At 28.4% G+C, this 72089-nt stretch overlaps 2 protein-coding genes, 1 long non-coding RNA gene and 1 pseudogene across 14 annotated transcripts; 3 read left to right on the top strand and 1 right to left on the bottom strand.

Annotated features, from left to right (window-relative positions):
- The first annotated feature begins 19982 nt into the window (after positions 1 to 19982).
- Positions 19983 to 23463, top strand: LOC124921958. The gene is made up of 3 exons (XR_007097742.1): positions 19983 to 20170; positions 22704 to 22938; positions 23012 to 23463. It is a non-coding gene; the product is annotated as an uncharacterized LOC124921958 (long non-coding RNA).
- On the top strand, positions 20541 to 21937 carry LOC124921957 (L10-interacting MYB domain-containing protein-like). The gene is made up of 2 exons (XM_047462668.1): positions 20541 to 21333; positions 21422 to 21937. Exons 1-2 carry the CDS (start codon positions 21016 to 21018, stop codon positions 21917 to 21919), a joined length of 816 nt encoding a protein of 271 aa, XP_047318624.1. The 5' UTR covers positions 20541 to 21015; the 3' UTR covers positions 21920 to 21937.
- Positions 23464 to 39770: 16307 nt separating the features above from the next.
- Positions 39771 to 42529, bottom strand: LOC124921953 (AP-1 complex subunit mu-2-like). 12 transcript variants are annotated; one of them, XR_007097736.1, is made up of 4 exons: positions 42216 to 42529; positions 41469 to 41553; positions 40842 to 40952; positions 39771 to 39839 (listed from the first exon to the last, which is right to left on the bottom strand). XR_007097736.1 is itself a non-coding variant. In XM_047462663.1 (3 exons), the coding sequence occupies exons 1-3, from the start codon at positions 42342 to 42344 to the stop codon at positions 41764 to 41766; spliced, it is 240 nt and encodes a 79-aa protein (XP_047318619.1). In that variant the 5' UTR covers positions 42345 to 42529; the 3' UTR covers positions 41703 to 41763. The 12 variants fall into 12 exon arrangements, 1 of the variants encoding a protein (XP_047318619.1); XR_007097740.1 differs by lacking the exon at positions 39771 to 39839 and adding an exon at positions 39846 to 40127; XR_007097732.1 differs by lacking the exon at positions 39771 to 39839 and adding an exon at positions 39846 to 40127 and having other exon boundaries at positions 40536 to 40952.
- A 14512-nt stretch (positions 42530 to 57041) lies between these two features.
- On the top strand, positions 57042 to 57509 carry LOC124925062 (annotated as a pseudogene).
- Positions 57510 to 72089: the final 14580 nt, after the last annotated feature.

A 72089-nucleotide genomic window follows, 5' to 3' on the forward strand; every position in this document is an offset into this window, starting at 1 on the left:
TTTATATTTATTTGAATTAAATTATATTTAATTTATTTATTCAAAATTTTAATTTTCATTTAGTTAAAGAAATTAATTTCAAATATTTGAACATTCCTAATAATTGTCATAAATAATTAAAAACAACCATTTAATTTAGCCCCGATGTAGTTTCTTGCCTTAATGAAAATTTTAAATATTTTATCCATGATTTCATTTTAGAATGCATTATAACCTTATAATTCTCTCTAACATTAACTCATCTTCAAATTCGATAATCATTAAGGGAGAATTTAGGTTTTTTTTTCCTGAACGGTAAAGATGTATTACACTACTATAATAGATAATAAGTGAACATATTAATTGAATCATTCCACGAACACCCTTTTTAAAATAAAATAAATATACGAAATTTAAAAAGTAATAAAATTACTCGATTTAAAAAACAAATTTATACATTTAAAATTATATAGTTAAAATAAATTAAGTTAAGAAAATGTGTAGAGTTAAATTAATTAAGTTTTAAATAAGTGAAGACTATTATATAAATAAAGAAAATATGAAAACCTAATTTAGTGGATTTTAGTGAAGTTTGGTGAGAATATAAAAAACAATCCAAACATGAATATAAAAATAAAAACATAAAATTTTTGTCAAAAACTATTATCAAGTGAGCAGAAAGAAAAAGATTATATAATATTAATGTTTATAAACTATTTTGGAATAATAAATAATATATCAATTTATTTATGAGGAGTGAAGGGAATTTGGAATGGGGAATGACATGTCACCACATCACTAGCTTGAAAAATGATAAATTGTAAGAAAAAAGAGAAGTAAGTAAAAAAAATTATTAATTTTTCGACGAATACATAATTTCCCAATCATTTCTCTTTATTTATTTAAATAACTGAACTAAATTAGTATAATTGTTGTAACTTGTTTTTGAATATTAATTATATTTTTTATAATTATATTTTTTTTATAAATTTGAAATAATTTAAAATTAAGAAATATAAAAAACTATTTTATCCTTATATTTATATAAATTATTATTTTGATATTTATCTTATAAATAATTTATATTATTAATTATATTGAAATTAATAAAAAATAATATATAATTACTATATCAATGTAATTTTAAAATAAATAATATTATTATATGATTTATAAAATTTTATATATTTCATTATATTTTAACCTATATAATTATATAAATAAATTTTATTTATATGTTAATTAAAATCGATGTATTATTATAACACTATTTTATATATAATTCATTATATAATTTATTATATTTTAACTTATATAATTATATAAATAAATTTTACATGTTAATTAAAATTTATGTATTATTATAAATATTTGTATATTAGAAAATATTATTTATATAAAATAAAATTAGAATTATTTAATAAAATTATAATATAAATTAGAATGTATAATTATGAATTAGATATAAGTTTAATATATAATAATAATATTAATATTATATAATTAACTATTATTATATTTTAAAATATAATAAAAAAATTAAAATTAAGTGGAGGTGTAAGGTTATATAGTTAGCCTACAACACTATTTTTTACAAATATTTATTTGTTCAAATATATATATTTTATATATATATATATATATATATATATATATATATATATATATATATATATATATATATATATATATATATATATATATATATATATATAATTTTAAAAGTTTACCTGGAGCCGTTGATAGTCATGACATTTGGAAAATCAACCCTAGAGGTATAGGTTAATTCTTCCGTTATTTAATTTAAGCAGCAAATATTCTAAGCCTATGTTTGGTTGGAGGTACAGTACTATATATATGATAAAGATATTTACATTAAAACTAAATTAATGTTTGGTTAAAATAAATTATATCTACAGTGTTATTAAGGGTATAATTTATACCTATAATGAGGTATAAAATTGTAACATGTATCCCTAGGTATAAATTTTATATTTTTTTTTTCTTTCCGTTTATAACCTTTACTAATTTCTAATTTTTCTTTTAAACTCATTATTATGAATAACATAAATTATTGTATTTTTCATCCTAGGGACTTTCATCCTAGTGACGTGGAAAGTGGACCTAGTTACTCCATTGATGAAAGTTATCCAATTTAAAATGTAAACAGGTTTTTTAAAATTTTCATTCTCTTGATCAATAATCTCTAAAGTGAAAATAGAAATCAAAAATAAAATAATTATTTATTTAGGAAATATTTAACAAAAAAAATATACAAATAAATTTCTTTTTATTTTATTAGTTTTTATTTTATTAGGTTAGATTACATTAATAATTAAGTCATATTTGTTTTAGTCGGTTTTGTTTTTAGTTAGTCTTATTTTCAAGTGATAGAACAAACTTTTATTTTTATCTTGATAGTTACCTAAATTCTTATTAAACCTCCCCAACATATAACAATATATTGAAGTTCATTTATTTGTGATTTTGTTATTATATATATTTAATGGTATTAATTATTAATAAATATTTATTTAATTATAAAAAATAAAATATATATATAAAGAAAATATATTATCACATAGCATTATTACATATTCTTAAAAATATTTATCTGATAATAAATTTTTTTATTAGTTTAAATATAATTAATAATAAATATTAAAATAATTTATATAAATACAAGGATAAAATAGTCTTTAATTATTTTTATTATTTTTTTATATTACCCATCAAACACAAAATTATAAAATCTATATAATTTATACCACTTTTATCATTTCAACCAAACACTAATAATCTATATAATTTATAGAACTTAATAACCCTATACAAGTTATATCCCGTATAACTTTTATCTATATAACTAGTACGACGAACCAAACGCCACTTTAAGGTATATGTTTGATTGTTAGGCTTATGTCACTGGCTGAGATTACTTTTGAGTTCAATCTCTTTTTAATATATATATATATATATATATATATATATATATATATATATATATATATATATATATTATTTATTTATAAAATAGATACTTTAAATTCCATAAAATGTTATTTAATTTTCAGGTATTTTTAATAATTAATTAGATTCCAACTAATTTAAGTTTTTAATTGCAGTGGTGACATAATTAACAAAAACCGATTTAGTTACAAGAAAAGAAAATTAGCATAAATAATTTTATCTCTAAACTTTGTTTTTGTCTCATTTTTAGTTGATGGAATTTGGGTTTGGTTAATTTTGGATTGGTTAATTTTGGATTGAATTTGAATTATTCAATTTTTCTTTTAAACTTTAAATTAAATTAAATCTATACGGAAACATAATATCCTAAAAAAAAAAGTCAAACAAAATGTCATTAATCGTATTAATAAAATAAAAGAATACAGGTAAAATAAATATAAACAAACTAACTATATGTTCCAAGATCATTAATCACTTCTATTACTTTTTCCTTTCTTGTCTCTCCTATCGAGAGAGTACCAAATGCTGACGGTGACGAAGCAACGTGGACGCGGAGCCAACGAGTTTAGTTGAAGAGCTCTAGGAATCTAAGGGAGTGAACGACTCGGACGTTGATGTTAGAGAGTTGTTCGAGAAGCAGGCTGGGCGGCGGGCATGCACCTCAAGAAGCATTGTTCGCCGCTGTCGTGCCATGAAACACGACCATGAAAGTGATAAAAAATAAAACGTTACGTGAAAAAGTAAGAAATAATTTTATAATACAACCAAGCGCGGAGACAATATTGCTCTATGACTCACATCCATCCAAATAAACATACTGTTAATGATGAAGTGTAAAAAATTAACAAAGTTAAAATACTGTGTTCACGAAGGAAATTCACTTACAATCATGTGGAGTTGTTTGTCAAAAACAGGTTGTATCTAAATCAATGCATAGAAACTATTATATCATTTAATTAATTAAGTTAAATTGTTTATATTAAACATAATATTAAATTATTAATGTTTTCAATATAATATAAAATATAAAAAGTTAAATTAAAAATAATAAAAATTATATTTAGGCATAGGACCAAAAGTTTGGGTGGTTCCAAGCCAACCATGATCTATACCGGAGATTGTGACCTTGTAATTAGTAAATAAGTGAAGGTAAAACAGTAAGAGAAAAAAAAACTTTAAAAAATTTGATAAAAGAAAAATATATAAACTTTATCAAATAATTTTATATTATTTTTTCTTAACTTAACAACAATTAAAACAAAATCCTAAGGAGGATTAATATTCACTTTATTCTTATATTAACCAAATCACTTAGAAAAACTCTGGAGATTTGATTCACGATCGGCACGGGCGACACGATCGGCACGGGCGACACGATCGGCACGGGCGACACGATCGGCACGGGCGACACGATCGGCACAGACGGCACGATTGGTACAGCGGTACGATAGGCACAGGCAGACAGGCACGGACGACATGATATTGTCCTACACCGTAAGTCATCAAATCGCCATCGCAATTACCATTAATCAAAAGAAGCGCCATCGGCACAAGTGACACGACACAATCGTACCCTTTTCAAAAAAAAAACAAATCACTTTAATTCTTATATTAATATTAATTTAATATTTAATCATTAAAACTAAACTGTAAGACGATGTTAAAATATTTAAAAGAAAAATTATTATAACAATTGTAATTATTAAATATGATTAATTTACCATTGTAATTATTAAATATGGTTAATTCATTTATGATATTAATGGTTGTTAAAATGATTGGTATTCTTAATATTTAATAATATATATTTTTAAATTACAGTGTTTTTTTAAGTACATTAAAGTGATTTTCTTCTTCTTTTTTTTTTAAACAAAATGCTTTTATTATTGATTCATAAATATTAAATATTTAAAAATAAGGTATTTAATGAAGCCTATTAAATATTTGTAATGAATTAAAAAACAATAAAAATGCTATTATTAATAAAATTATCTATTTTCTTAATATATTTGACTTTATTTCAAATTAAAGTAAGAAATAAAAAAAAAAAAAATACAAAATCACCTTCAAATAAGTAATATACCATTTCTTATGTAACAAAGTGAGCATATTGATCCGACTATGATTCAAATAAAAAAATAATTATTGTGTTTTACTGTTAAAATGTTCTAAAATTTTATATGAATAATAATTAAAATAAATTAATAAAATTAAAAAAAAAAATCACTTTAATCATATCAATATCTAAAATAATTAATTTTAATAATTAAACATAACAAATAATTTTTTAACAATTAAAATAAATTAATTTTTATTTTAGCTATTTTGTAATGATTGTGATTATGACAAAGATTAATACATTTTAAAATTTTAAACTGGCTATACAAAATTGAGAAGAAATCCATAAATAAGAAGGGAAAATATTGATAAAAATAATAAAAATAGTTTAAGGGACCAAATTTATGAAAAAAGTATACCTAATTCAAATTTGGAAGACAAATAATTGTGGTTATGGACTGTATGGTGTTAAAAAGTAAAACCTACCCAAATTTACATCGTCTATTTAAAATGGAATAAATAAAATAGTTTTTATATGTTTAAGACCTTCAAGTTTGTTTATAATTTAAAAACCCTAAATTTGTTGTGTGGTCAAATTATGATCAAAACTTTTAAAATTTATTATAAAAACAGATGGCATTTAAATTCAAAAGAAATAAAAATTCCAAAAAAAGAAATGCAAGGTTTGATGTCTGGATCTGTCATGGTTATGGATTAAAACTAAGGATGCCAATTAAAAAAAAAAAAAGTGCTGAGGTAATTGAACCAAATTGTTTTATTTGGACAGTTTTTTCTAAAACTGAATGGAGATCTAAATGGAGATGAGGCGGAAATAATAATTGTGTTTACTATTTTGACCTGCTCTAATCTTATTCCGATTCTTCCCAGAATAATATAAATATAATTAAATATATAAAATCACTCATATATTTATTTATAAGAGAAATGATTAGGTAAGAGAATTTGGTGAAGGAATTTGGTGGGAGATGACTTGGCATAATCTTATTCGCTAAAAAAATCAAATAATTTCTCTCTTTTCTCTCTTTCCTTCTACTTTTACATTTTCCAATCAATGAAGGTGATGCCAAGTCATTCCCTCACCAAATTCCCTTATTAAATTCCCTCCCTCTATCACTCTTCATTAGTGATAGAGCGAGGGAATTTAGTGAGGGATTTAGTGAGGGAATGACGTGACATCACCTTCATTGGTTAAAAAATGTAAAAGTGGGAGGAAAGAGAGAAAAAAGAGAAATTATTTGATTTTTTCAGCTAATAAGATAATGTCACGTCATTTCCTCACCAAATTCCCTCCCCTAATCATAATCATTTATAAGATAATGATTAGGTGAGGGAATTTGGTGAGGGAATTTAGTGAGGGAATTTGGTGAGGGAATGACTTGCATAATCTTATTCGCTGAAAAAAATCAAATAATTTCTTCTTTTCTCTCTTTCCTCCCACTTTTACATTTTTCAACAATGAAGGTAATGCCAAGTCATTCCCTCACCAAATTCCCTCACTCTATCCCTCCTCATTTATTTATTCATTATATTTTATAAGACTTATAAGTTTGTTTCTTTTTAATAATATGAAATTTTAGTATTAAAAAACCTATTTAAATAATATTTATTTAAAAAAAATATTAATGAAAAGTGTCCTACGGGGATTCTCCAAAATCAAAAAGGCATAAATTATATTAAAAATTCAACAAAATAAAAATAGGTTGCAATAATGACAAATGACGGATGACAAATGCACTTCTCAAACCGCCCATTGTCATCCCTAATTAAAACATACTCTAACGTCTAAATCAATAATTTACCTCTACTTTAAATATAAAATTAAAATAATATAATATTTTGAAATTATAATATTATTAAATTATAATAAGGTTAATAATTTTTATTTATACATTATCTATTTATAATTATTAAAATCAATGATAACTTTAAATAAAATATTTTAAATCAAAATATTTATTTAAAAATAAATAAATATTTTAATATATATATATAATTTATTTATTTACAAATTAAACAATTAACTAATGATATTTTAGAATAAATTGTTTTTTTTAATAATATTTATATATATAATTCTATTTATTTTATATTCTTATTTAAAATATATAAAAGTCTTATATTTTTTGAATAACTTTATAATATTAAAAATAATTATTATATATTTTATTACTATTTTGAATTTGTTTAATATGATTAATTTTTGTATTTTTAATAAGATTAATAATCTTAATTTATATATATAATTATATTATAATACATTATTATTTAAAATAAATCTTTTTATCTTTCCAATTAAAATAAGTTTATAATATTAAAAACAATTATTATTTTAAAATATTTTTTATTATTTAATGTTTTAGTTCCATATTTATTTAGTAAATATTTTATTGTAATATAGATTATATGTATATAAATTAAAATTATTAATGTAATTAAAATTTAAAATAAAATAATAATTTTATAATAATTTATTATTTACTAATTTAAATAAAATTATTAAGTAAAAATAAAATATATAAGTAAATGAATAATTATAAGTAAGATCTTGGTGCGATTAAATCAATAAATAAATAAATATATATATATATATATATATTTGGCAAAACATAATAATTTTTATTATTTTTTAATTAGTGAATATATTTGACGACCAAGTATATGTTCCATATATAATTATATTTCACATCTATAATCTTAAATATGTTATTTTTTTTAATGTTTAATAGATTCACTATAAAAAAACATTTTGTAATACTAGAATATTTAAATAATATATTAAATCAAAAAGATAGATAATATGTTTCTAAAACTAAAAACAATTTCGCAATAAGATCACATTAAATTATATAGAAAACAAGTTCAAACATCATACTCTTCTATATTGACTCAAATTTAAAGACCAAGTTGAATAACTATGAATTGCTACTTTGATTTAGTGATTGTTCATGTTTTTTTATTACAATTTAATCACTTATTTTATATATTTAAATATAAAAATATTTACTTGCAAATAAATATATATCTTTAACTACAAGATTTAGACATTCATATTATACCCTTCAATTTATAATTTTAATTAATTAAATTAAAATAAATAACTTATTTGAGATAGACAGTTGTATTAATTAGTTTTAAAATTAATTATAATATGAACATTCTGAGATTCTTCTTCTCTGAATGGCTCCTGAGCCCCACTCATTTTAAAGTGTTCGGATTGTTGGGTCGAGAATTTTGATTAATTTGAATATATATGTGAGTAAATGAATATTAGGGTCGAATTTTGGGTTGACCCGTTCATAAACTTAAAATGATTAAAAATAAATTAAAATACTATAGGTATGGTTAGAACTTGTAACCTAACAAAATAAGTACAAGCTTTTAAACAACTAGGTTAATAACATTTAATATTTTAAATTCAACACTAAATTTGATGAACTCATGATATTTTAACAATATAGGTTCAACTTATTAACTAATCTCTATATATATAGGGACTAATGCAATTGATGGCTGAAGTGGACTTAAGTCCACCCAAGCTCATCCTATTTAATATATATATATTAATTTGTGATAATTTCAAATAAATTTAGTATAAAGATATAAAGATTTATGAATATTCGTTAAGTTCCTAGAACTATGGATATTTAAAATAAAGAGAAACTGTTATATATTAATTAAGAATGTATGATGTTAAGATTGATGCGAAGAGATATTTGAATTATCTCATAAGATCGCTTGATTTAGGGATATTTAGATTCTCATTAATCATATATATATATATTTATGAATTTATAGATAATTTTATGTTTTTGGATTATATATATACGTGGATATTTATGATAATTTCTTGACAATTTCAAATCATATCAATAATATTATTAGGAATTAATAAATATATTGATTTTGATAATCAAAGGAAGAATATATATATATATATATATCTTAGATTATGAAAATTTTAATCGGAAAGATATATTTTTCATTAAGATTCATATATTTTGTTTTGAATTTAGATTAGATTTTATGAAGTCGATAATATGAAATAATTGAATAAAGAATATAAAGATTTGTGATATTATTTAATAATGTTTATTAGATTTATGGATAGTTAGATTTCTAGTTAAAGGACGAATTCTCTGTTTTAAAGTCTATTTTAAAGTTTAGATTTTCTCGTTAAAGGTTTAGATTTTCTATTTAAAAGAGGAATTCTCTGTTTTAAGTTTAAATTTTCTCGTTAAAGGTTAAAAGATGAATTCTCTGTTTTAAATTTACGGTTATTTATTAGAGATATTTGTTATCAAGGAGGGATTAAATAATATATAATATATATTATAAATCAAAGAAAATTAAGGAGTAATTTTATTGTTAAATATATATAAATCAATATATAATAAAAATTTAATTATATCCTTTATTTTAGGATTAAAAGATTAAGATTGATGATTATTAATAAATTAATGAATAATTTGATTTTAATAATAAGAATATTTGAAATTTGGTCAAATAAATCTTGATGGTTTATTATTTAATTTAATTATTAAGAGACCTTACAAATTTCAAATTCAAGAAATCTGATTTGGTTATTTTTTATAATAAAATAAATTACATATCTCTTTGGAAAATCATATATTATTGATTTGGGTTATACAATAATATAATATTTAAATTCAAATTAATGATATTATTGTTCATTATTTGGATTGTATTGATTGATACCAATAATCACCAAAGTAACAATATTTGTTGAAATTAATTCAAGACAATTTTGAATGGTAATATTGTGTAATTCATGTGATTATATTATTTGGCCCAAAGGTTGATAATTAATTGACAGAATTGCATTAGTACTTGTGATGATAAATATGTAATAATTATAAAATCTTATTTATGTGAATAATTAATCCATCTAAAGATAGATTGATTATTTGACATGTCTTATTATTAATGTTTGATCATTACACCAAAATACTATTAGCAATAAAATATTACTGTCCAAAGACTTGATATTAATGTTGCATTAAGTATTTTGAGATGGGATAAATCATTATTTGAATTTAATTGTTACTTAAGTTTATAATAAATGTGAGCAACTATTTTATTGAATATTCTAAGTGATTAAGGGCTATAATTTTTTTTTATGTCAAGTTAAAGATAGTTTTTTTTTTGACGAGACTGCAATATTGTTTTTGAGGATATTGAGTTTGAGGGAGAAATAATTTTGTCTTTAAAAATGATTTAGATCAATAATTTCTATTGTGGAAGATTTGATTTATATCTCAAGTGTTTTTGACATTGATAAGGATTTTATTGATATTGATGATAATGTTAAAAAATCAAGAGTAACAAGACAATATTGATCAAATCATTAAGTACAAACTCAACATCCTCAAAATCAAGTGTTTTTTTTATGACAATCCAGTTTAATAGAATTACTCTTTAAGGAGAATTTATAGTACTCGTTGCATATTTTGATATGGAGCTTCACCATAATAGATGTTAAAGGGGGGGGGGGGTTCAATAGAGACATTGAAAAATAATTTAATGCAATGAGAAAACTTTGTGTCGAGAAACCAAATTAATATGGTTTGAAAACTAAAGACTTAAAGAAGCGTCTCGTTAGTGATACCATAAGTTTTACAAAATAACAATTCTCTCTTTTGGTTTTGAGGTGAATTTAATTAATTATTTGTGTATCACAAGTTTAGTGGGAGTAAACGTCTATTTATGGTTTTATATATGGTTGATATTTTGTTTGTCACAAATTTTGTTTGACATTAAGTAGCCAATAATTATGAGATATTTAAAAAGAACTAAGAATTAAATGCTCACATATAGAAAATCGGAAAGTCTTGAGATCATTGAGTATTCTGACTCCGATCTTACGGGATGCCAAAACAGTATAAAATTCACTTTGGGTTATATTTTTTGTTAGCTGGTTTTGTCGTTTCTTAAAGAAGTGTCAAACAAACACTTATGGCATCATCCACTATTGCAGCGAAATTTATGACATGTTACCAGACATCAAATTAAGTGTTATTGACATCAAGTTTATTGTTATGAAAGAAATGATACAAAGTGAATAGATTTCTATAAAATATTTATGTACAAACTCTATGGTTATGAACCTCTTGGCAATAGGTTTATCACCTAATGTCTTTCATGAGAATATGACTCGTATTAGTGTCGTAGAGATCGATAATCTCTAACTTCAGTGGGAGTTTGTAGTTTGGTTGTCTTTCAATTTAGTTATTTTATAGATATTTATGAGGTTTTTTATTCTGATCAGAAATTAAGTATTATTCAATTCATTACACTTTGTATAATTATGTTTAAAGTATGATCTCACTAAAGTCAAGTAGGACCAGTTGAAAATTGACATGAAAAGATCACCTTGAATGAAATTTTCATTCCTCACATTCATGATATGATTTGTCAATTAATTGTATTGATTTATATGATCATTGTTGGGTCTAGTTGTGCTTAAATACAACGACGATCTCTTTGATCCTATATTAATATAATTAATTGATAAAATTGTTTAATACAACATATGATTGAGATGACATAAAACTTCAGACGCATTATGGTTGATACATTTATTTTTTGTACATACGTGACCCAGTGGGAGATTGTTGGAATTTTTAGGGTCAATTGTATAATAAAGAATTGTGCATATATCATATTTAATATAAGCCAAAATAATGTGAAATTAAGTTTATGGCTTATGGGTGTATTTGTCATGAATATAAAGGTGAGGATACCTAAGTGGCATTTCTAATTTTATGAAGGGGCTAAATTAAAAATTGTCAAACCATAATAACTAACTTATTTTTGGTTATATGTAATGGTAATGGTCTCTATTTGAAGTAATGTCAATTCTCCTTTACGTCCACATCAACAAAGAGAGAAACCTATTGTCTTACTCATCAAATGGAAGAACCATTCTACATAAAGAAAATCTAAAGAAATAGAGATTAAAGACTTTTTCTATTACAATGAAAGAGAAGATTCATGCAATTAATTAAAGTATTTCCGCCACATTCAGATATTAATTTCTCACACATTAAATTAGGATCTAATTAGAATAATTCTAACATAAATGATTTACCATCTTTTCAATTTAGATTTTATTTTTGAAATATACCAAAATAGTTAGTTGTCCAGCATGTTGTCTCTTTTTTTTAAAATTTTTTTTAATAACTTGATATGTTTCAAAATTTTAATTGTTTCTCTATTGAATTTTTAAAGACTTTTTTAAAATTATTTTTTTAAGGTAACTACAACGGTGTAACTTCTATTTAAAGCAATATATAATTTATTGTATTACGAGTTTATACTACAATTATGTTTGTATTACCGTGTTCACATAACCATAGTCCTAATCAAATTGTTGACATTGAGAACGTATATGAAAAACAAGGGCATAATTAAATCGTCATGAGAGGGTGGTGGGTTCAATTCCCGTCCTAGAAATAGGGGTTGTGCTCTTTATAATTGTTGATTTGTTGGTAGTGGGATTTCATTTGGACAAACGTTCTAGCTAACCAAAGCGCATATGGAGAGTCGGTGGCGTAAACGAAGAATACAAAGCCGAACAAGATTTCGAAAATGTGATCATCTATAGTGGACAAGGTAATCAAGTGTCTCATTAGAGGATGGAAGGTTAGAATATCGCATTATAAAATGATTTTCAACACAAAATGAAAATGAGAATAATATGAGGATTTAAATACGTGGGAAGTGAAATCGCAAAAATTTATGTGTTTGAATTTATGCATAATAATTTAAATTTAGCTCGACAATTGAAGATATTTATTTTGTGTGTACAAATTTCAATTGAAAATTAAGCTCATAATGAACTCATATTTTTAGATTTAAAAAGTAACTCAATCCTTCACAAAATTTCTTATCCTTCATATTCATATGGATAAGTAAATATTAATTTCAATCTCTTTTCATTTATTTTTATATTATAATTACATTTTCAAAACTAATTTTTCAGGTATAGTTAATATTAATTTGGATGTGGATACATGGATGATTGTTCTTTTGATGAGTGCTCAATATGTTGGAATATCAATGGTGGTTTTTGGATGTGGATGCTTGGATGATGGTTGTTTTGATGAGTGCTCAATATGAATATTAATGGTGATTTACTATACAACTTTTTCAGACTTCTTAACAAATATTTATTGTTAAAATAATATTTTTTGCATCTGAAGCAATATAATATTATTATATAATTAAAATTAAAATTTATGATAGATTGTACTTTACTATCTGTCTTAAAAAATAAGTCACTTAGAAGCAATTTCGACAATAAAATGTTTCGGGTTGAAATCGTAAATAAAATTTTTATATATTAGTTAAAAAAAAAAATTAGACTAAATGAATAATTTAAAGTTTGAAAATAATTTTCTTGTTTCTGATTTGATAAACCCAATATAATTTTTATTATAAGTTTAAGTCCATTCACAAATAATTGATAAAATTTTAAAGTCTAATTAACAAAACTGGGCCTGGTGATCGGGTCGGGCCATAAGAAATGTCCGGAAAATAACCTAGCAACATTTTCTCAAAGTAGCCGCCGCCTTCTCATTTCAATGTGTCTATAAATAAACTGTTATCACAAGTAATAGAGCACAAATAAACCACAGATGATACAAAAGATTAAGATTTCTTAGGTGATTATCAATGGAGTTCTGATTGGAAGATGAAAGGTAAGAATCATTTCTTTGAAATAGAGTTTTGTATACAGATTAGAAATCCTGAAATTTAATCTAACTTTTTTTTCTCAATCCATCTTATTCTCAGACTGAGTTCAGATTAGAAGATGAAAGGTGAGAAAATGGTCATTGAAAAGGGTTTTGAATCCAGAGGAGAAATCCATCTCTCCTCAAAGAGGAGAGTGATACTAAATGTCTATGATAGTTCATATAAATTGTTGACCCCAATGCTATGACCGGTCCGGTTAGCACTTGAGATTTCCCCCACCTGGAGCAGAATTCACGGGCGATCAGGAATCTCAAGACACGTTTCCATGAACCTCCACACCTGTTCTTCATGGACTCAAAGCTGAGAAGTTTCTTCTTGCAGAGATCCAAAGCTGCAGCCTCTGTCCATGAGAGGGTTTCTTCGTCTCGAGCAATCCGGCTGAAGAAGGAACATGAAGCGTCTAGGCTGGTGACGTCATGAGCATCCATATTGTAATTAGTCAGGAGGTGACGTAGAAGTGAAGAAATTGAAGACAATATTTTTCATTACATTAAAGTGCTTTTACTTTTTTTTCCTAGAAATTGATTTTGTAAAAGAAAAATCATTAAAAATGTAACAATTAATAGATTTATCTTTTTCTTAGATTATATTTAAATATATATGATTTTATTTCAAATTAAAGTAAACAAAAAATAATAATAAAAATAAATCACCTTGAAACAATTAAAAGACTATTTTTCATAGGTAAAATAGACAAATTTGTATAATATTTTATAATACTACCATAATTCAAAGAAAAAAAAACTAAATTTGTTGTGTTTTACTATAATAAAAAAAAATTCTAAAAATAAATATTAATAGATATTAATTTTCTTAAAAACATATCACACTATAGTTGGGATCCTCTTCTAAAAATAAATTATTTTAATTATGATACCTAACAAATAATTTTATAACAAACAAAATAAAATGTATTTTTATTTTTACTTTATCAATTTTATTGAAAAATTGGATAAGTTCAGTTTTCAGAAAAATGCTGAAATTTTAAAAAATACATATTTACTAACAAAAGATTATTTAAACCTACTTATTATTAAAGATAAAAATATCTATTTAACCTTGTTAAGTGAACAGAGTTAGGCTGTGTTTGATAACTTAACTTATCACTTAATTTAATATATTTAATATTTATTTAAAATAAGCCTGTTTGATAACATATCTTTATAACCACTTACTTTTATAGACTTTAGTGGAAACAAGTTAAAAATAATAAGCTAAAATAGGAAGCTTATTTTAAAAGTCAAAAAAATTACTAAACACAGAACTTTAAAAATAAAAATGCAAAAGACCTCTTTACCCTTTGAATTTTAATAAAATTACCTACTATATAAATTGAATTATTAGGTTTATCTTTCATTATGTTCATCTCTTTCTTCCCTCTTCTCTATCTACTCTCTCGACGCACGGCGTGTTAGGATTTGTATCTCCCAAATCCTACCAGCTTGAAAACAATCTGTAAAAACACAAGAAAGAAGAACACAAGAACACACAAATTTATAGTGGTTCACTCAAATTGAGCTACATCCACTTCAGCCACCACCAGATTTACTATGAAGAAGAAGAAGGAATACAGAGTTTTTGCCTCACACTTTATCTCTCTAGAATTCTATCTCTTAATGTAAACCCTTAATAATCACATATTTATAGGGTAAACATTCAGGTAATAAACCTAAAAAGTTTGGTCAGGCCCAAGCCCAAAACCAAAAAAGATAAACCCAATAAACTCTAATTAACAATGTAGAGTTTATTATAAGTGTAGGCTCCATAACTCAACAATCTCCCACTTGGAGACTAACTTCATCATCTCTCGATCGGTAGTGGTTTTCCATTCGGTTTCTTAACGAAGAAGACCAACTGAAGTTGCACACAACTTCAGTTTCTCATTTGTCATAGCTTTTGTCAACATATCAGCTGGATTCTCACTCCCGGGAATCTTCTCAAGAGCTAATACTCCATCTTCTAAAGCTGACCGGATGAAATGATGACGAACCTTATGCTTCGTCCTGCCATGATAAACAGGATTCTTTGCCAAATGAATGGCACTCTGACTGTCGCATCGCAACACACTTTCCTCGTAGTCTTGACCCAATTCTCGCAAAAAGGGTTGTAACCACATCATCTCCTTAGCAGCTTCTGTCACAGCAACATACTCTGCTTCACAACTAGAAAGAGCAACAATCTTCTGCAATTTTGATACCCAACTGATTGCAGTACCTCCTAGAGTATAAATGTAACCTGTTGTGCTCTTCCTACTATCAACATCACCACCATTGTCAGCATCAACATATCCTTCTAAACCCAAATTAGACTTTCGAAAACACAAAGCGAGACCCGTACTTCCTCTTAAGTATCGTAGTATCCACTTAACTGCTTCCCAATATTGTCTACCCGGATTGCTCATGAATCTGCTAACAACTCCCACTGCATGTGATATGTCTGGTCTTGTGCAAACCATCGCATACATAATACAACCAATGGCAGAGGCATACGGAACAGTGGCCATGTAATTTTTCTCCTCCTCTGTTGAAGGCGACTGATCTTTAGATAGTCTGAAGTGACTAGCTAAGGGGGTAGTAACTGGTTTTGCATCATACAAGTTAAACCTGCTAAGAATTTTCTTCACATATTCTTCTTGTGAAAGTTTGAGAATTTCTTCATTCTTGAAAATTCTCATCCCAAGGATTTGTTTAGCAGCACCCAAATCCTTCATTGCAAAATTTTCAGACAACTCTTTCTTAAGCTTGTTAATCTCATACAATCTTGCTCCAGCAATCAACATGTCATCAACGTAGAGAAGAAGAATAATGTACGATTTATCAAACCTTTTGATATAACAGCAATGATCAGCTTCACACCTCTAAAAATTGTTATTTTTCATGAAGCTATCAAACTTCTTGTACCATTGCCTTGGAGCCTGTTTCAAACCATACAGACTCTTCTGAAGCTTGCACACAAGCTCATCTTTTCCTTTGATTCCAAATCCTTCTGGTTGTCGCATATAAATCTCTTCATCTAAATCACCATGAAGAAAAGCAGTTTTGACATCCATTTGTTGAAGATGAAGGTCTTCTTTCACAACCAAACTCAAAATAGTTCTGATTGTCATCAATTTAACTACTGGAGAGAAGATCTCATTGTAGTCAATACCTTTTTTCTGTTGAAATCCTTTCACAACCAACCTTGCCTTGTACCTCATGGTTTTATCATGTTCTTCTTTAATTCTAAAGATCCATTTGTTGTGAAGTGCTTTCTTTCCCTTTGGTAGCTCAGTGAGCTCCCAAGTCTGATTCAACATCAAAGAGTCCATCTCATCTTTCATAGCAGACTCCCACTTAATCGATTCATCAGATTATATTGCTTCCTCATAACATTCAGGTTCACCTCTATCTGTCAACAAGATATAGTTCAGAGATGGAGACCACCTCTCAACTGGTTTTCGATTCCTTGATGATCTTCTCAACTGTATAATCGGTGTTTGCTGATTTACCTCTGGGGCCACGTTCTCAACGATTTCATCTCGAACAACACATTGTTCTTCTTCGACAACCGGTATATATTCAGCTGAAAATTGTCTCAAATCGACTGTACCAGTCTCTTCCAACATGGAATCACCATCTGATGTCTTCCCAACACAATCTTTGTAGAGAACCTGTTCATTGAAGAAAACATTTCTGCTACGAATGATCTTCCAATTTTGATTATCCCAGAAACGATAACCAAACTCGATATCACCATAGCCAATGAAAAAACATTTATTAGACTTTGGATCAAGCTTGCTCCTATCACATTCATTAATATGAACATATGATAAACAACCAAACACTTTCAAATAAGAAAGATTTACCTTTTTATTGCTCCAAGCTTCTTCAGGAATTCTAAATTCAAGAGGAACAGAGGGTCCCCTGTTTATCAAATAGGCAGCAATATTAATAGCTTCTGCCCAGAAGGTTTTAGGCAGCCCTGCATGCAATCTCATGCTTCTAGCACGCTCTTTCAATGTTCGATTCATTCTTTCAGCTACTCCATTCTCTTGAGGCGTTCGGGGAACAGTCTTCACCATACTGATCCCATTCTCAGCACCATACTCTTTGAAATCTGAATTGATATATTCACCTCCGTTGTCGGATCTCAAGCACTTAACTTTCTGATTTGTTTTATTTTCAACCAAAATCTTCCACTTCTTGAAAATAGCAAATACTTCAGACTTGTGCTTCATAAAGTAAACCCATACTTTTCTTGTTGAATCATCTATAAAAGTCACATAGTAGTATGATCCGCCAATAGAAGAAACAAGTGCAGGTCCCCACACATCAGTGTGTACCAACTCTAGTCTTTCTTTCTTGAGCTCCTTCCCAGTTTTTAAGAAACTCACCCGTTTTTGTTTTCCAAGAATACAGTTTTCACATAACTGATGTTCAACAGACTTCAGTTCTGGAATCTGTCCATTCTTCAAAAGAATTTTCATCCCTTTTTCGCTCATATGGCCCAACCTGCAATGCCATAGCTCACTGTTCTTCGAGTCATCAATTACAGCAGCAACTGTTTCTCTACAAGTTGAAGTCGTGTATAACGTTCCAGTTTTGTGACCTCGAGCAACAACAATTGCTCCTTTAGTCACCTTTCATGCACCATTTCCACAACTGAAATTGTGACCTTCTTCATCAAGTTGTGTAACAGAGATCAAATTGCGCATTAAACCTAGAATGTGTCTCACCTTATTAATCTTCCAAACAGAACCATTTGCCATCTTCAATTTGATGTCACCAATGCCAACAATATCCAGTGGCTCACCATCTGCGAGATAAACTTTCCCACAGTTTCCAGCCACATAATTCTCCATTAATTTTTTGTGAGCAGTGGTGTGGAAAGACGCTCCTGAGTCCAAAACCCATGAATCTATCGGGCTATCAACAGACAGAAGTAACGCATCAGTGACAGATTCTGTAACAACGTTGACTGCATCATTTTTATCATCGCCGTTTTTCTTCGGTGCTTTGCAGTTCCTCTTCAGATGACCCTATTTACCACAATTCCAGCACTCAAATGTCCTCCCAGACTTGGACTGACTCCTCCTGCTCCTTGACATAGATCTGCTCTTATTTCGGTTGAAATTTCTATCATTACCTCTTCCCCTGTTTTCCACATTCAGAGCAGAACCTTTGAACGTTTCACCAGAATCAATTTTACGAACCTCTTCAGCAAGAATACGATCTCTAACTTCAACAAATTTCAGTTTAGCATTTCCAACTGAATTACTAATTGCTGCCCTCATAGGTTCCCAGCTATTTGGTAGAGATGCTAACAAAATCAGGGCACTAACTTCATCCCCAAAATCAATCTCAACAGATAGCAATTGATTCACAATTGTATTGAATTCATTCAAATGAGTAGTGACAGAAGTACCATCAACCATTCTTAAGTAAAAGAGTCTTTTCATTAAGTGTACCTTGTTGTTAGCAGATGGTTTCTCATACATATCAGAAAGAGCTTTCATTAGACCCATGGTGGTCTTCTCCTTTGCTACATTGTGAGCAACTGTCTTGGCTAGCGTCAATCGGACAACTCCCAAAACCTGTCTATCAAGGAGTTTCCATTCAGCTTCATCCATCTTCTCTGGTTTCTCACTCAAAGGAACATGAAGCTTCTTTCCATAGAGATAATCTTCAATCTGCATTCTCCATAAGGCATAATCTGTTCCATCAAATCTTCCAATCCCATGTCCTATACTGTTCTCACTTGCCATTGTTTCCAATGCTCAGATCTAGCCTAGTTGCTCTGATACCAGTTGTTAGGATTTGTATCTCCCAAATCCTACCAGCTTGAAAACAATCTGTAAAAACACAAGAAAGAAGAACACAAGAACACACAAATTTATAGTGGTTCACTCAAATTGAGCTACATCCACTTCAGCCACCACCAGATTTACTATGAAGAAGAAGAAGGAATACAGAGTTTTTGCCTCACACTTTATCTCTCTAGAATTCTATCTCTTAATGTAAACCCTTAATAATCACATATTTATAGGGTAAACATTCATGTAATAAACCTAAAAAGTTTGGTCAGGCCCAAGCCCAAAACCAAAAAAGATAAACCCAATAAATTCTAATTAACAATGTAGAGTTTATTATAAGTGTAGGCTCCATAACTCAATACGGCGCACAACATATGAGTTTCTTCATTGTAATTCGTCAAAGGCAGGGAGAAGCAGGAACAAGATCAGCAAGCGGCGGAGGAACAAGATCAGCAAGCGGCGGAGGGAGATCTGGGCTTGATTGAGCTTAGGAAAGCGTCGGAGGTTGAAAGGTTTATATTAGGGCTAATTGATTATCGATCTCCCGATCTATCATATTTATCTTCGCTCAATCAAGTAAGTTTTACTTTCTCTAATTTTCTAGATGTTCTTTATTAGTTTGATCTTGATATGAATGTCTATAATATGAAATTATATGTTTTTTCTGTTTCAAACCCTGCCTTATTTGATTACATAATTTTTTTGTTAGATTCATTTGTTAACTGTTATATTGTTGGTATAAATTAAGATTAGAGTAAGAACTAAAGGAGATAGAATTAGGGATTTTTTTTTATGTCTGCAAGGTGTTTGATATAATGCATGAAGATTCATTTTTTTTTTGTACCTGCAAGGTATCTGATACAATGCATCTGAAGAGAACTGAACCTATAACTGTTGTTGGTATATATTTATTTATGACATTGTTTATAAAATTGCTTAATAATCTGGAAAAGTGTCTATGGAATCGAGTTCATAGGCACAAGCTGATGAGATTTTGTGTTTATTTCGTGTTAGATTGAACTTGTTTATTATAAAATTGAATGTTAAAACCTAGCAATATTTGGTCTTTATGAGAATAAATGGTGACAGACAGACTTGGTTGATGATTTTCATTAAAACTCATTCAGCTTTCTAGGGTTAGATATGAATTAGGTGATCTTTGAAAATTGAATCATGCTCACATTTCTTAGATCAGATTGTAGTTTTCTTCACTTTGTCATCTGTTTAATATATTATGATATTTTTTATAAAATTGCAAAACAAGAAGCAGGAAAGAGTCGATGGAATCAATTATTTCTCAGTTGTTTAATACTGATTTAGATTCTTATTAGATACTTATTTACTTATTTATTTATTTCATTAATATAATCATAAATATATCTTATATTGTACATATTTGTTGATAGGTTATTACAAATAAAATGGCTGACAATATGCAGAGAGCAAATTGGAAAGATCCCAAACTTTTAAAATTATATTTTGATGCTTGTATTGAAGAAGATAGGAGCGGAAATAAAAATGGAAATGTTTTTAAGAAACGTTACTGGGATATAATTAGCAATAGTATTAAGGAGAAAAAAGGACTTATATTGAGTCAAAAACAGTTAAAAAATCAATGGGATTACTTGAAAAAAAAGTATGGCATTTGGGAGAAAATAATTAATAAAACTGGAAATGGATATGATCCAATTACAAATACCGTTGGCTGGACTTCTGAAGAGTGGGAAGAATATATTAAGGTGAGTTATGAGATTTTTAATTGTTTATCATATTTAAAAGTGAAAAAAAATATTGACATATATGAAATGTTGATTTATTTTATGATAGGTTCATCCTGATGCCAAACAATTCAGATATGTTGGACTACAATATGCAGATGAGATGAATGCATTATTTGATGGTATTGGAGCTACTGGAAAAGATGCTTGGGGTCCTTCTATGGAGGGACAACCATCATGTCCTCCAAAGAACACCACAATCGTTGATGTTGATTTGGATATAGAAATACCTAGTAGTTCTGTATCTCCCGCTAACATCGAACTTTCAAAACATAAACGACGGAGGACAAACAAAGAAGAAATTATTGATGATCATATATTAGAAGTTCTTAAGAATTTAAAAGAGTCGGATCAACCGAATTTAGAAGAATGCTTGAAAGTTCTTGATGACATGTTTGATGTGAATGATCCCTTATACTCTATTGCGGGTGCAATTTTTTGTGATAATAAAGCAAATAGAGAATGGTGGATGCTCCTTAGTAAGAAAACATTTGAAGCTAGAAAACAATGGCTTCTTGTGGTAGGAAAGAAGATGGGTTTAATATAAAATTTATATTGGATAAATATGGAGATTAGTTTTTGTTTAATTTTGAATTTGGAAGATTGTTTCTTAGTTTAATTGGATTTATTTTAGTTTAATTGGATTTATTTGTATGTAGGTTTATTTAATTACATTAATTTATATTTTGTTTAGTTCATATTTTTATTTTATTTTATTAGTTTTATTGTATTTACTTTTTTGTTTTACAGGTTTTATTGTGTTGGAAAATCAAATATTTGATATGTTGCTTAGAAACAAAAGAATAGAAATTGTCATTCTACGGTACCTAATTTCTCTTAGGAGAAAAAGGCGAGCTGGTCGAAGACCGACGCAGTTTCTTTACTTAATGGAGCTAATTATGTAAAAGAAATTATTGAAGGAAATCCAGCTCATTGTCAAGAAATTCTTAGGATGAAGAAAGAAGCTTTTGTAGAGATTTGCTCTATTTTTAGAGAAAAAGGATGGTTAAAAAATAGTCGTTATATTTCGGTGGAAGAAAAGATGGCAATGTTTTTAATTACTTTAAGTCATAATTTACGAGTAAGGTTTGTCAAACGAAGATTTTGTCATTCAACGCAAACAATTAATTTCTACTTTCATGAAGTGTTAATTGCTATGATACAATTCTCTAAGGAGATTATTGTTCCTACTCCGAATAACCAAACAATATCTCAAAGTACAAGGTATCGACGTCTCCGAGAAGTATTTAAGGTAATGTTTAAATATTAATATATATAGATATGTATATTTTAAAGTGTTTATTTCATAATTTATTTTAACATTTATTTAGGGGGCATTAGGTGCATTAGATGGAACTCTAGTGAATGCTGTTGTTCCGAGAAATGAGCAAGTTCGATATAGAGGAAGAGGAAAGGGGAAATGTTATCAAAATGTATTAGCTATTTGTGATTTCGATATGATATTTACATTTATTTGGGCGGGATGGGAAGGAGTGGCACATGATTCTAAGGTGTTAACTGAGACGATGCGTAATCCATTGTCAAACTTTCCCTTTCCAGCACCAGGTAATTATTATTCTATATTTTAAAATTATTTATTTATATTAATAACTTTATATATGTTTATTTTAAACTATAGATGAATATTATTTATGTGATGCTGCATATACTCATACTCGAGGATTTATGTCCCCCTATCGAAATGTGCGTTATTGGCTCGCTGATTTTCAATGAGGTGGTCGAGCTCGAACGAACGAAGAATTATTTAATCAAGCACATGCAAAATTAAGAAATGTCATTGAACGTACATTTGGTGTATTGAAAGCTCGATTTCCAATATTGGATAAGATGGCGCCATACAATTTTCAAACCCAAAGAAATATTGTTATTGCTTGCGCAGTGTTGCATAATTTTATTAGAAAGAGATACAGGACCGACTCATTTTTCGAACAATATGAAGTTGATAATATGACTCAAAATAATCAACAACGATGGACTACAATGATGGAGTCTTCGAGACCGGCAGATCAAGCTTTTATGATTAATTTACGTGAACAAATTGCAAATCAATTGTCTAATATGTGAGTGAATTTGAAAAAAATATTAATATTTTGTTTTTTATTTAATATTTAATATAAATTACATTTATCTAATTATCTAATTTGAATATATTAAATTTATTAATAAATATAAACAATATATAAGGGTATAATAGTATTAATGTACTTGGTTCAGATATTAATTTTAAATATTATCAAATCAACTTATATATTAAGTACTTAAATTTAAGATGTTCCTATTTGATAATTTATAAGTTGTTATTTTTAAATATTTAAGTCATTCAGTACTTAAATTTCAGTCTTCAGTATTCAGATCTTAATCTGATGTAAATATTTTTTATTAATTATTTTAATTTTATCTTTATCTATATATATATATATATATATTTATTTATGTTTTTTTATATTAAAATTAATATTAATTATCTTAAAATTATTTGGTCCCAATAGTTAGATATAACATTAACTTATCTCTTCAACAAAAAAAAATCTTCAACACAAAATTAATAATCAAGAAATGAATAATAATATCTAGGGTCGATAATTTTGGACACGACACGAAAATACGACCCGGACAGAACACAAAAAAATCAGTTTAGAGTCATGTATTTTTTTTTTTCAGGTCAAAATTAGGACATATTTAACCTGATTAATAAACATGTCAAAATCGAGTCGACCTGACAAGACCCAAAATAGACCCAATAATCCGTTTACAAGTTTCTTTTGTTGAGTTTTGTGTTATTCGTTCTTATTCACTCACTCATTTTCTTTTGTAATTTTTTTTAATTGAATTTGTGATTTAACTTAATTTTTATTTTGTATTAATGTCATTTTAATTTGAAACAAAGAGATGTGAATTAATTATATCGGGTTTGGTTCGAGTTGAGTTATGTAAATCGAGTCAAAGGAGTCAGGTTCAGGTTAAAGATTTTTTACACAAATTATTAAACAAGTTAGGTTTATGTTATAATCGTTGAACCCGTTAACCTGTTAACCCGAACTCGCAAAACTAAAATTTACCTAAATTGTCACCCCTAATAATATCAACTCATTCATCAAATTATAAAAGAATAATGATCAAATATTAGACAAAATAATATTCCTTACTACTCCTATAAGTCATGAATAAAAAATGAAATAAAAAATTATTTTTGTTTATATTAAATTAAATAAGAAATAAAACCTTCACAAAAATATTACAATAGAACAAAATTCATAATTAAATTACAAAAATCTTTTGAAAAATTCAAAAATGAAAATTTAAGAATTAAGAGAAATAAAAAAAGATAAAAAAAAATAATGAAATAAAAGAAAGAGAAACTAATATAAAAATAATAAAAAATTTAAGAATTAGTTAAATTTAAATAATTTAATTAATGAAAAAGAAGGAAATAAAAAATATATTAATATTTAATTAATAAATATATAAATTAAAAAGTAAAAATTAACTATGTTTACTAACCTAGGCTAAATCAACATATTTTTGATAGTACGATATATTTAAATTATATTTTATTAGTATATACGTCTAAGGATTTAGGCATGTGTGGATCGGGTCTTGGGTCGGCATATGGGCTGGTCTCGGTCGAAAACTAGGCTAGAAGCCTAACCTCTTGGTAACGGGATGAGCACCAACATCCTTCAGTCGAAGGAAAAAATCCTCTTAATCGGGTAGGGAGTTCCATTGGTCGGGCGGCTAGGGAATTCTCGGTCGCGCACCTTGATGAATTCTCAGTTAGACTCTTGGTCAAAAACAAGCTTGAGTTTTTTTTTTCTTGGTCGCAAGCAAAGCGACCTCGTTACCTCAGACAAAAACTAGGTTATCAGTTTTCTAGTGACGTACGGGTGAAGGACCTTAGTCGTCTTCAACCTCTAGTCGACCAAGTTTTTTTTTGTCAAATTGGTTTTTTTCTTTCTTTGTTCCCGACCTCTAACTTAAGATCTAACTAGATACAAAATTTTTTTATCACGTTGAGAACTTACCATTGTAGTCACATGAGTCGTCATTCAATGGGGAAGAGGCTCAACAGAGGCTTATCGGACAAACCCGAAGGTTAGCCGGAAAAATGTGATTACTTAAAATCAATTAAAATTAATTTGGCTTGACCCTATAGAAACTTGTTACACAAATATTATTCTTTGAACAAAAATCCGATAGTTATTAATATTTTTTTTAAAAATTTGAGTACATGCTTCAAACCAGTGGAAATGGTGTAGGATTGATCATACACAGTTTTATAACATGTTATGATACTTTTGAGTTTGACATTCTTGAGCAAAAGCTCAAGAATAACAAGCGAATGTCATGTTCAATGCCTCATAATGTAATGTTTAGTGCCTCATAAGGCTACGTTTAATGCCTTATAAGGCCATGTTCACCTATACAATTGTGAAATCTCAATACATTTATGTCAAATGTTCATCTATACAATTATGTCAAATTTCTACACATTTCTTCATTTTTTAAGCTCATTTTATAAGTCACTACATTTTTTAGGCAATGAGATCCTATAAGTGTTAGCACTAACTGTTGGAATTTTTAAACTAATTCTATAAATTCCATTAATGAATGGAAATTAGAATGTGGGCAATAAAATTAAATCAAATTCACATGAAATTCAAACGTGAATTAAATGGTGAAATTTGATCCAAATGTTTGAATTAATTAATTTAAATTAATTAATTAAAATGCCTTGATGACCAATTAACAAAATGTTGTTAATTTATAGCGTGACTTACATGAGTTTGTTATTATTATTAATTGTCATGATAATTTAATATTATTATTAACATATTAAAAAACCATGTAACGTGAGTATTGCAAAATAAATGTCTTCATTAATTTTGGCAAACAATTACCCTTCATTAAGAAGAAATATTAAGGCAAATGAAGAGGCAAACAATGTCAACCGTTGGATCAATTGATGATTTAATTAACTTTTTATTATTTCAACAATCTAAATAGCCATTCTATCCCACACCATCCAATGGACAAAAAAATACATATACTTCATCCTTCATCTTTCTCACTCTAGAATTCCAAAAAGTCTTCTTCTTGTCTTGTGAGTGTTTCTTCGAGTTCTTCGCTCAATATTTTCCGTTGAAATCCGGTGATAATTCAGGTACTTTGTCAAACTCGTTGTGTAGTGATTCCGGTGCTGAATCACTACTAGATTCGTTGTACCCTGGGAGACAGTCATCTGTGACAAGCTCTAGCACACGGGGAGACGGTGGAACTGTTTTAAGGGAAATGTGTCTAACACATGCCTCGAATCAACATTTTATCTGGTGATTTCGTTCTTTGTAACATTGTATTTATTTAATTTGTTTGTAACATCGTTTATATATATATTTCTGTTATTTTTCAAGACAATATTTCTAACACTAACTTCAAGATCACCGCACTATATTTTATCATAAGCGTCTCAATTATTCAAGTCTTTAAAAAAAAGCATCAACATGTTAGTATTGAGAATTCCCAAATAATCAAAATATTAAAACTCTATAACTTACATTTTCTTTTGTAAGATCACAATTTCATTATGTTTCATCTCCTGCATAGGTTTTCACGTGCCTCATATAGTAGATTCCATAGTTTGATTTATTCTTTAGTGTTTGCCATGGAAATTTTAAAACTCGGATCGAGAATTGAGCTATTAAAGAGGTGCGTGGTGAGTTAATACTTTTAAGGAAATCCATAAATGGAGATTCTATTTTACCAAGGCAAGAAAAATATAAACATGGAAGAAGATTATTTGGCAATGGAACGTTCCAATTTTTTTGAGAAGTTTAGCGTATTACCAAGACCGAAGCAATTAGATATTTATCCTCACATTTTGTTGATTAGAAAGGTTGATAATTATTTGGATTTGTTTGAATGCCAAGCTTATGCAAAAAAATATAAAAATGTCCACTTTGTATAATAGGGATGAAGATTTGCAAAGTCCCATGTTAGGATGTCATATGGCTAGGTAGCTGAAAAATAAAATATTAGAAAGGTTATTTACAGCACCAACAGTCTTTAAGTCGTAAAATGATATATTAAATACTTGCATCTCTTTTTTAAGCATGTCTTCAAAAAGAGTAGACACAATATGTAAAAAACATATTGAGTTAAGCGCAGGATATGGGACGTTGTACAGAAGAAAAATTTGTGGATGCTATGTCTGGGTTGTCTAGTATTCCTCAAATCTAGAGTATAGGCCTAGACATAAACTATTCTACAGTCTAGATATGTTTCAATTTTCATGGTACATATATTTGTTCTGGTCAGGGTGGGGGCACACTGAAATAAAATTTCGTTGTAAAGAAATTTAAGAAAATACATCCTAATAAGAGTTAAGAAAATATTATAATGAATATGAATAGTTCTAAAGATGTTACCTTAATTCAAAATCATTTGTAAATATTAAGTCCACAAACCGTTTTTCTTTGAGACTTAATTTGGCATTTTCGAAGTTTTTGGTATATTTTTTGAAATGTGTTGTCAAGTATGAAGTGCTAAGAGCCATTAATAGAGTTTGATTCTTCCTATTAGGGTATTGTTTGATATGGACTTTTTGGAGTTCCTCTACGTTCTTCTTTTTCAAAATTCTACATACTAATTTCAGAGGTGTTTCTACTCGAACCTCTACGAATGGACAGACTTGTCCACCATCTGCGGGTGGTGTTTCTACTCGAACTTCTACGGATGAAGATACTTGTCCAACATTTACGGGTGATGTTTCTAGTCGAACATTTATGGATCAAGAGACTTGTCCACCATATACGGGTGGTGTTTCTACTCGAACCTCTGCAAATTGAGAGACTTGTCCACCATCTGCGGGTGATGTTTTTACTTGAACCTTTGCTGATTGAGAGACTTGTCCACCATCTGGTGGTGATATTTTTACTACAACCTCTGCATGTTGAGAGACTTGTCCAACCGGTGCCTTTGTGAGGAATTTGAAGAGGCCATCATTCAGGTATTCATTTGTGTTGATGATCTCGTATAAGACATGGATTCCGATTTCAAATATTTTAGCTACAATAATTTTCTGTTGTTGTGTTGATGCTGCTATATCTTCCAACTTTCGTGTGGAATCTGTCATCTTCTGTGCAATTTCAATAATAATAATAATAATGAATGTATATGTAACCCTAGAGGAGGTTAATATCTAAGTGAACTCCTCTTCCTTTGTAGATAATTATTTGGATAAATGGTGCAAATATATTTATAAATGTAATCATGATCTATACAGATTAATTTTTAAAACATTATAATTGGAACATTATTATTAAAAAAAAGTTGAATAAAATTAGTTGCATCCATGTTAAAATAAGTGTAAAATAGATAACAATTATAAATGTATTATCACGCATCTTTCAAACTTTTGAAGTTGACATTTATGTTTATTTAAAAGAACCTGTAAGTTATGATATAAAGACAATATTTTTATGTTTAACTGTTTATTTAATGTTAGAAAGTCTTAAATTATGAATTTACAATCAAATACTTCCCTTTAAAAATGACAATCAAATATTATAATTTTTTTTTTGTAGAGCATTCATATAAAGCTAATTATTTATATTATTACATGAATAAAAAATCTATTTTGTGTATTGGAAGAGATTCGACAATGTTTGGAGAGACATAGATTCATTTGTATGGATGCATTATTATTATTATTATTATTATTATTATTTCAGTTTCCTTTGTTTGTTGCTAGTTTCTATATTTCAAGCAAGTGTCTAGGCCAGATTTCAATAATTTTGATATAGATTAATTAGTACTAGAACCTTGATTTCATCCCATCTTGAAATCCATGATTTACCGATTGATTATCACTTGAAGAGTACTTATATTTATTTTTACACAACTTATTATTTTGGAATATCAATTTTTATTTAATTTTATTCTTTCACCGCTAATATATATGTGAATTAGTTTTATTTTACAAATTAGATAAAAATGGTTGGGTAACAATAATCTTTTAAAAGATAATGATTAATTTGGAATTGTTCCGATAATATTTTTAAAAATAATCTTCGGATTATTTAAAGATATTAATTTGTGATAATTTTGAGAATGTATTTTTTTGGTAAATAACTTAAAGAATATTAATATATGATAATAAAATATATATTTTGTAAAATAAATAAAAGGTATATTATTTTGTTTACTGAATTCAACATAGATATTTCTAACTGCTCTTATAAAAATCACAACAATATCAATAATGACATTGTCATAGACTCATAGAATTTGTTCATAATAGATATATAAATAACGACTGTATGAAGGACGTTACTGTTGTTACTATTATCCATATATTTGTTGCAACGTGAATTATAGACAGTCACAAACCTTAACTTGCTCAAAAAATAAATAAATCAGTCTTCATCTGTTCCAGCATGCTAATTCTTTGAGCCACAAAGGATAGGTTGTCATAATAATAAGAAACATCAAAGCTCATAATCACCGTAGGAATTCAAATCACTAATGTATGCCTCAATCTTTTACGAATAATGATTCAATTCATCAAACAAAAAATTTACTTTTAAGTTAAGAATGTAATTACTAATATTAGTCTTTACCTTTGACCATGCACTAACCTAATAAGGATTAGTAGAATAGAGAAAAGTGAAGCATTCTATCAAGGAAATATCAAACTGTATTTAATGTATTTAATCATTGACGCTTAATTTCATCACAAAAACTCAAATCATTTGAAACTAATTAGTAATTTAAAACCTTAACTTTAAGTTCCCCTCCATAGAAGAACTGATTTGATCCATGTAGGCTTTACATATATCATTGTTTTCATAGGTGAGCTGGTTCATATATAAACTAAAATGTCGAAGGTTATAATTTTATCTGTTTTCCACTATAATTATAGATATTTTTGGTATTGATTTCATTTATAAACACTATTTTTTACTATCAGAGTTCTCACAAGGATTAAAATAAAAAAAAAAAAAAAAAGTATCTAGTTACATATCATTTATTTCATTTCAATTTAGATTAAGGTGTGTTTGATAATTCTGGAATTGATATTGGAATTGGCATTGGAATTGGAATTGGAGGATCCAATTCTAAATTCTATGTTTGGTAGACACTTTAATATTAAGAATTGGTATTAGAATTTGACAAGTAACTCTTAGTCAGGTGATCAAACTCTGGGCTCACTTTTAATTTATTTATTCTATTTTAAAATATAATTTATCTATAAACTAATTCATAATTATATTATTTTATTTTAAATATAGTTTTATTAAAATAATTATTATTAATATTTTATTTTATACTAACAATATTTTCTAATATACAAATATTTATAATAATACATAAATTTTAATTAATATTTTATTTTATACTAAAAATATTTTCTAATATACAAATATTTATAATAATACATAAATTTTAATTAATATATAAATAAGATTTATTTATATAAATAAAGTATAAAAAATTATATATAAAATAATGTAAATCATATAATAATATTATTTATTTTAAAATTATATTTATATAATAATTATACATTATTTTTTATTTATTTCAGTATAATTAATAATACAAATTACTTATAAGGATAAAATATAAAAATTAAAATAATAATAGTGTTTTATATTTCTTAATTTTAAACTATTTCAAAAATTTATAAGAAAATATAAATTAATATTAATAAACAAGTTAAAATAGTTACATTGGTTTTGTACGGTATTTAAATAAAGAATTTGATATATTATTTTTATATGCATTAATATTCTATAATCATTATCTCGAGTGTCTATACACTTGATAATATATGTTTATCACGTTTTTGTATTTTTATTCTTATTTATATTTTTTTATATTCTCATAAAACTAGGCTAAAATCTATTAAATTAGATTTTCATATTTTTTTTATATAGTTAGTTTTATGAATTTGTTTTTGCGTTGCATTTGATGAAAATTTTATTGAGATTTACAAGTAAGTTATCACTTTACCTACAAAGAGGAGATCAAAATATAGTTCAAGCCATGTCAGTGATTGCGAGTTAGAAAAATAAATTACAAAAATTTAGAGAAGATGGATGGCATGATATTTTGGATCAAGCTAACAGTTTTTGTCAATTATACTCGATCTCAATACTTTATATGAATGAGCATATGATAATTGATAGCAATGGTAGGCGAAGAGGAAAAGAGGAACTCATCACTAATTTTCATCATTATCGTGTGGAAATCTTTTGTCATGTATAATAAATATTATTTTTATCTATTAATAGTTATTACTTATTATCTATTATCTATTAATAGTTATTATTTAATATTTAATGCTAGGTTGTTGACTTGATTATGCAAGAAGTGAATAATCGTTTTTCAGAAGTTAATACAGAATTACTTGGTTGCATATCATGTCTTCATCCTAGAAATTCATTCTCCAAATTTGATATTCCTAAACTCATTCGTCTTGTCAAACTTTATTCCGAAGATTTCACATGGAGTGATTATTTATTTTTTGAACAACAACTTTGAGCTTACTTATTTAATTTGCGGGATGATTCTCAATTTTCTTCAATTGAAGACTTGAGAATTTTTTCTCATAAATTGATTGCAATAGAAAAATATATAGTCTTTTCATTGTTTTATTGATTGATAGAGTTGGCTTTAGTTTTACTAGTTGCAACTGCATCCGTTGAAAGAGTTTTTTCTACAATGAAGACCGTGAAGACTGATTTGCGTAATCGAATGGGAGATGAGTGGATGAATGATAGTTTAGTTGTATATGTTGATAAAGATATTTTCTCAACAATTGAAAATGAGCCAATATTGAAATATTTTCAACAAATAGAATCTCGTAGAATAAATTTGTCTTCTTTTGTACCGACTCATCGACAAGAATAATTTAGTAATTGTGCTTATTAGTATTTTGTAATTGTGTTTGTTAGTATTTTTATGTAATTACCAAGTAAAATTTTAATTAGAAAATGCATTTATTTAATCGCCAAAAAATGCTACGTTACTATGTATTTGCCCCCCCCCCCCCCGAGAAAATATTTCTGGGTCCGCCACTAGGTACGTTTAACACGTTTTTGACACGTTTAATACATTTTTGACATGTTTAACACCTTTTTACACGTTTAACACGTTTTTCACATTTTTGACACATTGTTCACGTTTTGGCATGTTTAACAAGTTTTTCACATATTTGTCACATGTAACATGTTTAACACGTTTTTCACACATTAAACACGATTATCATGTTTTTGGCACGTTTAACAAGTTTTTCACACGTTTAACATTCTTCATATTTTTGCACATTTAATACGTTTTTTTACATGTTTAACACGTTTTTGACACATTTAACACGTTTTTACCACATTTAACATGTTTTGACATGTTTGATATATTTTTGACATGTTTAACACGTTTTGGCATTAAACGTGCCAAAACATATTAAATGTGCCAAAAATGTGTTAAACGTGTCAAAAACGTGTTAAATCTTGTCAAATATGTTAAACATGCCAAAAATATATTTATTGTGCCAAAACATGTTAAAATGTCAAAAACGTGTTAAATGTGCCAAAAACGTGAAAAACATGTTAAACGTGTCAAAACATGTTTAATGTGCCAAAAATATATTAAACGTGACAAAACATGTTAAAAGTGTCAAAATGTGTTAATCATGCCAAAAACGTATTAAACGTGCAAAAAATGTGAAAAACATGTTAAACGTGTGAAAAATATGTTTAACGTATTAAACGTGTAAAAAATGTGTTAAACGTGCTAAAAACATGTTAAACTTGTTAAAACGTGTGAAAACATGTTAAACGTATTAAAAATGTCAAAAACGTGTTAAACGTGCCAAAAACGTGAAGAAAATGTTAAACGTGTGAAAACGTGTTAAACATGTCAAAAGCGTGTTTAAAAGTGCCAAAAACATAAAAACGTGTGTTAAGCTTGCCAATACAAATGTCGACTTAATTGTTGAGAAAATAAATTTTAATTTCAATCACGACAACTTCATATATTTCAATGTATATACTATCAATCCCGACTTTAATGTTGATGTAAGTACATCTCGACTTTAAATTTTATAAAGATTAATAAACAAATTGTTAAGCTTGAAACTATAACTTAGCCTTATGAGTTCTTTACTTCAAGAAACGAGTTCTTGATTGATGGGACCGAGTATGGAATTCTACCATCAAGCGTAGTGGAAATAATATGAGAAGAGAATTCGAGGTTAAGGAGAGAAGAACCAAAGGTGAGAAGAGAATACTACTAGAATACACCTAGTAGTCCAAGATAAAGGTCCAAGACCGAGAGAATAATTAAGAGTAAGAACTTTCACAAAGCTTTCATTCATGACCAAAAAGTGGGGTGGGCATCAAAATTTATAGCGGCTGAATTACCCAAGAGTAGTCGGTTACAAACTTGTTACAACAACTTTTAGAAATAATAGAATTCGGTTTGAGAAAATATAAGAGAAGGGAAACAAAACAGAATTATTAAACATAAAATGGCCCATGTGCGCAATATGACCGAGAAAAAGGTGCTAGAATTGTTCTAGGACCGAGGCCTTAATTTGTAGACCCCTTCAAAGTTCGTCGCCCTCGACGAAAAAGACCGTGGCCTGGTGAGCCTCTAATGCGCATCCTCAAAATTTCAAAAAAGGCAATTGCTTCGGTCGGACTTCAGCAAGTTCAGCAAGGGTCGTAGTATAGGACCGCAATTCTTAAAAAACTTTCGGCAACATCGTTTCAATATTGAAGCTGGTCGGGTCCTTGTAGTCTTTTGCACTGCCAGGTCACTCGCCACTCTGCCCATGTAAGAAATTTATGTGCACCCAAGGTTGAGTTTTACGTTATTTAGAGCTGACCTTTGTTGCTGCAATGTCTCCAAGACTTGGAGCAGATATATAAAAAACTTCTTCCAACTCCGATCATACTCTATAGTGTCTTCAAAAACTCAGGTCAAGTCTTTTTCCCGAACCAGCATCATAGGGGCAGCAAAAGAGCCATAGCTTCTAATTATTCTCCTAACATGTGGTCGGTCTTCGGGTTGCTGGAATAGAGCGTTGAACATTTCAAATAGTTGCTGGAGATCTTCAGGAATATCTTCTAAGGTCATTGCCGCGAGGGAAACAGTTTGGCCTTCATGCTGACTTTTTATTTGCACTTTGGCAGCAACACTACATTCTTCCAAGGTCTTTTCCAGCTGGTTTCCATGCATCAGAGTGACCTGTGACCGAGGAATACCCTTTAGGACCGTGGTTCTGCCTTGCTTCTCATAAGAAAGGGTCAGCTTTTCGAAGTTCCAAGATGTGGGACCTAAAGTAATCAGTCATTCAATGCCCAACATAATATCATATTCGTCCATGGAAATTACCTTCATTTCTGTTTGATAGTCATTGCCTTCCATCGACCATTTCAAGTCTTTGCAAATGCTAGAGCATAAAACATTGGATCCATCAACCACTTTAACCGATTGCACCTAGGTTGCTATGCTTTTGTGGCCTATTTTCTCCAAAATCCTGCTATTGATAAAATTGTGGGTGCTGTCTGTATCGATCAGGATCACTACCAGCAGGTTCCTGACTTTGCCAAGAATTTGGAGCGTTTGTTTAGAATCGGTCAATGCATGTAAGGATATGGTTAGTTCTTCCTCTGCCTCGAGCAACAAAGGTAGATCATCAAAAACAGATTTTTGAATGGGTTCTTGGTCTTCTAGATGATTAGCCGAGACCATGAATAATTTGGATTTGCACCTATGGTTTGGTTGCCATTTTTCATTGCAAGTGTAGCATAGGCCCTTCTTTCTCTTTTCATCCATTAAGACCGGGTCTAATTGCTTAATGCGGCCATGATTTATACTTGAAGAGGACCCATATGATGAATTCTTGATGTCGGTATTGGTGTTCGGCCAGGCTGTGTTAATATTGGATGGCTTGGGCAGCAACGGTGCTTCAGCGCTGTACAAGTGTCCGCTGCACATTAGGGAGGTACGTTGCTTCTTGGACCTTAGCCATGGCCATGGCTTCGTTTAGAGAGTCCGGGAATCACAACCTGATGCAGTTTGCAATCTCCTCCCTCAGACCGAAGAAGTAGCAATCTATTACGTAGTCCCTTGACATATGATATAATTTTTGAGAGATCGACATGTATTGCAGATTATATTCTTGAACCGACTCAACCTGTTTCAAATTCATCAGCTGTGTCATTGGAGTGTCGTGTATAGAGGGCCTGAATTACGTCATAAAGTCTCTTTTGAACACATCCCAAGATAAGGCTTCCATATGGTTGTGGTTCTGGAGATAAGATCCATACCACATTCTTGCTTCGCCAGAAAAATGTATGGGTACAATTTCTAGTTTAGTGGCATCCTTAATCTTGTCCACCCTAAAGAATTGCTCAGCCGATATTAGCCAACCCTCCATATCGGACTCATCAAACCGAGGAAAATCGACCTTAGTTAGCCAGGTTGGAGGAGCATAGTGTGTGTCACGATTCTGGCCAGGGTGTTGGGGCCTAAACGGGGAAGGACCGTGGCAAGAATAATCATCGTAGGGTCTGTGGCGGGGTTCTTGCACATTTCCAGATGCCCCGATATCAAATGCTGCCATTTGTTCTTCAGCCGCATTCAATCTTCGGTTTATAGCAGCTTGCATCGCAGTTGTTTGTTGGGACAGACTTTCAACAAGGGCCTTAAGCGCATCCATTTCTGACTGCTGGCGAGTTTATACCATTCCGAGAATCGACCAGCTTTGATACCAATATGTTAAGCTTGAAACTATAACTTAGCTTTATGAGTTCTTTACTTCAAGAAACGAGTTCTTGATTGATGGGACTGAGTATGAAATTCTATCATCAATCGCAGCGGAAATAATATGAGAAGAGAATTCGAGGTTAAGGAGCGAAGAACCAAAGGTGAGAAGAGAATACTACTAGAATACACCTAGTAGTCCAAGATAGAGGTCCAAGACCGAGAGAATAATTAAGGGTAAGAACTTTTACAAAGCTTTCATTCATGGCCAAAAAGTGGGGTGGGCATCATCATTTATAGCGGCTGAATTACCCAAGAGTAGTCGGTTACAATCTTGTTACAACAACTTTTAGAAATAATAGAATTCGGTTTGAGAGAAATATAAGAGAAAGGAAACAAAATAGAATTATTAAACATAAATTGGACCATGCGCGCAATAGGACCGAGAAAAGGGTGCTGGAATTGTTCTAGGACCGAGGCCTTAATTTGTAGAACCTAACACAAACTTATATTAAAAGAGCGCTATAATTATTCCAAAATTTGGAATTTTGGGTGTAGTATTCTCATTTCAAACTTTTCTTATTATTTTGCATATTCATATATAAATATTAAAATTATAACTCGTTATAATTATATATAAACTCAATTATGAAAACTAGTAGTAGAAAATAAATCAAAAATTAATAATATTAATAGTTAATTTAATTAAACCGAAACATTAAATTATTTAAGATTGATTCTCAAATTAAAATTAAACTCAACAAAAAAAAATCATCAAAAACAAGTACACGAATTTGACGTGGCCTGTCAGGTTGTCTCTACGTCTTGAAAATGCTCATTTCGGGATAAAATTTTTTTCCCGAAATGAATGTATCGGGACATTTTAAATTTTCTCCCTTTTACCCACATGCGTTTCGGGATCTTAAATAAATGTTTTAGGACCCGAACATTTCAGAATTCGAAAGTAGCGTTTCGGGACATTTTTAAGATTTTTTCTCTCCTACCCACATGGCATGCCACGTTGATTCGTTGAATTGTTTTCGTTGAGTTTATTATTTTTTCTTACAACAAATTCAATTCTTTCTATTTTTTCATTTAACAAATAAACCTATTTATAAAATTCTAACGGAGGCCCCTAGGCTTCTAACTTCGATGCAAAGAGGCACCCCAGAATCTTCCGTTATTTTTCTAATCCCCGTACCAAGTTGCTGGGCCAGCTTTGGACCTGGGCTGGATCTGGTTATAAATAGACTAGGTCTGGCTGGGCTAGGCTTTATTTGACCGAGGTTGAATCATCGGTCACTACAACAAAAAGGACTTTCGGCAACGCTTAAAAATATTTCTGCCAACCCTTAAAAGCGTCGCTAAAAAGATCACCGACCCTTATTCTTATGTCGCCAAAAGCAGGGTGGGCATAAGTTTTAGCAACGCTTATTTAAGCGTCGGTAATATTCATTTAAGCGTTGCCAAAAGTCTATTTTATTTTTAAATTGTTTTTAATTTCTTTTGACAATCTTATTTGAATTTTTATTTTATTTTTATTTTTATTTTTAAATTAAATTATCTTGAAAAAGAATATTTAGAAAATCATTACCTACCAATTATTAACATTTAAAATAATAATAATAAAAAAAATCATCTAAACAATATTATCATATAAAATCATATATATTACAAGTTTTTAATAATGTTCTAATGATTTAAGAAAACAATTAGACTAAAAGGCAAATTTGTATACTTAAAAAGACAAAACAATTAAGTAATATATATACGTCGATCCAATAGAACTGGCTGATAGACGAGATTACACTAGATCTTCTTCACTTTTCATCATCGTTGTCTTTATCATCTTTCTTGTCTTCTGAACCCGACAACATAACCTAATCTATTCCATTTTTAAGTGCCTCATTGTTTGCTCTACCTTCAAACCAGAGATATATCCATCATTAACCAATAAATAAATAAATAAATAAATATATATATATATTATAATCAATTATCATCATTAACATCATTATTTAGTATATTCTCATCATCATCTCATGATCATTTATTGACCACTAATATCAATAAATAATCAGTAAATCTAGGATAGTGTAAAGACTATAAAACTTAAAACTAGACAATCAAAATGGAAATGACAAGTACAAAGATTTGAAACGTAGATAGGTTCGAATTAAGCTATTTTTAAACTTAAAATAAATAAATAAAAAACCTGAAATGGTAGGACAGACGGGTCATAAATTGACAAATAGCTTCCTTGACGATCCGGATGTGGGATATGGCACCAACAACAACCCAAAGCCCCTGTAAGTATCAAGGCTATACGTGATTGTGTTTAGCCAATTGTACATATTTGTAACATAGTCATGATAAATGTTGTTAGAAAATCTCAAAAATAAATATTGCAGTGAGATGTTTTAAATACACATGTTATCTCCAAGAAAGACAAAAGGGATAACAGTCCGCAAGGGGAATAATTAAAGACAGTTCTCAAGTAATAAACATATTACCAAATGTTTGAACATTTGTTGCAGCTGAGAATAAGAAAGATTGACGCGAATTTTGACATGGTCACCCTGTTGTTTAAACATTAAAATATTTCATACGAATGTTTTCGTAATAATTAATTTTATAAATCAAGAGAATTGCAGCTATTCATTATATAGGCTTTTACCCAATGCCGCCGAGTGGAACACCATAACATGATATGATGTAACGCTTCATTAAAGGATTAATTATTGTCGCCTAAAGAAAGAAACAAATTAATGTAAGAATAACTCATCAATAAAGCGGGGGAAATTTTCAACAGAACAAAAGTTACCTTTCCTTTAGCTGCTTCTTCCTGAATATGATGCCATAATCGATAACCAATGGGAGCTTGTATCAAAGAGAGTGATGTGCAGAAGTTATATGATGAATATCCTATAGAAGAATGAGGAGAAAAGGTTCGACTCGCCTGTTATTACCCTGATCTGGTTTTATAGTTTTAGAGCATCTAGCTACAAGGTGTGTTAAAAAAAAGGACTCTCAATGGAGATTTAAATTAATATTATGGAAGAATGTTGATAAAAATAGAAGTTTGAACCCACCATATGAATTATTTCCGCCACGGTTAGATTGAATTGTGCAGGGACAAAGTCTGATGCATTCAACTTTCGATGTCAAGTTAGAGGTGCAGGTTTTGAAGGATCAACCTTAGCCCGCAGAAACACACACAAAAAATGACAGAAAAAAATAACTATTAAAGAATTAATAATGTATCAGCATAAAAATCAGCAAGAGTTTAGTTATAAACTGGAAGTTGTGCAACAGTAATCTCATGTTCAATAAAAGGTTTAGAGTAATTTATCTCAGAAGGCTTCAAATTAAGCAGATTTTTCGTCAAATTCAAATAACTGAGAATGAAACAAGAGAATGTTAAAGAAGGTTTTCATCCTTAATACTACCATTTGACATGGCCAGACTCACATAATTGAGGCATTGAATAGACCTCTTTGAAAGTAATGAATCAATTAGCTTTCTTAATTAATATGTTGATTTCAAGGCCTACAGTATGTGGAACATCGGCACTGAATGAAAATAAGAAACAATAAAACAAAATACCTTATCATTATTATGGGAACCCAATGGTTCACATCCTCCTTCATGAAGACCATCTCCCATCATCCTACCTGGTAAAGTGAGTGACATTTAGCAGAAAATCCACAAAAAATTGTAAGTACTTAAAGGGGAGTGTTGAATTCAAACTATGCCCGAATAAGACTTCTTGTAAATTATAGTTACTAAAGCAAAATATCTTGTAGACAAACATTAAATTGGTTCATACACCCCAACATGATCCGTCACAAAATATAGGCCTGAGTAAGGCAAGTAGTGGCTTACGAAACATGTAGGAGATGAACCAAGTCTTTCCACATTACTTTCATAGAGTACACACAGGGCCACATTTCCAAGAAGACCTTCATAATTATTAGAACATGATTCATATAATCATTTGTGATTGTCAAATTGAAAGTAGAAATCTTAACAGTCCTTGCAGAATTACTATCCTAATCCATTATAGAGGAGAACAATTTTTGAACTGTCTTCCAATTCACAAGGTGGACAAACAAGGATAAACTCTAAAGAGCTTCCCCCTTTGAATACTAACCAATTTTGTTAAGTTCTATTAAACAAAAACTTCTAAGTTGGCTACAATTGAATGAATTGTCCAAGCAAACCACTAAGAAATAGAAGGAATTGTCTTCACATATCATCATCAACTAATCCATATCAGATCTGAATTACTAGAACAGGTTTATAAATATATGAACAGTTATGTCACTTTGAGCTTCAAATAACCCTTAAACAACACATCAAGAAGATACCTAATTGAAACTGGAAAACTTATAAACTTCGAGATCGCTGTTGCAGAATTCTTCGTTGCGGCCTAAGCAATTGAATAAATTGGAGTCCCACTAATTTCGATTATTCGGATCATAGCTCATTCTTCCATGACCTAAAGAGAGGCCTTCATCTGTCCAAGTAATGGCGCAAGTAGGATGCACTAGTTTGGATGTTGCCAATGGCGAAACGGCTGAATTTGTTTTATGTAAATTAATCTGGATTCATGTAGATCGACAAATTCATACAAAAAAGACACGTCCATGGAAAGAAAAGAGAAGTGAGAAAACCTGAATAGCAAGAGCAAAGAGAGCACAATACAATGTAGATTCCTAGAGAAGCATTTAACTCTCCTTGGAAGCAATCCAGTCAGTCCCTTCTCTTTGAGTCAACTGAGATTCCTATTATCATCAACAATGGATGAATTCACATATAATAATAGCAGTAGAAAGCATAGCAAAAATAATTCATTTGAAAGGAACCTGCGCCTATTACACATTTTCTAATAAAAATAAGTTGTGTTATTCATTCAGATTTCAGACATATGATAGTTTCTGATATTAAGGCTGAAGCTTGATTTGTCAAATTCAAAATGTGGGTTTCAGAGGCTGAAGAACATTAGAATACACATTTCTCTCAGGTACTTATTGCATAATACCAGAACACCATATACATTTTCTACTCTCTTCTGTAACTTCATTGCAACTGCAACCTTTCAGAATTGCCTTTCTTTATGTTATAAAATATACAAAGAATCTAAGAGTTATAAAGGCAAATCATGCATACAGCTTTGGTACGTAAGTGTACAAGATAGGAAGGAACTCAGACATCATCTTAGTATGCATGTGCGGTTGATCCATAAGAAAATCTCACAAAATGTCATCATAAGTGCGTGCTTTCAAAAGAAAGTGGCTTACTTCATTTTTCTTATATTGTATGCCCTCTCTATGCCAAGATACAGCATTTGTTACAGGCATGGGTGGCCTCTGAGCAACTTACATCCTTGAACAACTTACATCCTGTAAGCATCAATCTTGATAAATTCACTGAGAATCTTTGCTTCTGTATACTAAAGGTAACCAAAGTCCATCATCTCATTAAGCAATTCATACTGCAAGGTGCAACAGAAATTGAAGTCAAGTGATGAAAAAATACAAACTGTGGAATAGAATAAAAGTAATCATCCATTTACCACAACAACAAAGTTATCTCTCAGTAATTCTTCCTCCAGCTCTTCAAAAAATGCTTAAAAACATGTCCAAATAAACCACAAAACTAATCTGAATTCAGAACAAGCAAAAAAAGAAAAAGATAAAACGAGGATCACTAGTCCTTACATCAACTACACGATGAAGAAAGAGGAGAAGGCTTGCAGCGTTGCAGTTCTGTCTAGAAGCAGTCATCAAATAAACATTATTATGCTGAATAAACAAATAGGTAACTCCATTGTCATGTAAAACTGGATCTTGTAATAAACAAACAGTTTGACCATACAATTGAACTATGAGCTTCAATATAAATAAATAAAAAAGAAGACGAATAGCTAAATCAGTTTGATCGGATCACAAAACTATAAAATTGAGTTTGTATAGCTAAACTTGAACAAATGAAGAGCGGTAGAAATGTTGATTTCATTTTTCTTGATAGAATTTGAGAATAAGAACCTCTTTCTCGATTAGCTTGGTGAGGAAGCGTTCGGCTTGAACAACAGAGAAGTCTCCACGGTAGTCGCGCCAAACGAGAACTCTACCTTTGATATCGAGAAGGAAGAGGGTTGAGGCGGCTCCCGCCATCGGAGTGTCAAGGTTTCTCCGTCAGATCGGAGATCAGAAATCAGAAATCAGATCTTTGGTTAGCAGGAGATCCGGTGAGAATAACGAAACTTGAGGTCTGGATTATAATGGAGAGATTTTGGATCTTCCAAGGATGAGGCAAATGATTTTCTAGGTTAGAAAGAATTCGTCTAGACTCTGCTGACTGAATTTTCTAAATAATTTAAAACTTATTCCTAATTTCAAAAAATATATATAAGTTAATTTTTTTTATTAATTATAATATAATATTATTTAATTTATTTATTTATTTTTGATTTATATTATTTTTTACTTTTAATTTAATTAAATTTAAATATTAATTAATTAAAAACAGATGTTAATAAAAAAATTAATAATGTTATGATTTTTTTTTTAAATTAAAAATTAAATTTTAATGTAAACAAAATTTAAGTCAGATTTAATTTTAAAAATTAAAATAGTGAAATAAAATTTTTATAAAGTTAAAGAATAAAACATACAAAATATTAAATTTAGAATAGTTAAATTTTAAAAATTTTAAGAAAGTTTGTATAAAAAAAAAATAAAGGTGGTTGTATATATATAAAGTTTGACAAAAGTTTTTTTCTTTCAATTTTTACCCACGCTTAATAAGCGTTAGCATATAAGGGTGGCTGAAAGTCTATTTTGTTGTAGTGGGTTACCTCGTTACCTCGGAGGGTTCGTTTGGTTTAATGCTGTTTGATTTTTTCTTCTTTGTAAAATAAACTAGTAAATAACATATTTTATTTTATTACAGATATAATTTCCTTTAATAATCTGGTAACTAAATAATTCATTTTGGAGTCAAGAGAGTCTATTTTAAATTAATTTTTATTTTATTCTCATGCAATCAATAAATTCAAAATTATAAATTTTACTAAGAAAAAATAAATATTATCCCTAAATGAATCACGTATATATAGGGGCGGAGTCAGGATGAAAAATTATCGGGGCTGACTCCAACTTGCATCTCAGATTTAACTTTCTATGCTCCGCTTTTTTTTCAATAAAATTTTCACAATTAATAGAAGATGGAGACTCGTCATGCCCTCTCAATGCACACGCTTGCAAAGTGAGCCACCGAGTGCTTTCAATAGTTGTTGTAAGTCGTAATCTGTTATTTTGTTTTTCATCTGAAGACTGTGCATTCAGTAATTTGTCAATATGACAAGGATATTCATTAAATTATCAAGATATTCAACTGCCCTATTATGTGGTGAAATATTACATCCTATATGCATAACAAAAGAGCATTTATCCCCATCATTAACTCGTTTTCAATATTTGATTAATCCATCTATTTTAAATGTAGGTTTTTGGGGTTACTTATGTTCAAACAAGATACATGAGAAACAAAAAACAGCATCTTTCAAAGGAGAGTATTCTAACCAAGTAAATTTCTTAAATCAATGACTTTAGAACCGTCGATTTTGATTTCCAAATTTGGTCGGCGGGTACTCATCTTTAATAGGTTGATATGACCCCATCTTGATATAAGCTCGTCTAATTTCATCAATTTGATTAAAATGATATTTCCATATCGGAATACGTAACGCTGGATCAAGTTTAAGAGAACTTACATCAACATAAATTTTAGGAGATTTGTTAGGTTCTTGAGCAGGGATATCAAATTCTTTATTTCAATACCGAACCAAATAAATGTAACTATTTTAACTTGTTTATTAATATTAATTTATATTTTCTTATAAATTTTTGAAATAGTTTAAAATTTAGAAATATAAAACACTATTATTATTTTAATTTTTATATTTTACCCTTATAAATAATTTGTATTATTAATTACATTGAAATAAATAAAAAATAATGTATAATTATTATATAAATATAATTTTAAAATAAATAATATTATTATATGATTTACATTATTTTATATATAATTTTTTATACTTTATTTATATAAATAAATCTTATTTATATATTAATTAAAATTTATGTATTATTATAAATATTTGTATATTAAAAAATATTGTTAGTATAAAATAAAATATTAGTAATTATGAATTAATTTTAAATAAATTATATTAGTTTTAAAATATAATTAAAAGTGAGGCCAAGTTTGATCCACTTAACTCAGGTTCAAAGTTTAATCCAACTGGGCTATGGGCTATGAGTTATATGTCAAACATATATATAAAATATTTTATTTTAAGTTATTAATTTAGGTGGGGCTGGAGCCCTGGTCCATGCGTGGCTCCGCGCCCTGCGTATATAGTATTAGGGGTGTTCAATATTTGGTCTGAACCGAATATCCGACCGAATTCGAATTCACCGAATTCGAATAAACCGAATTCGAATTATATTTTCGGTTTTCGAATCGAATTTTAAACCGATTCGAATTCAAATACGGTTTTCAGTTTGGTTTTCGAGTTTAGGTTTCAACTCGAAAACTAAACCGAAAACCGAATTCATTTTTATTATTCATTATTATTATTTATTTTTATTATATATTATATAACTTATTACATATTATATATTAAATTACATGGCCTCTTACTAGATCTCTAAATTAAATCCACAATTCCTCATTCATTTTCCCTTTCTCTAGCTGTCCACACCCCTCAACCGCCATATATTGTTGTCGTCGACACTGTTTTACTTTCGTCGTTCAATTGTCGAATATATATTGGCGTTAGTCACTAACCTAAGTTTGCATGATTTATATTTTTTTATAATTTTAGTAGATAAGATCTCTTTAACAACTTATTTATTTTGTTAACTCTTTTAAAAAAAATTATAAGTATGGGATGTTCTTTATTTGGTCTAAACCGAATATCCGACCGAATTCGAACCGAATTCGAATTCACCGAATTCGAATAAACCGAATTCGAAATTAATCAAATCGGTTCGGTTTTCGAATTTGCTTAAAAAAAATAAAAATTCGAAGAACCCGAACCGAAAATTCGAAGAACCCAAAAACCGAACCGATGAACACCCCTATATAGTATGATATATATTTTAAATTGATTAAAATTTAATTCTCACTTAAAATGTTAAGTTCTACAGTTCAACTCTTAAAAAAAAAAAGTAATTTACAAATTTTCCAATTTATAAGATTGTTTTTCAATTATAGTCTTAAAATAAATTAATATGATTTAACTAAAATACTGTATTTATCTTTGAAAATAATATATATATATATATAATATATATATATGATTTTTATTTTTATTTTTTCTTGGTTTATAAATATGGTTAATTTAGCCATATACGTGAGAGTAAATAAATATCTGAGTCGGTTTGTGGATTGACCCATCCAAGATTGTCAAAATCGAGAATTTACATAAAATTGTGACAAGTTATAAACTAGTAAAATTTAGATTTTAATTTGAAAAAATATTTGTTATATATTATTATTATTATTATTATATATATATATATATATATATAATTATTTTATAACTAAGTCAATTTAAATTTTTTTATATTTAAAAATAAAATTTATAAAAAAATTAATATAAAAAATCATCTTTACAAAATTAATTATATTAATTTATTTATTTGAATAAATAATAACTTTTTTTTAATTTATAAATATAAATTTATTTATTTTAACGTTAAATAATTAAATCGAAATTATTTATAAACTCGTAAAATCTTGTTATCGTAAATTTAAAATCATAAAATTTCCTTATTCAAGAGTTATTTAAAATCAGTCTTGTCGTTAATTTTCTCTAAAATTTTAAAAATTTAAAAGTTTTTCAAATAATTTAATAATTAAAATTTACATCGTTCACAACAAAAATCTTTATTGGAAACCGTCATTTGTAGATAGGAGAAATGATAAAAAAAAAAAAAAAAAATTATAATAGAGTATTTATTATACATGATAATGACAAATTAGTTGGGTGCAGCTTGCACGTGCTCAAAATAAAGTAGGTCACTATTTATGAATTTTTTAGAATAAGATTATATATTAAGTACTTATAGGGTGGCTTAAACAAGTTTGCATTATTTTTATTAGTTTATTGGATTTGGTTATTCAGCAAAGATTGTTTATTTAAGTCTTCAAAGTCTTAATAATTATTTATTTTATCTATTTTAAGTGTGAAGTTATATGATGTTATTAATTAATTATTATCTGTTAAACATAAATATAAATATATTTTTTAAAACATTTATAACATAATCATGTTTAGTTAAATGTTTAAAGATTTGTGATATATTACCATAATATTTTTAGTTAAGATACTATTTTCACAATTATCAACTGACTAAAACTACTTATTTAAGATAAAACATATTTAATTTATTGTTAACTAACATAATATATATGATAAAAATCTTAATCCAAAAAAAAGATTGAGGTGATAAGTATTCAGACATGGATAATATTGAACATTAAAATTTAAACTAACCATTAATAATAAAAGAGATAAATATCACTAAAATGTGTAAGGATTAATAATACTAAGATTGAATTTATTGGGAGGACTCAAAGTAAAAGAAAAAAATATCAATGATATTTGTATAGGAATTGAAAATGAATTTTATATAATTCTGTTATTTTTATTTTAAATAAGAAAAATATTAGTTGAAATCTTCTATGTTTTATTTAATTTTATTTATTAAACAACTTATGTTTGATAACATTTATATTTTAGAGAAAGATTAATTTGTACATAAAAAAAAAATTGTTCTCTCAGTTTTTTGTTATTGATAATACGTCACAATAAAAACAAAATTATAATTTATATAATATTGAAATTTTGAATAGTATTTATCATAATTTTTTTTTATATATTTTGTTTGATATATTTATCTTAACTTAAGTTAAATGTTTGGAATAAGTTGTCAATAATAAAATTATTTGTTTGATTTATTTTTATTAATATAATCGTTGCAAAACACAAGAACCACTGTAGTTATTATTATTTAATAATTCAAGTTGCTGTAATTTTGAAACCAAACATTTTTTTAGGTCAGTACTCTCTTCTTGAATTATTTATTTAGGTATGGGATGAGCATTAATATTAACTAGGTTTATTGTGCAAATTAACTAGGTTTATTGTGCTTTTACAAGTTTGCACAATTTAATCTAACATAAATTAAATATTTTGATTATAAAATATAGATATCCATAATTATTGAACTTACAACCAAGAGGTTGTGTTAATAAATAATAAGTCAAATATATATTTGGTTGGTAGATTATTAATAAATAATAATATTTTTATTTACAAAATATATTTCATTATTATTGTTTTTATTTTTAGTAATAAATAGTTTATTGATAGACTATGAATAGAATATTTTTGTAAATATAAGGTGAAATTGAGTAAAAGAGATTTCAATAATTTTAGTCATTTAAAATATCACATTTTACATTCGAGATTATGGTTCAAATTCTTTGTGATTGAGGTGATGGTATATGGGTACAAATTTGAGTGAATTATATGGGTTTGAGGGGATAGTGTGATGATTGTATATTCGTGTGTAAATTTGAATGAATTTTATGTTTTTGAAGATAAATATGGATTTAATTGCCCAGAAATATATGTATTTTTTTTAACCCACTTTGAGAGCGTAGTTGTTCAGTTCGAGAGTCTTGATCTAGTCTTTGTATTGGGACAACATCCACTTTAGCCCAAGAATAGCAAACTTATTTTTTTTATTTCTTAAATTCAAAATTGGACTTTTCTTTTTAAGACTGAGTGATCGATTCTAGCTTTCATAGAAAGCTTTTAAATGATCTTAAGATAAATTTTCAATCATTAAATTTATAAACCAGACAACATACAAGCTTATGAAAATTTAAATATAAAAATATCAATTTCAAACTTTAAGTATGAATTAAAAGATGATTGGAAGTTGTCAATTATTGGGAACACTCAGTAGACCATAGGGAAGCTTTTGGGATGCTTGGATTAAATTTTTAGAGCTTCATACAAAATTTTCGAAAAATCAGAAGCTTTAATCTTTAATGGTGGATTTTCGAATTCTTTTATTTAGGGCTTAAGATCTTATCTCTTGGCTTCGAAAATATTGAGGAAAGTTGGTTATAGTTGTCCAAGGTCGGTTGAGGCTTCAATTGGATCGAATTAGTCAAAAGTCATTAATGGTGTTTTGGTTGTTCATGGAATAACTTGGAGTTATATGCACTAATTGTGCCTATAGATGTAGGGGCCGAATCAACTGAAATGATTGTGAAATGGCCGTGTTCCATCTTTGAAAAGGGTGTTCTTATCCTTCTTGTTTCCTATGATTTAACTCAAAGTTCTTAATTTTCGAACCTATTATTTCCCTCAATTCTTCCCGATCATCTATGCATTCCGTGCTATATGTGTCGTCTCCGTGCCATTCATGTCCGGTTTTGTTTATTTATTTAATTTTTTTATTTGTTGTAATAAATATATTAATTCTATATATTTTCTCTTAGCCTATTTATTTAATAGATTTATTTATTTATATATTTATGTTTTATTTAAAATTGTCCGGTCACGATTTAATTGACACGACATCATTTCTCGAACTAATTATTTATTTCAATTTAGTAAAATGAGCGTATATATAAATTTTGAAAAATGTTTTTTTTGGCTTTTAATCTTTCAAATTTATAAACTTAGGTGTAAAAAATTAGTTTCTATAATTATAATTTTGTCTTTTAAAAATACCATATTAAAATAGAAAATTATGTTTTATTAAATGTTATTTAGAATTACGTTACAACAATAATTAAAACATGGACTTGGAACTTCTCCTAAAAGACATCTGGATTGAAATGCCCTGAAATTGATGTGATTTGTTCAGCCCGTTTGAGATGTATTGTGAGAGCTAGCATAGTTGTTCAGTTCTAGAGTCTTGAGTTGTTCTTTGTATTGGGATAACATCTGCTTTAGATGGTGCACCTCCCGACTCTCAATATCGTCGTATACTTTCTGTCTTTCATGTTGAATAAATATGGCTCGTTTAAGAATTTTATTCTCATTAATCAATGTTTCAAGTTTATCTTTCAACATGATGTTCTCCTGCTCGATTTGCACTGCCTTGGAAGTTGCATGGGAATTAAAAGAGTTTACAAAAATCTCTAAAGCTCGAGACGCACGATTCCGTGCATCACTCATATTTGAAGCATTCATCATTCCCCTTACAAAAAAGCTCAACCCAATCAGCAGTACTATTGATGGTACCCGAATCCTTACATGAAGGCATATGATCACCTGGAACTTGTAATTGAGTCTTCACTTTATTATGTATATCTTCGGGTTTTCCTCCAGTTGGGTCCATGTTCCTAGTAAACCTCAATTGTAGGTCATTCATTCAAACTCTTCTTGGCCAAATCAAGATCATTATCACATTCTTTAAATGTCATTTCAAGAAGATGTTTGTCCATATCCGGGAAGAGAGACGAGAGATGATCAATGACCGACAAATTAGATGAAGGAGGGAAGCCATTTACCTCCCTCGTTGGGAAATTCTGGATAGGAGACAAAGGAGAGTAGTGAATTCTCTTGGAGACACACGGAGATTGGAGTTCCTCCAAGAATGAAGATCTTTTGCCGCACACGGAGATAGACATGTTTTGCTCTCAAATTACGGTGTCGATCAATCGCAGTTGTGTACTTGATCGCGATCTAATCAATCAGCTCTTTCTCAAAGGCGTAGAAATTGAATTAAATATTGCGAACTCGAAAACACACCTGAGTCAACATAATGTTTCCTTAGATTCGTTAACATGAAAGAATAACCATATACTCTTAATTTATCTAACTCAACCTTTTTTTTTTAACAAAACTTATTTATTATCACCATTTTTTAAAAAAAAAAATGGATAAGGAACATTTTTAGATCATCATTCTCAGGCGGCCTAAGCACTAGATAATGATCCAAAATTCTGGAAATTGAGTTTCAAATTGAGATAATTTGTATTAAATAAAATACTAAAATCTAATTCGACAAACAGTTCGAGAATCATATATTATATATGGAGTGTGTTACTCAATTGAATCTAAAAATTAAACATAATTAAGAACAATAAGAACTCAACTAGCCTAGAATCAAAACAAGTCTAGAATATGTACTATATTAATTATAATGAGTACTTACTCGGATATGTAAAACCAACTAATTAGGATCAAATATCAACAATTGGCCAGAATAGATTCCCTCTTACACACGTAGGCCAGAAGAATCTCAATAACCAGAAAAACTTACTTCAGCTCGCAATAGCAAAGACCTCCTATGCCTTTCTTTTTTATCTTATTCTCTTCTCCTTCTTATAAAGAAACTAACATAAGTTCTTGTTTCTATAATTTATTTTGAAACTTCCTAATTTTTAGGAATCTCCTATTACCTTTCACTTATCATAAAAAAAAAATTAAAATAAGTTCTTGTTTCCTATAATTCATCTCGAAACTTCCTAATTTTTACAAATCACTTATATCCTCCCACTTCTCAAAAGAAATATAAAATAATTTATTATTTCCAAAATTTAAATCGAAATTTCCTAATTTTCGACCCTCTTATTTTCCATAATTTTTCCAAATCATATGTGACATCCGTGTCGTCCGTGCCATTCATGTCCAATTTATTTGTTAATTAAATTTATTTATTTTTGCTGGTAAACAAAAATAATGTTAATACTAAATATTTTATCATAGCTTATTTATTTAATAGTTTTATTTATTTATATCATTTATATCTGATATGAATTTGTTCGGTATTTAATTAATTCATGGTTTAATTGACAAGAAAACATTTCTAGAATTAATTATTTATTTTTATTTAGTATAATGAACGCATATATAAATTTTGAAAAACATTTTTGGCTCGGATTCTTACATTTTTATTTAGTATTATCCCTTTAATACCTAAAAAACATATTAACTTAAAAAAATCAATCTCATCGGTAAGGTAGAGAGATATAGAATAATATTTCAGTATTAATATATTTTAATATTATTCAAAAATTATATTTCTATAATTAAATTAATATCAAATTTATTTAATTATTTCCTTACAAGAATTATATATATATATATATATATATATATATATATATATATTTATATATATTTTAAATTATAAATAATATTTCGATATTTCAGTATACCAAAAATTTTAAAATATAATACATTTATCGTACCAATAATTTCGGTATCGATATCATACCTTACTTTTTTTTCTACTATACCTTAAAAATCGATATTTTCGATATATTACGGTATTTTCGATATACCTTTAATATCGATATTTTTTTCCACTCCTAGGTAAGAATACGTGCGGTTGGTTCGATCGATATTAAGCACATTATCTTTACATTAAGATGAATCATTTTTCTAGTGGAATTTCAGTTAGAATGGTTTTCTTCATGTGAATTTGTTTCAAAATGGGTATAATTTGGGGGCTAATTATGACAGAAAAAAAATAGAGCTGAAATTGTTTTTGTGATGTGTGTTTGATTACTCTGTATAAGACTATTATTAATTATTCTAAATAAAAATATTAAATCTATATTATAAAAAAGAAGAAAAAAAAGTGAATATATCCTTCCAATGTTGAGAAGAGGTGTGATATATTTAGTTTATTTCGGGTTAAACGCGTTTGAATAAATTAAATTATTAAAATTGAATACAGAATCAATATAAATAATAAATTAAATTGCTTAACAAATACAATAAAAGTCAATTTTTTTATTTATATATATTTTAATAATCAAAATAGTTAGCCTAGCTAGTTAGTGTGAAAAAAAATATAAGGAAGGTTTTTTTATTATAGAAAAATATATAATTACTTTTGTCCAAAATTACATTTTTATAATAAATTTTTTTATTTGAGTTATGAAAGAATGTTGACCAGATACTCAACTAATAATGAGTTAAATTATTTAAAGATAATGAAATAAAATCAATTAAATGAATACATATAATATATGGTCTATTTTTAGTACGAGTTTTTTTGTCCAATAAAAATAAATGACATTTGAGAAGGATCATTATATTGCAGCAAAGCTAACAAAGAGAGTTATAACACTAATTACGGTTGACCAAACTTTTTAATTTGAGGTTTTTGTTTTATAATTCTTTTACTGTATTTAATTTCTAACAAAATATCAAATTTATGATTTGGATTATTATGGTTTTATTTTGAACAAAAAATTATTAAACTTTTTTTTCCAACTTATTGTCTATTCTTTCTTTTTCCTTTCATTTTTGACTGTTTTTTTCTTCTTATTTTAACTAAATAACTTCTTTTTTTTCTTTTGCTGAGAGAGACTAGAAAGTGATAAATATATACCAAAATTATGAAAGAAACAACACCATCATTTTAATCATAGACATTTTTTCTTTTACTTTTTATAAAATAATATTTTATTTATTAAGTGAAACTAATTAAAAATGAAGAAAAAAGCAAAATAAAACACACAAATAAATACTACTTATTTGGTGAAGATGGACTCTAATTAAGGTACCTTAACAATTGTGCAGATTATGTAATGAACTTATTATATATAGTAATCTGTATATATTGGAGAAATTTTTTATTTTACTTTTATAAAAAAAAAACTACTAAAATCCTGACTCCCCTAATAATCAAACATCAAACAGTGATATTTAAAATTAATATTTTAATATATCAATTAGGATATAAATAATAAACACTTTAGCAAACTTTGTTAAGAAATCACATCATATATAAAATGTGATATTTTGATTTTTAATATATAATATATAATTAATATTGTAAATCCCTAATAATAATCAATTTATTTTTTAAATAGCCTTAGATAGAACTAGTTTAATTTACTGAAAATATGAAAAGGACCAATGAGAAGAGAGATCTGATCAGCTGGTACCATGGTATAATAATAATAATAATAATAATAATAATAATAATAATAATAATAATAATAAATTTGAAATGAATAAATAGAACAAGAACAAGGTTACAATATAAGAGATTGGATACTTATATGTTAATTGAAATTAGTTTCAAATAACTGAAGTGAAACATGGCCAAGCTATGTTGTAAAATTACAAACTAATTAACCTAAAATTTGGTTATAACAACTACAATAGTATACTTGTAAACATGCAAGCATTATGTTTACGTGTAACATCTAACATTTAAGCGCTATTAAGATTGTTTACAAAATTTGAATAGTCATGTGAAAAACAAATGTAATTTAGAAAAACAATTCATTAATAATAATAATAATAATAATAATAAATTATGAAAATTAAATGAAAGAGGATAAATATTAAAGAGTTGTGTCCTCAAAAAGTATTGAAAATATTATATATTTTAAAAAAGAATTGAGACTTTTATTATTTATGCATTAATTATAGTTCAAAAATATAATTATATGATCAAAATAAAACCATAACAACCAAAATAATAATTTTGATATTTTGTTACGAATTAAATAAAGAATAAAAGAATTATAAAACAAAAACCTTAAAATGAAGAGTTTAGGGTCAATGTAAGTGTTATAGTCTTTTTATAACTCTCTTTGTTGGCTATGCAACAATTAGTATAGTGATCCTTCTCAAATATTGTTATTTATTTTTACTAGACAAAAACAGATAAACCTATGCAAGTAAAAACCGACCATATATTTAAAATATAAATTGGATACAAGTATCCAAATCAAAATTATATAAATTGGATAGAATATATATATATATATATATATATATATATATATATATATATATATATATATATATATATTTCTAAGTGTGGATCTGTTCAAAATTTTATATAAAAACTTGACTTAGTAATATATATTATAATATTTTTTTGATAAACCCAAAGAATTCTGTTTGTCTCCTCATGCAACGGGAAATTTGAGGAAATGACTCCACTAATAGGGTGAATAACCGATTGTGTGAGTGCATAATTTAAATAGTGTTGGTGACCTTCTGTTTTTTTTAATGACAATTGTACCCTTGCGTAACGCAACTCCAGTTACGTGACACAATCGAATTTTTTTATTTTTTATTTTTAATTTTTTTTTTCGTCTCGCGATTGCGTGACGCAACTGGGGTTGCGTGACGCAACTGGAGTTGCGTGACGCGATTGTGTAACGCAACTGGTGCATTTTCGTTAAAAAAAATTCATAATTAAAATTTTTTGAAAAATAAAAAAATAAAAAATTGCGTCACGCAACCTTAGGTTGCGTGACGCAACTGGGGCAATTTCGTCTAAAAACAGTAAAAGGGGTCACCAGCGCTTTTTTTTTTTATCCTCTGCACTTTTCCCCATGTATGGAGAATGTTTTTAGGCTTTGTTAGATTCTTATGCATGTTATTTGGGTTAGTTTGAATGATATTGGATGAAAAACTATATTATTTGAGTTTGTAACGGGTTGAATTTATTTTTTATATTTAAATTCTAAATTTTATAAAAATAAAATAATAATATTTAATATTTTTGCTGATAAATTAAACGATTTTTAATACATGTTACCACTTAAAAACGATTTAATACAATTATTCAAAATTTGAGCCCCAATTAAAAACAATACAAAATTAAAAATCAAATAACAATTTAACTAATTTTATCATCATCCATGTTACCACTTAAAAACAATTTATATAGTGAGAAAAACCAAAAAATAAAAAATAATTTATAAAATTGTTTATAAATCAGTCTTTTATTATATGTTAAGCAATAAAAAAGTGTTATTATAAAAAAAAAAAAATTAACCCCATTCATACTTTTAATTTAATTTTACTTTAAAGTTATGAAAAAATTTATATTTTAACTTTTAACTTTATTTTACTTTAAAGTTCTGAATAATTTTTCATTCTTATTCTTATTTTTAATTTTATTTACTTGTAGATAAAAGTTATGAATTCTAATTAAATAGAGGTTATAACTGTGAGAATGTTTTGTTATTCAACTTGAAATGATATATTTTAAACCGTTCTTAAAACAACGTGACTAAGTCATTGAGGGTGTAAAATATAAAGAATTAAAACATGGAGATTGTAGCGACGCTCGTGACAAACCTGGTGGTGGTGAAGACAGTTCGGCGGGGCACGACACAATACAAACACGAGTCGATTCCGATCACGATACAAATATGAATCGACACAATCACAAGTTGGCACGATACAAAAATGATTTGACACGATCACAAATTGCCACGACACAAGTATATTTTAAAGTGACAACATCAAAATTCAAATCATGTACAATGGTCTCACTAAAGGAAACTGAGAAAATAAGTCCCAATGTTGATAACAAACAAACAAACACTAGGATATGATTTTGCAGATCTCTCTTCACCCTTAGAGCATGAATATAAGTAGAAAGCTCCACAGGGTTTGAAACCCCATTGCTGCAATAAAATAAGACTGTATTTTTCATTCGGATAATAATTTGGATGCGATATAAACACGAGTCTGTACGATTACGACACGAACATGTATCCACTCGATCACAAGTTGGCACGATATAAGTATGAATCTATACACGAATCGAGACAAACACTTCGATTAGTCATAGTCTAACTCAAACTTGATATGACATAACTCAACCTTTCAATTTCTCTTTCTTTATATTTAAAAAAAATCATTTTTAACTTTTACAATTATACTTTCTTTTTCGAATTTAACTTTTTGCTTTCTTTTTTCTTTTATTTTTACTTTTTGTTTTCTTTTATTAATAAACCAGCTACATACTGACATTAACAATGGATGTTGGATTCATCTAGTCAAAATATTAATATACTAAACCATTTAAAGCGGTTTCAATACATATTGAATTTTAAAAATAATAATAATATAAGAATGTGAGAAAACGGATAGCTAGAAGACAAATAATAGATTTTTTAATTTATTTTTTAAAGTGGCCGGATGGAATTTTATTAATGGAATAAAAAAAAAAAAAAAAGACAGACAACATGGGGTACAGAAGGGGAAATTTGATCAAATAACCTCAAAGATGAGGTTATTTGATCTGATGGTAATTTGTTAATTTTATTGCGCTTGTGGTGATTTTATTTTTTTTTGGACGATTTTGCCCTTGTCGCGAAACGCTAAGTGACTTAACGTTTTGCTAAGTGGATTAGGTTTAGTATAAATACTCTAATTTTTCATTTCTTTCATTTTTTTTCTCTCTCTTCTTTTGTTCTCTCTTTCACGACGGCGGCGACGGCGGCGACGAAGGCGACGGTGCTTATGCAGATACAGATTTACGTTCTTATTTACCTAATATTTATTTCACCCTAACCTCAATCGATTTTTTTATTATACGATCTTCATTTTTTCAAACCCTAACCTTAAACCTATTGTTATATAAAATAACATGTTCTTATTTGATTCATATTAGTTTATATTTGGTATTTGATTCATATTGGTTCATATACGTCGATGATAATATTTGCAGATAATCTCGGATCATATGGGTTCCGTTTCAGGGAAGTTTCTCCAAGAACTTACTGTTTCGCTAAGTGCTTACCGTTTCGCTAAGTGCTTACCGTTTCGCTAAGTGCTTACCGTTTCGCTAAGGACTTTTCGTTTGGTGAATTGTGATACACTATTTGATATTCAATTATGTTAAAAGTACATACATAAACATGAGTTGTCTTAGCTCAATTGGTAAAGTGCGTTTCTTTTAAGTATGTGGTCGTTGGTTCGATTCCCACAAACGGTGTTTTTATGTTTTTTTTTTTACTTTTGCATAAATCAAATTCTCATTTGTAGAGAAATGGTTATGTTTATCCAAGGACTTACCGTTTCTCTAAGTGCTCAGCATTTCGCTAAGGTGAGACTAAGCTCAGGATTCCTAAAGGCTCCAGTTAAAGCCATAAACCCTTTGATGGTTGCAAAAGCCTCAGGTGGAAAGTTTACATGTTATGTATCATGTATGTATGTAATGTAAGAAAATAAGAATAGAATTGAAATTTGTTTGTTTGATTAATTGTAGTTTCGAGAGGGATTGGAAAGATCTGAACGTGATTGGGTTTGGGTTGATCGGATGGTTAGCACCTTCTAGTATTCCGGCGATCAACGACAACAGTTTGACCGGACTCTTCTTTCCAGCATTGGGACTGAGCTTGCTCACTTCCCAACTGGCCCTGCTCTCACTTGGCACATGAGATTGTTCTTGGCATTGACTTTTGGACAAATTGGATTCAAGAGTAGGACTGAAGATTACTTCAATAAAATAAATTAATTTTAATTAAGAAAATAATAATATGTAAAAAGTGAACTACTTTCTTTGGATATTTGTTAATGAATGTTTAATTTGCTTTTGTTTCATTTCTTTCAATACTATTTCATTTATGCAAAAGTAAAAAAAAACAAACATGAAAACACCGTCTGTGGGAATCGAACCCACGACCACATACTTAAAAGAAACACATTCTACAAACTGAGCTAAGACAACTCATGTTTATGTATGAAGTTTTAACATAATTGAATATCAAATAGTGTATCACATTTCACCAAACGAAAAGTCCTTAGCGAAACGGTAAGCACTTAGCGAAACGGTAAGCACTTAGCGAAACGATAAGCACTTAGCGAAACGGTAAGCACTTAGCGAAACGGTAAGCACTTAGCGAAACGGTAAGTTCTTGGAGAAACTTCTCTGAAACGGAACCTATATGATCCGAGATTATCTGCAAATATTATCATCGACGTATATGAACCAATATAAACCACAAATATGAACCAATATGAATCAAATACCAAATATAAACCAATATGAACCAAATAAGAACAGGTTATTTTATATAACAATAGGTTTAAGGTTAGGGTTTGAAAAAATGAAAATCGTATAATAAAAAAAATCGATTTAGGTTAGGGTGAAATAAAGATTAGGTAAATAAGAACGTAAATCTGTATCTGCATAAGCACCGTCGCCTTCGTCGCCGCCGTCGCCGCCGCCGTGAAAGAGAGAACAAAAGAAGAGAGAGAAAGAAAATGAAAAATTAGAGTATTTATACTAAACCTAATCCACTTAGCGAAACGCTAAGTCACTTAGCGTTTCGCGACAAGGGCAAAATCGTCCAAAAAAAATAAAATCACCACGAGCGCAATAAAATTAATAAATTACCATAGATCAAATAACCTCATCTTTGAGATTATTTGATCAAATTTCCCTACAGAATAAACTGTAAATGACATGTTTTTCATTTTTGAGGTGTCTTTTTCTTTATTTCGTTGAAAGTTAGGTACGTAATTAGGTAATGATTCTCAAATAATTTATTTGTGGGAATTTATTCAATTTGTTTTTAATTTTTTTTTAGTGTATAACAAGTATTAGGTTAACTAATTATAATAGAAATCTTAAGTAATTAAGATGGTGAGCATTTTTTATGGTTCAGATTGTTGAACAATATGGGAATGTGAGTATGTTAATTAGTTGTCCGGCGTACATTTGTGCAATGGGTTTAATCAATACGAATCGAGACGGTACAACACAGTATTAGTACGGAACCGACACAGTACAACATGAGACGACACAATCATGAATTTATACGATCGTAACATGTTCACGAGTCGACACAGACACAATACAAGTATAGACACGACACGTGTCTATAATCGTGTTCTTTGTCAACTCGTGATCGTGTTACAATCATATAAATCTTAAGCGTGTCGTGATCGTTTCGTCTCGTGTCCAACCCACGACCCGATTGAGATCGATAATATTGTATCGTGTTGTTTTGTTTCGTAATAATATTGTGTTGTATCATGTCGGTTTGTGTTGATTCAATTTATCTTAGGATTTGTATAGATCTAGGGTACGTGATTCCTCATTCTATTTTCATCCTGAATCTTCATTAAGTTGTCTGGAATTGTTCTGTTGTAGTCATCAGAATTGTGAGTTTACAACTCTGTCTTTCAGCATATCTTTCTTGCGATGGCAGTAGTTACAGCCAACGATTGTTGTGCTTATTCAACCAAACCAAAGTCTCGCGAGCTACAAATTTCTGCATTGTTAAGACACGAATACACATATAGTGGTTGATTAAGATTTTAAGATAAGATTAGGATTAGAACAACTGTTTTGCTAAGTGGTTTTGAGTGTTTGATATCAGAATGTTAGGAAGCCCGGGTACAATGAGTGGTCTTACTCTCAGAATAGCTTAGTGTCTATAATTCGCTTCAGCTGCATGTCTAGTTATGGCTTCTACTGACGACTTCTGTAAATCCACAGCCTTCGGATAAACTTATTTATTTATCTTCTGATAATATGAATGTGAGATTGATAAGAAACAAGATAATACCAAATTTGCATTAATTATCTCTATCTTTATAGTGTAATATTGGTTGATACTTTAATAAAGTTGAAAAAGAAAGAGTAATTGTAAAAGTTGAAAATGAAATTTCTTTAAAACACTATAAAGAAAGTAATTGAAAATGTTGAGTTATGTCATATCAAGTTTGGGTTAAACGGTAACTAATCGTGTTCGTGTCGATTCGTGTGTCGATTCATACTCGTGTCATGCTAACTTGTGATCGTATAAATACATGTTCGTGTCGTGATCGTATAGACTCGTGTTTATATTGTGTTCAAATCATTATCCGAGTAAGAAATTAGGTCTTATTTTGTTGCAATAATGAGGCTTCAATCCATGTGGAGAGATTTACTACTTATATCCATTGATATTCATTCTATGAGGGTAAAAAGAGATTTGCAAAATCATATTCTAGTCGACTTTTTAGCTCTAGGAGATTGGGTAGTAATTAATTTATTTATCTATTCAATTTTTTGATAAGCCATGATGTCTAATTCAATTGTAGTAAAAAATATGCAGGTATTGTTTTTGTTCTTTCATCTCTTTTTTAATATTTTAAAATTTGTACGGGAATAAAATGCAAAGGAAGATATTATGTACTTACAATATTGAATGAATGAAATTATTATTAAGATATTACACATTGCAAGCCATTGAACATATAATATTAAAATATTGAGATTACACAATTACACACAAACCAACCACTTATAGCTAATCATCTATATGTAATGAATCGACATAATAAAACACAATATTAGTATGGAACGACACAATACGATATTATTTCACTTGGATTGTGAGTTAGACACGACACAAGTACGAGACGACACAATCACGACACGATTATGAGTTTATACGATCGTAACACGGTCAAGAGCCGACACAGACACAACACGGGTATAGACACGACACAACATAAACACAATTAGTCACATAACATAAACTACTCAACTTTACATTAACATTTTCTTTAAATATATTTACATTTTTATTAAATAAAGAAAAATAGTACAAAAGAAAATTACTAATTAGATCATATTATCATAATATTATTCTAAAGTATATGTTTCAAGGTATATAATTTGTAGATAATTATTTGGAGTATGATATTATTCTAAAGTATAGGTTTCAAGGTATATAATTTGTAGATAATTATTTGGATAAATGGTGCAAATATATTTATAAATGTAATCATGATCTATATAGATTAATTTTTAAAACATTATATTTGGAACATTATTATTAAAAAAGTTGAATAAAATTAGTTGCATCCATATTAAATTAAGTGTAAAATAGATAACAATTATAAATGTATTATCACGCATTTTGAAACTTTGAAGGTGATTTAGGTTTATTTAAAAGAACTTGTAAGTTATGATATAAAGACAATATTTTTATGTTTAACTGTTTATTTAATGTTAGAAAGTCTTAAATTATCAATTGACAATCAAATATTTTCCTTTAAAAATGACAATCAAATATTATAAAACTTTTTTTTAGAGCATTCATATAAAGCTAATTATTTATATTATTATTTGAATAAAAAATGTATTTTGTGTATTGGAAGAGATTCGACAATGTATGGAAAGACATGAGATTCATTTGTATGGATGCATGTTATTATTATTATTATTATTTCAGTTTCCTTTGTTTGTTGCTAGTTGCTATATTTCAAACAAGTGTCTAGGCCAAATTTCAATAATTTTGATATAGATTAATTAGTACTAGAACCTTGATTTCATACCATCTTGAAATCCATGATTTAATTGTTAGATTTATTGGACTAATATATATAAATAATGTGATTAGGTTATTGTCTATTCAGAACCCAATTGATAAAGTGATCCACTAAAGTATTTTGGTTATTGGGCTAAGTCATGTTGGGTTATTAGTATGGTACGATTTATTATGTGTAGAAACCGTCAATTTATTTATTATTTATGATGGTTAAATAATAAATAAATAAATAAATATAAAAGGGTTGTGGTTCCCCGATTCACAAGTAGCCAGTTTTCATTTTCTCATTAACCTCCATAGTAAGAGAGAAGAAGGGAGAAAACCGCTTGTAGAATTGGAAGAGCAAACCCAAACTCAAAGATCTTCATCATGAATTCAGGTACGCTTCCGCTTGTTTAATCAACTTATGGACATAGAGAAATTTATGTATTAGGATTGTGATTCATCCATGTTAGATATTATCGATCTATAAGATTATAGATTAAAGCCTGAAAGAAAAGAAATCTAATATGTATTTGTTTAGAATCATGAATTTAGGACTAAAGAAAATTCCTACAATTGGTATTAAGATTTTTTTTTATGATATCATATTATGATTAAATCATGAATTAAGATATCTAGTAAAGATGATTTGAAGAAGAATGATTTTTAGGGTTATCGTAGTAAAGATGATTTGAAGAAGAATGATTTTTTGGGTATGCGATTCTGGTTATTATTATTTTCTGTAAATCTTTAATTTATTATTTAAAGAATAAATTAAATATTATGTTTTGAAAAGTTCAAAATTTTAATTATTTATTTAATAAATAAAGATTTTATTATAAATAAATCATATAACCTCAATTAAGGAAATATATAACCGATATATATTATTGAGATATATATTATTGAACTCTAATTAAGGATATATATATTATTAAATATATGTATTTAACCGATATATATTATTGAGATATATATTATTGAACTCTAATTAAGGATATATATATTATTAAATATATGTATTTACAGAAAACTGTAACCGATATATATTATTGAACTCTAATTAAGGATATATATATTATTAAATATATGTATTTACAGAAAACTCTGTAACCGATATATATTATTGAACTCTAATTAAGGATATATATATTATTAAATATATATTATTATGTGATATATATTTATTTATTTGGAACATAAAAAAAATATAATTAAAGAATTATATATATATATATATATATATTTTTAAAGAATTATATTTAAAATATATATACGGGTTATATATCTCTTTCATAATATTATTATGACGTAAATAAAATAATATTAAGAAAATAATTAAGAATTTAAGGAATTAAGAATTTAATTAATAAATTCAATTCGGCTTTTGAGATTTAAGGAGTTTATTATTCTAACTAATCAATTGAAACAACATATTACCAAAGTAATCTGTCTTGTGAATGTTGATTCGGTATATAGATTTTAAATGATAAATACGTCTGTAATTCATGCGGATATTATATCGGTCCAAAGATAGATTAATATTGTCGGGCCGAATTACAGAAGTACCTGTGATGATGAATATGTGACGATTATTCGGTTCCATGTGAACAATAATTCAATCCAAAGATAGAATCATTGTTTGACAGGATTTATTGTCAGTATTTGATCATTGCACAAAATATCACTTACAAGTTAATATTTCTGTCCAAAGACTAAATATTAATGTTGTGCTAGATATTTTTTTTTTTTTGTTGATGGAAAAATCTCAATGTGAATTTATTAATCAAGATGTGAAAAATGTGTTCATAGTATTTTTTGTTTAATTTCAGTTAATGCTTCCGCATCTACAATATCTGCCAATGTCAATTCTATTCCTATACTGAATGGAAATAATTTTAAGGATTGGAAGGATAATGTTTTGATTATCCTCGGGTGTTTGGATCTAGACCTTGCGCTTCGGATTGATCGACCCATTATTACGGATCAAGGTTCCCTTGTTGAAAAACAGGACCTTGAAAAATGGGAAAGATCAAATCGCATGTGTCTAATGATCATTAAGCGAGGAATTCCAGAAACGTTTAGGAGTGATATCTCTGAAGTCACTAATGCTAAGGAATTCATTGAGGAAATTGAGAAACGTTTTGCAAAAAACTATAAGGCTGAAACAAGCACGCTTCTTGCGAGTTTGACCTCAATGAAGTATAAGGGAAAAGGAAACATAAGGGAGTACATAATGGAAATGTCTCACCTTGCTTCAAAACTAAAAGCACTAAAGTTAGAGCTTTCTGATGAATTGCTCGTGCATTTGGTTTTGATCTCTCTTCCTGCACAATTTAATCAATTTAAGGTCAGTTATAACTGTCAGAAGGAGAAATGGACTCTTAATGAGTTAATTTCATATTGTGTGCAAGAAGAAGAGAGATTGAAGCAAGATTGGACTGAAAGTGCTCATTTGGCTTCAGGAAGTAATTTCAGAGATAAAAAGAATAAAAGGAAGAACCCTAAAGAAGCTGCAGGTGGTCCCGTGCAAAAGAAACAACAAACTAAAGAAAATGAGGAATTTAGTTGTTTCTTTTGTCGGCAATCCACACACTTGAAGAGGGACTGCACTAAATATCACGCATGGCGTGCAAAGAAAGGTAAATCTCTTACTTTAGTTTGCTCTGAGGTTAATTTAACTTCAGTACCGAGTCACACTTGGTGGGTAGATTCTGGTGCTACTACTCACATTAGTGTTTCTATGCATGGTTGCTTGAGCTGCCGAAAGTCAAGTGATGATGAAAGATTCATTTTTGTGGGCAATGGCAAATCAGTTGAAGTTGAGGCTATTGGGAATTTTAGATTATTATTAAGAACTGGTTTTTATTTGGATTTGAAAGACACTTTTGTTGTACCGTCTTTTAGACGGAATTTGGTTTCTATTTCCGTTTTGGACAAATTTGGTTATTATTGTTCATTTGGAAATGGTCAGTTTAGTCTTTCTTTAAATTCAAATATTATTACAAATGGTTCTTTGTCAGTTTATGATAATCTATATTTACTTGATACAATTGCCTCATATAATGAAACTTTGCATACAAGTCATCGCGGTACTAAAAGAAAATTAACAACTGAAAATTCTGCATCAATTTGGCACAAGCGTTTAGGTCATATATCTAAACACAGAATTGAAAGGCTTGTAAATGATGGAATTCTTGATTCTCTTGATTTTTCCAATTTTGAGGTTTGTATTGGATGTATTAAGGGAAAGCAAACAAACGTAAGGAAATTGGGTGCCAACAGAACTACAGACCTCTTAGAACTCATTCATACTGATATTTGTGGGCCATTCCCTACGGCTTCTTGGAATGGTCAACGATATTTTATTTTGTTCATAGATGATTATTCAAGATATGGCTACCTTTATCTCATTAGTGAGAAGTCCCAAGCACTGGACGTGTTTAAGGCATACAAAGTTGAAGTAGAAAATCAGCTTGGTAAAAGAATTAAAGCTATCAGATCTGACCGTGGTGGTGAATACTATGGTCGATATGATGGATCAGGAGAACAACGTCCAGGACCATTTGCTAAATTCCTAGAGGAATGTGGAATTGTACCTCAATACACTATGCCAGGTTCTCCTCGCATGAATGGTGTATCTGAGAGACGAAACAGAACTCTTAAAGATATGGTAAGAAGCATGATTTCTCATTCTACTTTACCGGAATCTCTCTGGGGAGAAGCAATAAAGACTGCAACATATATTCTCAATAGAGTTCCAATTAAAGCAACAACTAAAACTCCTTATGAGCTTTGGACCGGTAAAAAGCCAGTCCTAAAGCATTTTCATATTTGGGGATGTCCAGCAGAAGCAAGGCCTTATAAGCCTCATGAAAAGAAATTGGACTCCAAAACAGTTAGTTGTTACTTTATTGGATATTCTGAGAAATCAAGGGGTTATAAGTTTTTTGTTCCCACGAACAGAACTATTTTTTGAGACGGGAAATGCAGTGTTCTTTGAGGATATTGAGTTTGAGGGGAGAAATACTAAGGAATTTGTATTTGAAGAGGAATTTGTTCAAATTCCTATAATTGCTACTGATGATAATCATGAATTTATTTATGATATTAATCAAGAAGTAATTCCAGAACTTCAAGACAATAATACAAATCTTCCCATTGAAAATGAGGTAAACATTCCTGAAGAACAAACTCAACAACCTCAAGAACAAATGCCATTACGGAGATCCACGAGAGAAAGGAGAAATGCTATTTCGGATGACTATATTGTATTTCTCCAAGAACATGAAGATAGCGTTGAAATGATGGAAGATGATCCTATCAACTTACATCAAGCAATGCATAGTTCTAATTCTCATAAATGAATTATTGCCATGAATGAAGAAATTAAGTCTATGGAAGACAATGACGTTTGGGATCTAGTCTCATTACTTGAAGGTGCGAAACCTATTGGTTGTAAATGGATATTTAAAACCAAAAAGGATTCAAAGGGTGATGTAGAAAGATATAAGGCACGTCTTGTTGCAAAGGGTTTCACTCAGAGGGAAGGTATTGATTTTACAGAAACATTTTCCCCTGTTTCGACAAAGGACTCTTTTAGGACGATCATGGCATTAGTGGCGCATTTTGATCTTGAGCTACACCAAATGGATGTTAAGACTGCGTTTCTAAATGGAAACATTGATGAAACAATTTTTATGAACCAACCAGAAAATTTTGTGGTGGGAGATCCAAACAAAATGGTTTGTAAACTAAAGAAATCCATATATGGTCTCAAGCAAGCTTCTCGTCAATGGTATCACAAATTTCATGAAATTATTATCTCCTTTGGTTTTAAGAGTAATTTAATTGATGATTGTGTATACCACAAATTTAGTGGGAGCAGACATATTTTTCTGATTTTATATGTTGATGATATATTGCTCGCTAGCAATGATACATGCTTACTGCATGAAACTAAAAGATTTCTTTCAACTAAGTTTGAAATGAAAGATCTTGGTGATGCCTCTTTTGTATTAGGAATTCAGATACATCGAGATCGTTCTCGAGGTATACTTGGATTGTCACAAAAGAGTTACATTGAAAATGTACTAAAGAGATATGGCATGCAGGATTGTAAATCAGGAAACACCCCCGTTGTTAAAGGAGACAAATTTTGTCTTCAACAATGTCCTAAGAATGATCTTGAAGTTAAAGAAATGCAGAAAATTCCTTATGCATCTGCAGTAGGAAGTTTGATGTATGCACAAGTCTGTACTCGACCAGATTTGGCATATATTGTCGGAATGTTAGGCAGATATCTGAGTAACTCTGGTATGGATCACTGGGTAGCAGTCAAGCGGGTTATGCGTTATTTGAAAAGAACTAAAGACTACATGCTCGCATATAAGAAATCGGACCAACTGGAGATCGTTGGATATTCAGATTCGGATTTTGCTGGATGCCAAGATAGTCGGAGATCCACTTCAGGTTATATCTTCATGCTTGCTGGAGGAGCAATCTCATGGAAAAGTGTTAAACAAACACTCATTGCTTCTTCCACTATGGCCGCTGAATTTATAGCATGTCATGAGGCATCCAATCATGGAATGTGGCTGCGGAATTTTGTCACTGAGCTAAAGATTGTGAAAGGAATTGAAAGACCACTAAAGTTATTCTGTGACAATAAATCAGCAATCATGTATTCGAACAACAATAGGAGTTCAACTAAGTCAAAGCACATTGACATCAAGTTCCTAGTTGTTAAAGAAAGAGTTCAGAGTGGTCATTTATATATAGAACATATTGGTACAAACTCTATGATTGCGGATCCGCTAACTAAGGGATTACCACCCAAGGTCTTTTTGGAGCATACTGCTCAAATGGGTGTTATGTTATTTGAAGATATTCAGATTTAGTGGGAGTTTGTTTCTATATATATGTATGTTATAAAGACTTATTGATTACTGCAGTTTATGGATAATAAAGAATTTTGCTACACTCTGTTTATAGAAAATTTTGATCTCATTAGGGACCAGTTAGAAGTTGACATGATGGATCACACTGGATGTCATTTCTATGCTACACATCCGTACTATGATCTATGTCATTTAATTATATTGATATTCGTGATCATTGATGGGTTGAATTACGAACTAATGTAATTAAACCGCTTTGGTTCAATGTTGATATGATTAATGGACGAGATTGATTTGGAGTGACTTTAAATTATGATAGCCACATTATTTGCGCATAAAGATGAACACATGTAATTATATATATTGTCCAAGTGGGAGATTGTTAGATTTATTGGACTAATATATATAAATAATGTGTTTGGACTATTGTCTATTCAGAACCCAATTGATAAAGTGATCCACTAAAGTATTTTGGTTATTGGGCTAAGTCATGTTGGGTTATTAGTATGGTACGATTTATTATGTGTAGAAACCGTCAATTTATTTATTATTTATGATGGTTAAATAATAAATAAATAAATAAATATAAAAGGGTTGTGGTTCCCCGATTCACAAGTAGCCAGTTTTCATTTTCTCATTAACCTCCATCGTAAGAGAGAAGAAGGGAGAAAACCGCTTGTAGAATTGGAAGAGCAAACCCAAACTCAAAGATCTTCATCATGAATTCAGGTACGCTTCCGCTTGTTTAATCAACTTATGGACATAGAAAAATTTATGTATTAGGATTGTGATTCATCCATGTTAGATATTATCGATCTATAAGATTATAGATTAAAGCCTGAAAGAAAAGAAATCTAATATGTATTTGTTTAGAATCATGAATTTAGGACTAAAGAAAATTCCTACAATTATCACTTGAAGAGTACTTATATTTATTTTTACACAACTTATTATTTTGGAACATCAATTTTTATTTAATTTTATTCTTTCACCGCTAATATATATGTGAATTAGTTTTATGTTACAAATTAGATAAAAATGGTTGGGTAACAATAATCTTTTAAAAGATAATGATCAATTTGGAGCTTGTTCCGATAATATTTTTAAAAGTAATCTTTGGATTATTTAAAAGATATTAATTTGTGATAATTTTGAGAATGTTTTTTTTTCGGTAAATAACTTAAAAGAATATTAATATATGATAATAAAATATATATTTTGTAAAATAAATAAAAGGTATATTATTTTGTTTACTGAATTCAACATGGATATTTCTAACTTCTCTTATAAAAATGACAACAATATCAATAATGACATTGTCATAGACTCATAGAATTTGTTGCAACGTGAATTATAGACAGTCACAAATCTTAACTTGCTCAAAAAATAAATAAATCAGTCTTCATCTGTTCCAGCATGCTAATCTCCTCTCTTTGGGCCACAAAGATAGGTTGTCATACTAATAAAAAACATCAAAGCTCATAATCACCGTAGGAATTCAAATCACTAATGTATGCCTCAATCTTTTACGAATAAATGATTCAATTCATCAAACAAAAAATTTACTTTTAAGTTAAGAATGTAATTTCATCAAACAAAAAATTTACTTTTAAGTTAAGAAGGTAATTACTAATATTAGTCTTTACCTTTGACCATTCACTAACCTAATAAGGATTAGTAGAATAGAGAAAAGTGAAGCATTCTATCAAGGAAATATCAAAATGTATTTAATGTATTTAATCAATGACGGTTAATTTCATCACAAAAACTCGAATCATTTGACACTAATTAGTAATTTAAAACCTTAACTTTAAGTTCCCCTCCATAGAAGAACTGATTTGATCCATGTAGGCTTTACATATATCATTGTTTTCATAGGTGAGTTGGTTCATATATAAACTAAGATGTCGATGGTTATAATTTTATCTGTTTTCCACTATAATTATAGATATTTTTGGTATTGATTTCATTTATAAACACTATTTTTCACTATCAGAGTTCTCGCAAGGATTAAAATAAAAAAAATATCTAGTTACTTATCATTTATTTCATTTCAATTTAGATTAAGGTGTGTTTGATAACTCTGTAATTAGCATTGGAATTGGAATTGGAATTGGAGGGTCCAATTCCAAATCTTATGTTTGGTAGACACTTTAATATTAAGAATTTGAATTGGAATTAAAATTACCATGAAATTCAATATATTGTAATTTTATAGTTCTAAATTCCAATCTTTTTATATCAAAATTATAATTCCAATTTTTTTATATATTTTTTTCAACAAAATAATTTATTTTTTTATTATTTAAAACACGATTAAAGTTTCAATCGATAATATTTGTTTTTAGAATTTAGGATTAAAAATATTGAACTGATATTTTTCTTTTAGTTTGGTAAATTTAACACGTTTAACACGTTTTTCATGTTTTTGAAATGTTTAACACATTTTTCACACTTGAAACACGTTTATCACATTTATGTCACGTTTAACAGATTTTTAACACGTTTAACATGTTTTCACGTTTTTGGCCCGTTTAACATGTTTTTCACGTTTTTAACACGTTAAACACGTATTTTATACGTTTAACACGTTTTTCACGATTTTGACATGTTTAACATGTTTTTCATGTATTTGACATGTTTGACACGTTTTTGGCACGTTTTTCACATTTTTGGTACGTTTCACACGTTTTTTACACGTTTAACACATTTTTATGTTTTTGGCACGTTTTCACATTTTGGCACGTTTAACACGTTTTTGACATAACACATTTTTTACGTTTTTGGCACGTTTAACATGCTTTTCACGTTTTTGGTACGTTCAGTGGCGAACCTACAAGGGGGCCTTGAGGAGCCCGGGCCTCCTCCAACCTTAAAATAATTTGTTTATATATATTTGACAAGTAACTCTTAGTCCAGGTGGCTTTGTAACTGAACAGTGAACATGAGGTCAAGGTAGGTGATCAAACTTTTGGCCTCACCTTTAATTTATTTATTATATTTTAAAATATAATTTATCTATAAACTAATTCATAATTATATTATTTTATTTTAAATATAATTTTATTAAAATAATTATTATTAATATTTTATTTTATACTAATAATATTTTCTAATATACAAATATTTATAATAATACATAAATTTTAATTAATATTTTGTTTTATACTAACAATATTTTCTAATATACAAATATTTATAATAATACATAAATTTTAATTAATATATAAATAAGATTTATTTATATAAATAAAATAAAAAATTATGTATAAAATAATGTAAATCATATAATAATATTATTTATTTTAAAATTATATTTATATAATAATTATACGTTATTTTTTATTTATTTCAGTATAATTAATAATACAAATTACTTATAAGGGTAAAATATAACAATTAAAATAATAATAGTGTTTTATATTTTTTAATTTTAAAACTATTTCAAAAATTTATAAGAAAATATAAATTAATATTAATAAACAAGTTAAAATAGTTACATTGGTTTTGCTCAGTATTTAAATAAAGAATTTGATATATTATTTTTATATACATTAATATTCTATATTAATAATCTCGAGTGTTTATTCACTTGATAATATATGTTTATCACATTTTTGTATTTTTGTTCTTATTTATATTTTTTTTATATTCTCATAAAACTAGGCTGAAATCTATTAAATTAGATTTTCATATTTTTTTATATAGTTAGTTTTATGAATTTGTTTTTGTGTTGCATTTGATAAAAAATTTATTGGGAATTACAAGTGAGTTATCACTTTGCCTACAAAGAGGAGATCAAAATATAGTTCAAGTCATGTTAGTGATTGCGAGTTCGAAAAATCAATTACAAAAATTTAGAGAAGATGGATGACATGATATTTTGGACCAAGCTAATAGTTTTTGTCAATTATACTCGATCTCAATACTTTATATGAATGAGCATATGATAATTGATAGCAATGGTAGGCGAAGGGAAAAAGGGGAACTCATCACTAATTTTCATCATTATCGTGTGGAAATCTTTTGTCAGGTATAATAAATATTATTTCTTATCTATTAATAGTTCTTATTTATTATCTATTAATAGTTATTATTTATTATTTAATGCTAGGTTGTTGACTTGATTATGCAAGAATTGAGTAATCGTTTTTCAGAAGTTAATACAGAATTACTTGGTTGCATATCATGTTTTCATCCCAGAAATTTATTCACCAAATTTGATATTCGTAAACTCATTCGTCTTGCCAAACTTTAATTCGAAGATTTCACAGGCAGTGATTATTTAATTTTGGAACAACAACTTCAGGCTTACTTATTTAATTTGCGGGATGATTCTCAATTTTCTTCAATTGAAGACTTGGGAATTTTTTCTCAGAAATTGGTTGCAACAGAAAAACATATAGTCTTTCCATTGGTTTATCGATTGATAGAGTTGGCTTTAGTTTTACCAGTTGCAACTGCATCCGTTGAAATAGTTTTTTCTGCAATGAAGACCGTGAAGACTAATTTGCGTAATCGAATGGGAGATGAATGGATGAATGATAGTTTAGTTGTATATGTTGAGAAATATATTTTCTCAACAATTAAAAATGAGCCAATATTGCAATATTTTCAACAAATGGAATCTCGTAGAATAAATTTGTCTTCTTTTGTACCGACCCATGGACAAGAATAATTTAGTAATTGTGCTTATTAGTATTTTGTAATTGTGTTTGTTAGTATTTTTATGTAATTATCAAGTAAAATTTTAATTAGAAAATGCATTTATTTGATCGCCAAAAAATGCTACGTTACTATTTATTTGGTCCCCCGAGAAAACATTTCTGGGTCCGCCACTAGGTACGTTTAACACATTTTTGACACGTTTAATACATTTTTGACACG

The sequence above is a fragment of the Impatiens glandulifera genome, chromosome 1 (genome assembly GCF_907164915.1).
Source record: "Impatiens glandulifera chromosome 1, dImpGla2.1, whole genome shotgun sequence".
NCBI lineage: Eukaryota > Viridiplantae > Streptophyta > Magnoliopsida > Ericales > Balsaminaceae > Impatiens > Impatiens glandulifera.

What these genes read in the sequence shown, in the direction of transcription:
- LOC124921953 (XM_047462663.1), bottom strand. Translation starts at nt 42,344, where the DNA reads ATGGCGGGAGCCGCCTCAACCCTCTTCCTTCTCGATATCAAAGGTAGA. An exon ending in CCAAGCTAATCGAGAAAGAG is followed by an intron (nt 41,937 to 42,215) that starts GTTCTTATTCTC and finishes GCTTCTAGACAG; the next exon opens with AACTGCAACGCTGCAAGCCT. An exon ending in TTCTTCATCGTGTAGTTGAT is followed by an intron (nt 41,827 to 41,888) that starts GTAAGGACTAGT and finishes AATTCAGATTAG; the next exon opens with TTTTGTGGTTTATTTGGACA.
- LOC124921957 (XM_047462668.1), top strand. Translation starts at nt 21,016, where the DNA reads ATGGCTGACAATATGCAGAGAGCAAATTGGAAAGATCCCAAACTTTTA. An exon ending in AGTGGGAAGAATATATTAAG is followed by an intron (nt 21,334 to 21,421) that starts GTGAGTTATGAG and finishes ATTTTATGATAG; the next exon opens with GTTCATCCTGATGCCAAACA.